A 72,089-nucleotide genomic window follows, 5' to 3' on the forward strand; every position below is an offset into this window, starting at 1 on the left:
TTTGGTCAAACTCGTCAAAAAAATTGAAGAGTAGGGAAAGCTACCTAACTCATTCTGTGAAGCCAACACCATCCTAATACCAAAGCCAGACAAAAGATCTAGAAGAAAAGAAAATTACAAACCAATCTCTTTCATGAATATAGATGCAAAAATCCTCAAAAACATATTGGCAAATCGAACCCAGCAGCATATTAAAATAATTATACCTTATGACGAGGTGGGTTTTATTCCAGGTATGTGAGAATGATTAAACACAAGAAAATCAATTGCTGTAATATACCACATTAATAAATAAAATCAGAAAAACCACATGATCATATCAATTGATGCAGAAAAGGCATTAGAAAAAAATCCAACCTCCCTTCTTGATGAAAACACTTCAAAGGATCAGAATAGAAGGAAACTTCCTCAAATTCATAAAGGGCCTATATGAAAATCCCATAACTAATATTATGCACAATGGGGAAAGGCAGAAAACTTTTTCTCTAATCTCAGGAACAAGACAAGTTTGCCTACTGTCACCATTGCTATTCAACATTTTTTTCACATTTTAATTTTTTTATTAATTTTAAATAAAAAAATGAGAACAAAGAAACAACATTCATAATATATAATCATTCTGTTCTACATATGTAATCAGTAATTCACAATATTACATAGTTGCTTATTCAACATCATGATCATTTCTTAGAACATTTGCATCAATTCAGAAAAAGAAATAAAAGAATATATAAAAAGAAATAAAATGAAAACAGAAAAAAAATTATACATACCACACCCCTTACCCCTCCCTTTCATTGATCACTAGCATTTCAAACTAAATTTATTTTAACATTTGTTCCCCTTATTATTTAATTTTATTCCTATGTTCTACTCATCTGTTGACAAGGTAGATAAAAGCAACATCAGACACAAGGTTTTCACAATCACACAGTCACATTGTGAAAGCTATATCATTATACAGTCATCATCAAGAAACATGGCTACTGGAACACAGCTCTACATTTTCAGGCAGTTCCCTCCAGCCACTTCATTGCATCTTGAATAAAAAGGTGATATCTACTCAATGCATAAGAATAACCCCCAGGATAGCCTCTTGACTCTGTTTGGAATCTCTCAGTTTTTAACACTTTGTCTCCTTTCACTCTTTCCCCTTTTGGTCCAGAAGGTTTCCTCAATCCCTTGATGCTGAGTCTCAGCTTATTCTAGGATTTCTGTCCCATGTTGCCAGGAAGGTCCACACTCCTGGGAGTCATGTCCCATGTAAGCAAGGGGAGGGTGGTGAGTTTGCTTGTTGTGTTGGCTGGAGAGGGAGGCCACATCTGAGCAACAAAACAGACTCTCTTGGGGGTGACTCTTAGGCCTAATTTTAAGGAGGCCTGACCCATCCCTTGTGGGGCCAAGTTTCACATGAACAAACCCCAAGACTGGGGGCCAAACCCACAGCCCTGGCCACCCACACTGCCTGTGAGAACATCAAGAATTCAACTAGGGAGGGTTGAATTTTCCCCCGTTCTCACCACTCCCTGAAGGGGACTTCGCAAATACCTTTCCACTCACTGATCAAATCACTCTGGGATTCATTGGGGTATCACTCTGGACAAAACAACAAAATCTCATGTCCCACTCAAGGTTCCATGTACTTATGTTGTTCAACCAGCTATCTGCATAAGTTATACTAGGACATGCACCAGTCAAAATACAAATTCCACACCAAATAACCATTTTTTCCTTTAGTCTCACACAAGTTGAAATTCCAAAATATTAATTACCATCAATTTTATGCCTCCTGCAGTAATGATATTCCTTTGTTCTTCCCCAAGCAAAAACACCCTTCAAATTTGTACATTTAGTCACTATCATTATACACTCTAGGCATTCCTAGATCATGCCATCTCAATCTTTATCATCTATTTTTCTTTGTGAATTCATTTATGCCTCCAGCCCTCCTCCCTCTATCATTCTCACATTCAGCTTCATTCAGTGTTTTAACATAATTGTATTACAGTTAGGTAGTATTGGGCTGTCCATTTCTGAGTTTTTATATTCAGTCCTTTGCACAATCTGTATCCCATCAGCTCCAATTGCCCAATATCTTACCCTATTTATATCTCTTCATGGTCTCTGTCACCAACAAAATATTCCAAGTTTGTTCAATAATATCAGTTCATATCAGTGAGACCATACAGTATTTTTCGTTTTGTTTTTGGCAAATCTCACTCAACATAATGTCCTTAAGGTCCATCCGTGTTGCTACATACTTCATAACTTCATTCTGTTTTACAGTTGCATCATATTCCATCATATGTATATGCCACAGTTTGTTTAGCCACCTGTCTGTTGATGGACATTTTAGCTGTTTCCATCTCTTGGTAATTGTAAATAATGGTGCTATAAACATTGGTGTGCAAATGTCCATTTGTGTCCTTGCCCTCATGTCCTTTGAGTAGAGACAACATATAGATGGGTCCTGTTTTTTAATCCATTCTGCCAGTCTATGTCTTTTGATTGGGGAGTTTAATCCATTAACATTTAGTGTTATTACTCCACAGGTAGTACTTTCTTCTACTATTTTGCCTTCTGGATTTTATATGTCATATCTAATTTTCCTTCTTTTTACCTTTACTCTTAGTCTTCTTTTCTACACTCTTCTCCACACCTCTCTCTTCTGTCTTTTCATATCTGTCTCTAGTGCTCCCTTTAGTATTTCTTGCAGAGCTGGTCTCTTGGTCACAAATTCTTTCAGTGATTTTTTGCCTGAAAATGTTTTAATTTATCCCTCATTTTTGAAGGACAATTTTGCTGGATATAGAATTCTTGGTTGGCAGTTTTTCTCTTTTAATAATTTAAATATATCATCCCACTGTCTTCTCGCCTCCATGGTTTCTGCTGAGAGATCTGTGCATAGTCTTATTGGGCTTCCCTTGTATGTGATGGATTGCTTTTCTCTTGCTGCTTTCAAGATACTCTCTTTCTCTTTGACCTCTGACATACTGATTAGTAAATGTCTTGGAGTATTTCTATTTGGATCTATTTTCTCTGGGGTATGCTGTGCTTCTTGGATCTGTAATTTTAAGTCTTTCATAAGAGTTGGGAAATTTTCAGTGATAATTTCCTCCATTAGTTTTTCTCCTCCTTTTCCCTTCTCTTCTCCTTCTGGGACACCCACAACACATATATTTGTGCATCATATTGTCTTTCAGTTCCCTGAGTCCCTGCTCATATTTTTTCCATTTTTTCCCTATATTTCTGTTTCTTGTCAGATTTCAGATGTTCCATCCTCCAGTTCACTAATCCTATGTTCTGTCTCTCGAAATCTACCATTGTAGGTTTCCATTGTTTTTTCATCTCCTCTACTGTGACTTTCATTCCCATAAGCTCTGTGATTTGTTTTTTCAGACTTTTGATTTCTTCTTTTTGTTCACTCCTTGCCTTTTTTATATCCTCCCTCAATTCATTGATTTGATTTTTGATGAGGTTTTCCATATCTGTTTGTATATTCTGAATTAATTGTTTCAGCTCCTGTAGCTCATTTGAATTGTTGGTTTGTTCCTTTGACTGGGCCATATCTTCAATTATCCTAGTGGGATTTGTTATTTTTTGCTGGCATCTAGGCATTTAATTACCTTAATTAGTTTATTCTGGAGATTGCTTTCACTTCTTTTACCTAGGGTTTTCTTGCTGGATGAATTTGTTGTCTGTCTGTTCTTTGACTTTCAGTTCAGCTTTATCTGGACCTCTAGTTTAGGCTTTGTTTAACAGAGGAGAATTTTTCAGTTCTTGTTTTCTTGTTTCTTGCCATGGTTGTATGGTGCTTTTTTCCCCCCCACACTTAAGAGCATCTGCTTAGGTATTATAAACCCCAGCCGGATTTTTCCAGACCAAACTGGCCTCCTATCAGGAGGAAAGATTCACCTGTGTTGGTTTTCCCTGAGGATGAGACCCAGCAGGTTGAAAGACTTTCCCATGAAGTCTCTGGGCTCTGTTTTTCTTATCCTGCCCAACATGTGGTGCTTTTCTGCCTGCGGGTCCCACCAGCATAAGATGATGTGGTATTTTTAAATTTGGCAGATTCTCCCTACTGGGAACGTGGTGGAGACAGAGGAGACGTTATAGGACGTATGGCTTCAAATTACCAAGCCCTGGGGTCTGAATTCCTTGAGGGAGGAATCCCACCTGAGTTGGACTTCACCCCTCCCCTTGGGAAGGCAAAGGCTCCAGAAAATCTCTCAAACAACCTTGTTTCTGCCTATTTCTGAGGCAGTTGCAGCCTGAGAAGTCCTGCTGCTGAATCCAGAGGCAGTCAAGCCTTTGTAGAAAAACAGCCACAGTAGCCTCTGTTTCCTTTTGCTTTTCTTTTTCCGTCAGCCCTGCCCCTTCGGCTCTGGGGCAAAAATCAGCAACCTCCACTTTGACCAGGTTCATCTGAGCTGGGGGCCTATTTTCAGTAGTCATAACTTGTTAATTAGTTCCACAATTGGAATTTAGTTGGGCTCAGCCCCTGCTGCTGGTAAAGTCCCTTTCCTGTTCCCTCTGGGAAGCATCCTGTAGGGGAAGTGCACCGGCCACAGCAGCTTGGGGAACTCACGGTTCTGGGGTGGGGCTCACAGCCAGTCCAGCTGTTCCAGACTAGGGTACACTGTGTGTCTGGTCACTGATGTGGCCCAGGAGCTGTTCTGTACTGTTTCTGGTTATTTAGTAGTTTTTCTGGAGGATGAACTAAAATGTGCACATTGTTAAGCCACCATCTTGGCCCGGAAGTTGCTATTCAACATTTTGCTTGATGCAATTATGCAAATTACATATGATGTAATTACTAGCTAGAGTAATTATGCAAGAAAAATAAATAAAAGGCATCCAAGTTGAAAAGGAAGAAGTAAAATTTTCTCTGTTTGCAGATTGCAAGATCACATTCTTAGAATATCCTGAAAAATCTAGAACAAAGTTACTAGAGCTAGTAAATGAATACAGCTAAGTGACAGGATACAAGATTAACAGGCAAAAATTAATAATATTCCTACACATAGTAATGAGCAATCTGAAGAGGAAATCAAGAAAAAAGTCAATTTACAATAGCAATTAAAAGAATCAAATATTTAGGAATAAATTTACTCAAGAACATAAAAGACCTATACAGAGAAAAACTACATAAAATTGATAAAATAAATCATGGAAGTTCTAAGTAAATGAAAGGATATACCTTTTTCATGAATTGGAAGTCTCTGACAGTTAGGTTTATATGTCAACTTGGCCAAGTAATGCTGCCCATTTGTCTGTTCAAGTAAGCCCCTGTGTGTTAGTTTGCAAGCTGTTGGAGAGTGAATTTTGTTGATTTCCTTGTTTGTTTTTGTTGGCTTCTTTTTTGTTGTTTGTTTTTTTTGGGGAAGTGCATGGGCCAGGAATCAAACCCAGGTCTCCCACATGGAAGCGAAAATTCTACTGCTGAAACACCTTTGCACACCTGAAGGCTTCTAATTTGCAACTTAAGTGTCCTTTGAAAGTTATAAAAGTTTGTATATGGGCCTTGAAAGAAAATCTTATTTTCTGTGGTCACAGGTTTGAGATCTCTGAAAACCAGACCCAGAGTCTCTTTGTGCTACTTTAATTTACAACTGTCCTAGTTTGCTAGCTGCCAGAATGCAATATATCAGAAATGGAACAGTTTTTTTTGAAAGGGGAATTTAATAAGTTACAAGTTTACAGTTCTAAGGTCATGAAAATGTCCCGATTAAAGCAAGTCTATAGAAATGTCCAATCTAAGGTATCCAGGGAAAGATACCTTCGTTCAAGAAGGCTGATGAAGTTCAGGGTTTCTCTCTCATCTGGAAAGACATATGGTGAACATGGCGATATCTGCTGGCTCTCTCTCCAGGCCTCTTGTTTCATGAAGCTCCCTGGGAGGTGTTTCCCTTCTTCATCTCCAAAAGTCACTGGCTAGTGGACTCTTTGCTTCATGGTTCTAGAGCATTCTCTGCTCTCTCAGAATTTCGTGGCTTTCTCTCTTGTTGTTCTCTAGCTTTTTTGAAAGTGCTTCTTCTTTTAAAGGAATCCAGTAAAACCAATCAAGGTCCACCTGGAATGGGTGGAGACATGTCTCCACCAAATCAGGTTTAATACCCACACTTGACTGAGTCACATTTCTGTGGAGATAATATAATTAAAGTTTCCAAAATATAGGACTGAATAAGGATTAGAAGAAACCATTGTTCCCACAAGGTGGATTAGGATTAAAACATGGCTTTTCTAAGGTAAATGAATCTTTTCAAACTGGCACAATAACATAAACTAAATTTTCAACCTTCCAGGGTGTTTTCTGCTAAAGTGAAGGCAAATTGATTGGAAAGAAATGGGATCCTGAAACTTGGGATAGGGATATATGTGCTTATAATGATGGCAATGGGGACATTGAAACCCTATATTCTGTTGAGTATTTGATAGATAAACCTGTAATGGTTTGCACTGAGGAAAGAACCACCCAATCTCCAGTCTTCCCTGAGGAGACAGCTACCCAACCTCTAGTCAGCCTTGAGAAAACAAATTCATAACGTTCAGTCAGCCCTGAGGAATCTTCCATCCAAACTCTAATCGAAGAGATTAACACTTCAATTCCTGATAAACCTGTAAACACTTCCCTTGAGAAAAATAGAACTCACTCTTCTGTCTGTAAAGATTAATCCTGTTTCACAAGATGAAACTGCAACAGAATGCTCTGAGGTAAATGGCATGAAAGACACTTCTAGTTATTTTCATAACCCACCCTTACTACACTCTTTTCTTCTAGACCAAAACTAGACTAAAATCCCAACAGACCCAGAAAGATGAAGTACAAGGTGAACCTATGAGAAGGTGCCATATACTCCAAGACAATTGCATGAATGTTCCAATTTATAAAGATATAAATCAGAGTAATATGTGTGGGAATGGATATTAAGGGTGTGGAATAATGCTGGAAGGAATTATTGTATAAGGCTGGATTTTTTATATGGCCCCTTTAAACAGAGATTCTGCATTCAATGTTATAGCTTGAGGGGTTAGAAAGGATGTTAACAGCTTGTTTGGATGGTTGGCTGAAACATAGATCAAAAAGTGGCTGACATTATCTGAGGTTGAAATGCCAGAACTTCTCAGGTATAATATTGATGAAGAATTCAAAGGCTTAGAGAAATTGGAATGTTAAAGTAAGTTTACCACGGAAGATCTGTTCACACACCCCAGGTATATCCACAGGACACACCTTTCACCAGGTAAGCCTAGCTCCATCAGCCTTAAAGAACTCTATATTCATCCTCTGTAAATTAAGTTTGACTCAAGAAATGTCAATGGGTCCAGAACACCTCTGTCAACCGAGAAAGACACGTGTCTGGTATCTACTTGGGTCTTTGGCTTCTGGTTTCAAGCAGCTTCCCTGGGGTAGTTTTCTTTCTATATCTCCATAGGTCTAGGTTTCCTGTTGGCTCTTTCACTTCTGTTCTCCAAGCATCTGCATCTAATGTTTCTCCAAAATGTTGCCCCACTTAAAGGTCTCCAGGAAACTAATCAAGACCTACCTTGAATTGGTGGAGTCACATCTGTATCTACCCAAAAGTCTACACCTACAGCATGCCACATCTCCATGGATATAATCTAATCAAAAGATTAGATCCACAATTGGAAGTGTCACATTATTGTGGAAGTAGTCTAGTCAAAAGTGTTTCTATCCTACAATATTGAATGAGAATTAAAGGATATGACTTTTCTGAGGTACACAACACTTTCAAAATAGCACATTTGTTGTTAGCCTGCAGACAATTGGGTTCTTAGAAATAAAACAGATGGGCAGTCTACTAAATCCTTGTTTGATCTGTACAAGCAGAAGAGTTCTAAGTCAAGTGAGAACAAAGTCTAACTTGAATTACAAAAACAAAGAGTCAAGGACCCTTAATCTATTTCCAGACTGGAGACAATTTACAGACCCAGAACCTGTTGAATGAAGAAAAGGCCAGATTCCCTTGGGATGGACCCTGTTACACTGCCAAAAATCTACACTATTAATCTTCCTCCAAGCCTTCCCAAAGGAGACATATGGTCTTCCACTGGGGTAAATGTGCATTGAAGAAAAGGAAATGGTCAGATATTGGGAAAATGATTAGACACTGGCTCAGAAATGACAGTAATTCTGGGTGACCCCAAAAGGCCACTCTGGTTCAACAGACAGAGTATAGACTTATGTACATCAGGTGTTCCATGAAGTTTTAGCTCAGGTCCATCTCACAGTGGTTACACTGCACCCCCAGAACCATTCTTTCATTCTTTCCCAAGTCCCAGTAGGTATATTTGGAATAGACATGCTCAGCAACTGGAAAAATCTCCACATTGGTTCCCTGACATCTGGAGTAAGAACCACTAGTTAGAAGAGGACAAATGGAAGTTTCTAGAACTGCCCCCACCTAGCAAAATAGTAATCAACTCTCTTATTTGGCTTGTGTGGAAAACAGATGGGTCTTGGGGGGTGGCAGAGGACTATCATAAACTTAACAGGATGGTGACTAAAATTGCAGCTGCTGTTCCAAATATGGTATCATTGCTTGAGCAAATCAGCACATACTTTGGTACAAGCTATGCAGCTATTGATGTGGCAAATGCTTTTATCTGAATTGCTGTTAGTAAGGAACCCTAGAAACAGCTTCCTTTCAGCTGGCAAAGCCAACTGTATACCTTCACTATCCTACTTCAGGGTTGAACAACTTTCTATGTCTATGCCTTAGCTTCTTTGCAGGGACCTTCAACATTTCTCCCTCCCACAAAACATCACACTGGTCCATTATATTGATTATATCATGTCAATTAGGACCTAGTGAGCAAGAAATAGCAACCACTCTAGACTTATTGGTAAAGCATGTGTGTGTGTCAGGGAATGGGAGATAAATTCAACAAAAATTCCACCTCAATGAAATGTCTTGGTGTCTAATAGTGGGGGCATGTTGAAATCCTTCTAAATTGAAGGATAAGCTGTTGCATTTGATCTGTTCTTTGATCACAAAAGAGGGACAATACCTAGTTGGCCTCTTTGAATTTTCAAAACAACATATTCTTCATTTGTCTGTACCTCTGTGGCCCATTTTCCAAGTGACCTGAAATGCTGCTAGCTTTGAGTGGGGACCAGAACAAGAAGAGGCTTTGAGGCAGGTCCATTTTTTATACATGTTGCTTTGCCACTTGGGCCATATGATGAAGCAAAATTGCCTATATGCTAAATAAAATTCCCTATCATGTCTTGGGTGTTGTCTGACCTGCCAAACCATAAATCTGGGCATGCACAGGAGCACTCAACCATAAATTTGGGCATGCACAGGAGCACTCCATCACGAAATGGAAATGGTACATATGATATAAGGCTCAAGTGGGTGCTGAAGGCACAATAAGTTACATAAGAAAGTGGCTCAAATTCTGATGGCCCCCACTCCTGCTGTGTTACCTTACTTTTACATCCCTGAACAAGGTCTCTTGCAGAGTTCCTGTGCCAGTGTGAAACTATAATCTACCCAAGAAAAGCCATATTTTAACCACGACCCAATCTTATGGGGCCAGCCTTATTGTTTAGGGAGGAAACCTTTGATTGGGTTGTTTCAATGCAGATTGACCCACTCATTTATGGGTGTGAAATTTTGAGTAGATTACTTCCATGTAGTTGTGATACAAGCAATTGTGGGCATGACCTCTTGAATAGATGGAAATTTGGCTTTGGCTATTTGAGATGGGTTTTAACTAGTCTACTGGGTTCTGTTAAATGAAGAAACATTTTGGAGGAAGCTTAGATGTTTGGACTGCTGACAGAAAGAGTAAAAGGAGACCCAGACATTTGGAGATACAGAAAGAAAACTCCCTCAGTGAAGCTGTTTGAAACCAGAAGCCAAAGGGCCAACAGATGCTAGCCCCATGCCTTCCTACCTGACAGGTATTCTGGACGTATCATCCTTTCTTGAGTCAAGATATTTTCCCTGGATGCCTTAGTCTGGATACTGTTATGACCTTAGAACTGTTTACTTGTAATAAATTCCCTTTTGAAAAGCTGTTCTATTTCTGGTATATTGCATTCTAGCAGCATTAAAAAACCTATACAGTTCCTTAAAGTCAATTGGCTAAGGAAGAGAAAACTTGGGCCTGTTTTACAGATGGTTTGGCTTGATATGCAAGTACCACCCAGAAGTTTACAGCTGCAGCACAACAATGTCTTTCTGGGATGTCCTTAAAGGAGAGTGGCGAAGGGACATCCTTCGAGTGAGTGGAACCTAGAGCAGTGCACTTGGTTGCTCGATTTGCTTGGAATGATAACTGAACAGAGGTGCATCTGTATGCTGACTCAAAGGCTGTTGATAATGGTCTGGCTGAACTATCAGAGACTTGGAAGCAGTGTGAGTGGAAAATTGGTGAAAATGAGGTCTGGGGAAGAAGTATATGGAAATACCTTTCTGAATGGGCAAAATATGTGAAGATATTTGTTTCCCATGTGAGTGCTCACCAGAAGATGACTTAAGCAGGGGAAGGTTTTAATAACCACGTTGATAAGATGACCCATTCTGTGGATACAAGCAACCTCCTTCCCAAGCCACTCCTGTCATTGCTCAATGGGATCATGAATAATGTGGGCATGGTCGTAAGAATGGAGGTTATGCATGGGCTCAGCAATATGGATTCATACTCACCAAGGCTGATCTGGCTACAGTCAATGCTGAGTGTTCAATCTGACAGAAGCAGAAACCCACACCCAGTCCCCAAAATGGCATGATTCCCTGAGGTGATCAGCCTCCTACCTGGTAGCAGGTTGATTACTTTGGACCACTTCCATCATGGAAGTGGCAGTTCCACTGGCACTGAAACAGACACATACCATGGATACGGGTTTGCTTTTCCTGCAGTTCTTCTGCCAGCACTATCATCCATGGACTTAGAGAATACCTTATCCACTATTGTAGTATTTCACACCACTTTGCTGCTCAACAAGGAACCCACTTCAAGCAAATGAAGTCCATCAATGGACATACACTCATGAAGTCCTCTGGTCTTTCCATATTCACTCTCATACTGAAACAGTTATATTATTAGAACAATGTAATGTCTTTTTGAAGACACAATTACTGTGCCAACTAAAGGGGCAATACCTTACCAGGCTGGGGTTTTGTTCTCCAGGATTCTGCCTATACTGTGAGTGAGCATTCATTTTATGGTGCTGTTTCTCCCATAGCCAGGATGCAAGGATTCAGGAGTCAAGGAGTGGAAATGGGTACCACCACTCACTATCACCCCTACTGAACCACTTAAATAATTTTTCTTCCTGTCCTTACAAACTTAGGCTCTGCGGGTCTGGGTTCCAAAAGGAGGGATGTTTCCACCAAGTGATATAACAATGATTTCATTGACTGGAACTTAAGACTGCCACATGACTACTTTGCACTTCTCATGACTCTGAATCAACAGGCAAGGAAAGGTATTATTGTACTGGCTGCGCTTATTGAACCTGACTATCAAGGGGATATGGGACTGCATATATACAATGGAGGTAAATAAGAGTTTGTGCAGAATACAAGAAATCCCTTAAATTGTCTTTTACTACTGCCATGTGATTAAAGTCAATGGAAAACTGCAACAACCCAATCCAAGCAGGAATACCAATGGCCCAGAAACTTCACGAATGAAAGTTTGGATCACCCCACAAAGCTAAAGAACCATGGGTAGCTGAAGTGCTTGCTAAGGGTAAAGAAGACACAGAATGGGTAATGGAAGAAGGTAGTGAAATAGGGTAATGACCATGTGACCAGTTACAGAAACATGGACTGTAATGGTATAAATGTTTCTTACTTGTTTAGTTATGAGTGTGTTTGTATTTGTACCTAAAGCAAATGTCTTGTTTTCTTCTCTATCTTATCCCCTCATCATATGACATAAATTGTATTATTCATGTTATAGTATTTAAGTTATAGGATATCAAGACTTGCCCCTTGTTCTGTAGATATTTAGTGCATTTCTAGTTGTATGCAGGACAGTTGAGTACTTTTAGACAAACATGTCTGTTATTGTTTTTTATTTAAAGATTAAATATGGTTTAAGATGATGTGTATACCTGCTAAATTGACAAGGAATAGAATGTGATGGTTAGGTTTATATGTATACTTGGCCAGGTAATAGTGCCCAGTTGTCTGGACAAGCAAACATTGGCGTAACTATTACTATGAGGACATTTCATGGAATTAAATCATCAATAAGTGGGTTGCACTTATAACTGAACACATGGACAATCAACTAAGGAGAGTGTCTTTAGCAATGAAAGATATTTAATTGAATAATTGAATACTTAGAAGGGACAATTCAGAAGAGAATTTCTCTCTCTCTTCTTCAGCCAGCCAGCCTCTCCTGGGTAACTTGTCAAAACTTCATTGGAGCTGCCAGCTTGTGTCCTGCCTTACAGAATTTGGATTCATATATCCCTACAGTTGGTGATCTAAATTTATAACATTTAAGCAGATACCTCCTGTTGGTTCTGTGAACATGACAATTCTATCCAAATTGATTTATAGATTCAATGCAAAACCAATTAAAATCCAAACAACTTGCTTGGTATAAAAACCAATAATCAAATTTATTTGGAAGAACATTATATTAGTCAGGGTTCTCTAGAGGCACAGAACCAACAGGAGATATCGATAATTAGGAGATATATAAAGGTGTCTCATGCAACCATGGGAATGCAAGAGTCCAAAATCTGTATGTCTGGCTGTGAAGCTGGCAACTCCAATGAAGGTTCTCAGCAAACTCCATAGGACAGGCTCAATGGCTGAAGAAGCAGTGAAAATTCTCTCTTCTTCCTTAAAATTCTTCGACAGAATGGAACAAAACCGCATGGGTTAGAATATCTCATTTGCAGGAAAGCCATCCTTAGTTGATTGTAGATGTAATCAGTCACAGCTGCATGATTTAGTAAACCAGACTTCTGGTTTATTAACCAACCACAACATGTCCTTGCAGTAATGATTAAGCTAGTGCTTGTCTGATCAGATAACTGGGCATCATCACCTGGTCAAGTTCACACTGGAACCTAACCCTCACAGTCCAACTCTTGTCAATTTGGCAACTATACACAACAACAAATTGGAAAATGCTTAATTCCTAAACAGGACACAATAATAGACATATTTTTCACCTAAAAATACCCAACTGTCCTGTGTACAACCAAAACTTTGGTAACTGTCTCTAGAATAAGGTACAAGCCTTTATGTAACATTAACTCTTCTTTTAAAAACTGCTTTTGAGTAATCCTCACACCCTATAGTCCACCCATAGTATATAATCAATGGCTCATAATATCATCACATAGCTGTGTATTCTTCACTGTAATCATTTTTAGAACATTTTCATCACTCCAGAAAAAAGAAATAAAAAGAAAAAAACTCATATATCTCATAACCTTTACCCTTCCCTGTCATTAACCACTAGTATTTCAATTTACCCTACTTTTTACCCTTTTCCCCACCTATTATTTATTTAATTACCATCCTCATTTTTTCATTCATCTGTTCCTACTCTAGATAAAAGGAGCATCAGACACTAGGTTTTCACAATCACAGTTACACTGTAAATGCTATGTAGCTATAAAATTGTCTTCAAGAATCAAAGCTACAGGAACACAGATCAACAGTTTCAGGTTCTTCCCTTCAGCCACTACAATACACCATAAACTAAAAAGGGATCTCTATATAATGCATAACAATAACCTCCAAGTTAAACTCTCAAATCTGTTTGAAATACCTCAATCACTGGAAACTTTATTTTATCTCATTGTTCTCTTCCCCTTTTGGTCAAGAACGCTTTCTCAATCCCATTATGCTGGGTCCAGGCTCATCTCAGGAGTCCTGTCCCACATCACTAGGAAGATCTACACCCCTGTGAGCCATGTCCTGTGTAGGAAGGAGGGCAGTGAGTTCACCTACAAAGTTGGCTTATAGAGAGAGGCCACATCTGAGCAACAAATGAGGCTTTCCAGTGGTGACACTTAGACTGATTATAAATAGGCTTAGTCTTTGCAAGAATAAGTTTCATAGGGATGAACTCCAAGATTGAGGGCTCTTCTTATTGAACTTGTTGCTCTCACTGCTTGTGAGAATGACAGGAATTCCTGAGATGGAGAAATTTAATATTTCCTGCTTTCTCATCAGTCTACCAAGGGGAGCTTGAAAATACTTTTTAAAATTATTTTTCCAAATTACTATGAAATATATTAGGGCATCAAACTGACCTGTACAAACCAAGAAGATCTCATGCACTACTCAAAATTTCATGTAATAATTGTGTTCAAATAGCCAATGATACAAATTAAATTAGATAATTTGCTACACAAAATATGAATTTTGCACCAAATAAACATCTCTCCCTTTAGCGTTATACCAGAAGTTGAAGTTAAAAAAACAGACCATATAATCCTTTACCCTGTATTCTGATTTACCTTAGTCCTATATGATCAGTTTCATTCATATCTCTAGTTAAAGTCTGAACATTTCAACTTTTTAAAAAGCTGTTGTATGGAGTAATGCTGGCTTTCATAGTTTTAGTACTCTAAGAGACTTAGGTGTCACATAAATACCCAAAGTTTCAGGGAATGAACAGTTAAACACAAATAGCTCAATATCACAGAATTTAGCTATCTCTTGCATCTCTTGAATATATGTGACTGCTGTAAAGCTTACAATCTAGGACCCTTTACAATAGGCTCCAACCTGATAGCACATGCTCTCAACTTCAATTCTCTGATTTTATACATTATGTTAGACCCTATCAGTGAGGCATGATAAATTTGCCTTTTTGTTATTGCCATTTCACTCAACATACTGTCTTTAAAGGTTCATCGCCTCCTTGCAGGCCTCACAACTTCATTCCTTCCTGAAGCCACTCAGTAGTCCATTGTGTGTATATACCACAGTTCCCCTTTCCGTTTCTCAGTCAATGTACATGTAGGCTACCTCCATCAATTGTGAATGCTGAACACTGCCTCCTTAAACACAAGTGTGCAAATGTCCATTTGTGTGCACACTCTTAAATCCTCAAGCAACCCTCTAGCAATGGGGTTGAAGGATACTGTGGCAACTCTAGCCCTAGCCTCCTGTGGAACCAATATGCTGCCCTCTGAAGCAGTTGTACCTCTCAGCTTCCTACTAGCAGTGAATAGGTACATCTTCACCACATTTTCTCTAGCACTTATTTCTCTTTGTTCATTTTTAAGGAGTTTTATTCACACATCATAAACCACTCCAACCTAAGTAAATGGACATGCCTTCAGAACCATAACCTATATGAAGGCATCTTCCGTTCTGATGAAAAGAACCCCTCCCCAATATCCCCAGCTTATTGACATTTAATTTGGGCATAATGCCTTTGCTGCATTCAGTGGAAGCATATTAAATATTACTGTTGACTATAAACTCTAGCTTGCATTGATTGTACTTTTTCCTTTATACCATCCCATTGTCCACACCTTACAATGCACACATTCAGTTGTTCTTCCTTATGCAAAACCTTTTTATCACCATCACTGTCCACTCTAGGCATTCCTAAGTTATCTGATCTCAGACTTTATTCTCTATTTTTCCTCCTGGGGACATACATGCCTGCAGCCCTTCTTCCTTAACTATACCCACTTTCAGCTTCATTCAGTGTATTTATATTATTGTGCTAATGTCAGATAGTAATGTGCTATCCATTTCTGAATTTTTACAATCAATTCTGTTGTACATTCTGTATTCCTTCATCACCAATTGCCCTATCTCTTCCCTCTTTCTATATCCTGATAACCTGTGTTCTTAACTTTAACTCTCAAAGTTTACTCATTAATATTTGCTCCTATCAGCAAGACCATATAGTATTTGTCCTTTTGGTTTCTGGCTAATTTCACTCAGCATAATATCCACAAGTTTCATCCATGTTGTTACATGCTTGATGGATTTATTCCATTTTACAACTGCATAATATTCCATTGTGTATATATACATACACATACAACTTGTTTAGCTATTAGTCCATTGATGGACACTTGGGTTGTTTACATTTCTTGGCAATCATAAATAATGCTGCTATAAACATTGGTGTGCTAGTGTCCACATGTGTCTTTGCCTTCAGTTCCTCTGAATATTTGCCTAATAATGGGAATGCTGGATCACATGGCAATTTAATACTTGACTTCCACCAAATTGCCTTCCAGACTGGTTGCACCATTTTATATTCCTGCAATCAGAGGATAAGTGTTCTTTCTCCACATCCTCTCCAGCGCTTGTCATTTTCTTTCTTTCTTTTTTTTTAATAACAGACTTTCTAGTGGGTATAAGATGATATATCACTGTGGTTTCGACTTGCATTTTCCTAATAGCCAGTGAAGTGGAAGATCTTTTCATATACCTTTTAGCCATTTATATATCCTCTTTTGAAAAATGTCTACTCATGTCTTTTGCCCAATTTTAATTTTTTTTTGCCTTTTTGAAGTTGAGTTGTAGAATCTCTTTATATATTCTTGATACTAAACCCTTATCTGATAATTGGTTTCCAAATATTGTCTCCCATTTGTAGGCTGCCTTTTTACTTTCCTGGCAAAGTTCTTTGATGCAAAAAAGGATTTAATTTTTGAGGATATCCCATTTACCTATTTATTTTTTCATTGCTCATGCTTTGAGTTTAAGGTCTAGGAAATCACTTCCTATAACAAGATTTATAAGATATTTCTCTACATTTTCCAAAGATTTTATGGTCTTAGCTCTAATGTTTAGGCCTTTGACCCACTCTGAGTTAAATTTTGTACAGCTTGTGAGATGTGGGTTCTCTTTCATTCTTTTGCAAATGGATATCCAGTTCTTCAAACACCATTTATTAAAGAGATTGCTCCATCCCATATGGGTTCATTTGACAACCTTTTAAAAAATCAACTATCTAGAGTAGCTGGCCAGAAGCCTATGACCTCCAGATGGGTCCCTGGTCCAGATAGTCCTGAAACCTAGTCCAGCATCTGCAGAACATCAGATAGTTCCATCCCCCTACCCCACATTAGTGACAGACTCTTCCAATATAAAAAAAATTAGAATTGTCATAGACCAAACAACCCTAAAGAGAGGTATAGAGAGATCAAAGGTGATGGTGGGATTATACATAGAAGATAGGCTTTAACAAATGAATATAAATGCTGAATCATTAAAATGGTATCTCTTTTAATCTTCAGTGTTTTTGAGCAGCTGGAAGTAAAAACCTAAAATTGTGAAATTGTAACCCATGTCAAAGTCTGAAATATGTTCTACAACTAATTGTGGTGCTGTGCTTGGAAATTTGTAGTGTTTTTGAATATATGTTATTGTTCACAAAAAAAAGAAGGAAAAAATGTCAATTGTGATGATAAAAAAGTATTTAAGCCCTCCAGCTTCCTATATTCTGGAGCAGCTGGAAGGAAAAATATGAGATAATCGTATGGTAGCCCATGACAAACTCTGGAATCTATCCTGTAACCACTTTTTGAAGAGTTCTCTGAAAACTATTGCTTTTTAATTTCTTTGCTTTGTATATATGTTATACTATAAAATAAAAAAGTTTTAAAAAATCAGCTATGTGTAGATGAGAGGGTCTATTTATGAACAATCAATTCTATTCCATTAGTCAATATATCTATCTTTATGCCAGTAGAATGTTATTTTAACTACTCTAGTTTTGTAATATGTTTTAAAGTAAGGTAGTGTGAGACCTCCTGATTTATTTTTCTTTTTAAAGTGTTTTTTTTTTAGCTATTTGGGGCCCTGTTCCCTTCAAAATAAATTTGATTATTAGTTTTTCTATTTCTGCAAAGAAAGTTGTTGGGATATTAATTGGTATTGCATGGAATCTATAAATCAGTTTGAGTAATATTGATGTTTTAAATAAATTTAATCTTCCAATACATGAAGACAGTATGCCCTTCTATTCCATTATTTCTTTCAGAAATCACTTGTAGTTTTCTGTTTATAAGTCTTTTGTATCCTTAGTTAAATTTATTCCTAAATCTTTGATTCTTTTGCTTGCTATTGTAAATGGAACTTTTTTTCTTGATTTCCTCCTCAGATTGCTAATTACTATTATATAAGAGCACTACTGATTTTTGGGTGTTGAACATGCCAATTTGCTGCACTCATATGTTAGCTCTAGTAGCTTTGCTGTAGATCCTTTTATGATTTTTGACATGTAGTATCATGTCATCTGCAAACAGTGAGAGTTTACTTCTTCATTCCCAATTTGAATGCTTTTATTTCTTTTTCTTCTCTAATTGCTCTGGATAAAACTTCCAGCAGAATGCTGAATATTAAAGTGACTGTGTGCATCTTTATTTTGTTCCTGATCTTAGAGGGAAATCTTTCAGTCCTTCCACATTGAGGATGTTAGCTTTGGGTTTTTCAAATGTTCCCTTTATCATGTTGAGAAAGTACCCATCTATTCCTATTTTTTGAAATGTTTTCATCAAGAAAGGATGTCAAATTTTGTCAAATGTCTATTTTCTATCAATTGAGGTATTCGTGTGCTTTTTTTACACTTTGACTTATTGATATGGTTTATTGCAGTAATTGATGTACTTATGTTGAGCCAGACCTGCATTCCTGAAATAAACCCCACTTGGTCATGATGTATGTGTTAGTTAGATTCAGTTGTCAACTTGGCCAGGTGAGCATACCTAGCCTTGTTGCTGTGGACATAAGCCAATGGTAAGTGAACCTCATCTGTTGCTAATTACGTCTGCAGTCAGCTAGGAGGTGTGTCTGCTGCAATGAGTGATGTTTGACTTCATTGGCTGGTGCTTAAATGAGAGAACACAATGTAGCACAGCCTAAGCAGCTTGGCATTCCTCATCTCAGCACTTGTAACTCAGCCCAGGCCTTTGGAGATGCAGAAAGAAGTCACCCTGGGGAAAGTTGTTGGAACCCAGGGGCCTGGAGAGAAGACCAGCAGAGACCATCCTGTGCCTTCCACGTAAGAAAGAACCTCAGTGGAAAGTTAGCTGACTTTCCTCTGAAGAATTAACAAAATAAATCCCCTTTTATTAAAAGCCAATCTGTCTCTGGTGTGTTGCATTCTGGCAGCTAGCCAACTAGAACAATGTATAATTCTTTTAATGTGCTGTTTTTTAATTCAAGTTAGACTTCTGTTCACTTCATCTAGAATTATTCTGTTCATACAGCTCAAACAAGAATTTAGCAGACAGCCCATCTATTTTATTTCTAATTACTCCATAATCAACTAGTCAACATAACAAGTCTCTGAGTCAGATTGTTTTGACTGCTGTTTTGAGCCTGCTGTACATTATGGTGGCCATGCCAACCTAATTTATGGTGATTAAATGTCACCACATGGCTTTTGCCAAATTGGGAACCAATCATCTCTATTGTGTTTATGAATTTCAGCTCAGTAATTGCAGTTCCCACAGCAGTATCTGACCTACAGAAAAGGACAACTACAGTTCTCTTCAGGGATGATGGAGTTAGTCTCAAAAATTTATCTCTCAAAGTTCTGGTGAAAGATGTGTCCTTTAGATATCCCTGGGGTGTGTGAGCAGGTCTTTCATGATAAATCCACTCTTATATCGAATCTCCCTAATCCTCTGGATCCCCTCATCTACATTATATCAGGGAAGTTTCAATATTTTGACCTTAATAATTTAGTCACCTTTTGATCCATTTTAAGTTAACCTTTCAAATAAACTGTTAATGCCCTTTTATGACCCTTAGAGCTACAAAATTGAACGCAGAATCTCTGCTTAGAGGGCCTATATAAAAAAATTCAGCCTGATCCAACTTTATAATCCTTCCACCATTATCTCACACCCTTACTTTCTGTTCCCACACATATTCCCCTGATTTTTGTCTATATAGACTGGAAAACTCATGCAGTTTTTTGGAGTATAGCATACCTCCTCATAGGTCACACTTTATATATCACCTTTCAGGGCCTGTTGGGATTTTTTTTTAGTTATAGGTTTTGAAGAAGAGACAGCTCATGGGGTAGCTCATGAAAAGAATTAGAAGGATCTTTCAAGCCAATTACCTCATGGCATTTCACTACAGTTTCATCTAGTGAAACAGGATTAAATACTCCATTCAAGTGAGAGCTGTTTCTCCAGGGGATGTTGTTACAGGTTTAGCAGACACTGAAGGTGTCTCTTTGTGTAGAAGTTGGATGGCAGACTCCTCTGGGCAGACTGAAGAACAGGAAGTTGTTTCATCAAGGCAGGTTGGAAGTGGCATTGCTGTTTCCTCAGAGCAGACCATTTCCTGTCTATCTAGCAAAAGCTCAGCAGATTCCAGGGTTTCCATGTCCCTATTGCCGTAATTATCAAGCCATATTTCCCAATCCCAAGTTTCAGGATCCCTTTCCTTTCCAATTAAAGCACTTACCTTAAATGCAGACACCTTGCAAGGTTGAGGTTTCAGTTTACATTGTAAATCTGTTACATGCACAATGAGACTCTGTACCTGATTTTCAGGTATCTCAAATCTGTGACTAAAGGAAATAAGATTCCCTTTCAGGTCACATTTGGAAATTTTATGTCTTTCATATTGTGCCTAAGTTACACATTAGAAACCTTCTGCTCATCCCTTTCCCTCACAACTGTATCTAGCATATCTAACAACAATGAGCCAACATCATTATACATTTTAATTCCACAAAACATTATTAAGTTGTCCAAAATACTCTCACTAAGAAACTTGCCTCATATAAGCATGCAATTAGCAGAACAAAATAGTGATATTTTGAATATCTCTATTGCCACTTCACCCCAATCAGCCTCATCTTGATTATTGGAAACACAGTCATTAGCATCTTTGAGTTTAATAAGAGTCCAACAGGAGTTGTTAAAAAAAAAAAGATATTTTTAAGATTCTGTTTCACAAGAACCACCCCCAGTAGCAAGCTGTTTTAGTCGTTTCTCTAGAAACATAAGTAACAGGAGATATCTGTAAATGTGAGACTTACTGTGCTGGTTTGAAAGAATACACATCCCCTAGAAAAGCCATGTTTTAATCTAAATCCCATTTCATAAAGGCAGAATGATCCCTATGCAATATTTTATGTTTGAAACTGTAATCAGCTCATCTCCCTGGAGATGTGATTTAATCAAGAATGGTTGTTAAATTGGATTAGGTGATGACATGTCTCCACCCATTTGGGTGGGTCTTGACAAGTTTCTGGAGTCTTATAAAAGAGGAAACATTTTGGAGAATGAGAGAGATTCAGAGAGAGCAGATAAGAATGACATAGCCATGAGAAGCAGAGAGTCCATAAGCCAACGATCTTTGGAGATGAAGAAGGAAACCACCTTCTGGGGAATTTCATGAACCCAGAAGCCAGGAGAGAAAGCTAGCAGATAATGCCATGCTCACTATGAGCCCTTCCAGATAAGAAAGAAACTCTGAACTTCACTGACCTTCTTGAACCAAGGTATCTTTCCTTGGATGCCTTTGATTGGAAATGTCTATAGACTTACTTTAATTAGGACATTTTCTCAGCCTTTGAACTGTAAACTAGTAACTTATTAAATTCCCCTTTTTAAAATCCATTCCATTTCTGGCATATTGCATTCTGGCAGCTAGCAAACTAAAACACTTGTGAAGATGTCTCATACAACCATGGGAATGCAAGTGTCCAAAATCCAGACGCTGTGACGTCCAGGCTATGATGCTGACAATTCTGATAAAGGGTCTCAAGGAACTACACGAGAGGTTTGCTGGCTGAAGAAGCAGTGAAAGTTCTCTCTTCCTCCTTAAAAGTCTTCCACTGATCAGATTAACATTTGGTGCCAGAGACTGGATAATATCATTTCTGAGAGATGCCCTCTTTGTTGAGCATAGATGTAATCAGACACAACTAAATCAACTGGCTGATGATTCAACAAACTAGTTCTGGTTTGTCAACCAAAAACAAAATATCCTTGCAGCAATGATAAATCCAATGTTTGCCTGACCAGATAATTGGGCATGATCACCTGGACAAGTTGGCAGCAGAATCTAATTACATAGTAATGGTGTCCCAAACACTAAAAAAATCTTGGGAAAGAAAATTGAAGGAGGAGGTCTCATACTACCTGACTTTAAAGCATACTGCAAAGCTACAGTGGCCAAAACATCATGGTACTGGCATAAAGATATATATACTGACCAACAGAATAAAATTGCATGCTCAGAAATAAACCCTCCCATTTAAGGACAATTGATTTTAGAGTTTGTTTTACAAGGTGGCCAAGTCCATTCAACTGGGATGGAGCAGACTTATTAACAAATGGTGCTTGGAGAACTGGATATCCATATGCAAAAGAATGAAAGAGGACCCTTATTTCACACCTTATACAACAAATTAACTCAGAATGTATCACAGAGCTAAACATTCAAACTAAGTCCATAAAATGTTTAAAAGATAATATAGTAAAATATCTTAAAGATCACGAGGAAGGATTTTGCTAAAAACACAAGCAATGAAAGAAAAATAAATAAATGGGATCTCCTCAAAATTGAATACTTTTGCATGTCAAAGGACTTTATCAGGGAAATAAAAAGGCATTCTAATCACTTGAAGGCAATATTGGATAAGGGTTTAATATCCAGGATACATATAAAGAGATCCTACAATCTCTTTATGGGAATGGGATTCTTCTTCTAGTTGTTATTTCTCCTTTTTTGTTTTTTCTTTCCCTTCTTCTTTCTTTGGGGTAGAAATGGCAATGTTCACATATAGATTCTGGTGATGAATGCTAAACTATGTGATTCTACTAGTAGAATGGCCATTATCAAAAAAAAAAAAAAAGCAGAAAACTACAAGTGCTGGAGTGGATGTGGAAAAATAGGTACACTTATTCACTGTTGATGAGTATGTAGAATGTTGCAACTGCTCTGAAAGGCACTTTGGAGTTTCCCCAGGAAGCTAAATATAGAATTGCCATATGATCTACCAATCCCATTGCTAGGCATAAGAAAGCAGAGGCATGAGCAGACATTTGCACACTGATTTTTATATCAGCCTTATTCATGATTGCTAATAGATGGAACAACCGAAATGCCCATCAACTGACAAGTGGATAAGCAAATAGTGATAAATACATATGATGGACTATTATGCAACTGTACAATGTTGCAAAGTCATTGTGCAGGCAACAATGTGGATGAACCTTAATAACATCACGTTGGGTGAAATAAGCCATAAACAAAAGGACAAATATTGTATAGTCTCACTAATATGAACTAACGATAATGACAAACTGAGAGTTAGAGGTGAGAACACCGATTTTCAGGAGATAGGAAAAAGATAGAGATTGGGCATTTGATACTGACTGAGTATCGAGGGTTTAACAAGATTGATTATAACGATTGTAAAGATTCAAAAATCGATTGTACATTACTGTATAATGGTATCACAATATTATAATATAATGAATAAAGCCGAGTGTGAGGAATCCTAGAAAGGAAGGTTGAAAAAGGAAGGCTTGGGATACTTATGACGCCAGAAGGAATGATAGAGGATAAAAACTTGGATTGTATAACTTAGCAAAACATTCAGTGCACAACGTTAGTGATTAAATGTACAAATATAAGACAGCTTTTACATGAGGGAGAACAAATTAATATCATCACTGCAAGGTGTCAAAATGGGATGGTTTATATAAAAAGCACAATTAATCCAACCTAGGGTCTATAATCAACAGTAGCATTGTTTTATATATATATATATAAAACAAGGACATTTAGCGAGATATATGGGTATAGGATTCTTCTTCTAGTTGTTGTTGTTTTTCCTTTACTGCTTTTTTCTTTCCCTTCTTTCTTTGTGGTAGAAATGGAAATGTTCATATATAGATTCTGGTGTTGAATGCTAAATTATGTGATTCCACCAGAATCCATTTATTGTACAATTAAGACTGATTACCTGGTGTGTGAAAAAACTGTAAGAAAATAACAGAAAGATACAAATGCTGGAGAAAATGTGGAGAGTGAGATACACCTTTTCACTGTGAGTAGGAAAGTAGAATGGTGCTGCCCCTCTGGAGGACACTGTGATAGTTTCTCAGGATGCTATGTATACAGCTGCCATATGATTCTGTAATGCTGTTATTAAGGATATACTTGGGGATATGAAAGCAGAGATATGAATAGACATTTGCACACTGATGCTTATGGAGGCATTATTCATGATTGCCAAAGGATGGAAGTGGTCTATGGGTACATTGACTGATGAACAGAGGGATGAACTGTGGTGTGTACATATATGCTTTATTGAGCAGCTGCAGGAAGGACTGGAGTTGTAAAACATGCATGTAGGTGAATTAATTTTTATGATATTATATTGTGTGAAATAAGCCAGAAATTAAAGAGCAGATGTTGTATGGTTTCACTAATATAAACTAACTATAATGAGCAAACTCTGAGAATTGAATTTGAAAGCATAGGTTATTATGAGATAGAAAGTGGGAAGGAACTGGGCAATCAATGATTAAGAAGTACAGAATGTTCAATAAGTCTTATTATAATAGTTCCTAGATTGTAAGCCCTTACAGCAGTCACATCTATTCCTGAGTTTTTGCTTTTATTTATAAGTTCTGAGATTCTGTGCTCTTTGTGTATAACCTGGCAGTTCCCTGGAACTTTAGATTATTTGTGTGACACTAAAGACTCAGATATATAGTTCTGCAGCTCTGAAAGTCAGCATTGCTCCATACATCAATTGGTAAAGAAGATGAAAAAGAAATCAGACTTCAATTAGACCTATGAATGAAGCAGATCTGGGTAGAACTGAAGTAAATCAGAATACATGTTAAAGAACGATATTGTCTGCATTTCAGACTCCAACTTTTTTGAGATATCAAAGGAAGAGATGTTGATTTTATCCAAAATTTAAACTTTCTATAAAACAATTTAATTTAAATTCTCTGGTCAGTTTATTTAAACAATCTAATTACAGAAGCTAGATAATGGAATAAGAATTTTTTATTCTGTACAAATTAATATAATGCCCTGAAACATTCCTTAGTATTTGGGGTGAAAGTAAAAAAAAAGTATTTGCAAATCTCCATAAAGGATGGGAAGAAAAAACTGTGGAACTTTTAAGCCTCCACCCCAGGGAAATTCCTGATATTCTCTCAAGCATTAGGGGCTCCAAATTTAATAAGCCAAGTCCTTGATTTTGAGCTTGCCCATGTGAAACTTATTTCTGCAATGATAAAGCTAAGCCTACTTATAATTATGCCTAAGAGTCACCCTCAGAAAACCTATTTGTTGCTCAGACATGGCCTATATCTTTTTTTGAGGGGGGGAATATAACATATATACAAAATGTGGTAAATTCCAAAGCACATTTTAACAACTAGTTATATTACAAACTTCAAAGTATGGTATGGGTTACAGTTCCACAATTTCTGATATTTTCTTTTGCCTGCTCTAAGGCACTGGAGACTATAAGGAAATTTCAATATAATGATTCAGTACTCATATTTATTTATTAAACCTTATCTTCTCTATAACAACTTCTTCTTCTCTTTTGATCCTTCTCCCAATCGTTAGGGATGTTTGGGCAATGATCATTCTAACTTCTTCATGTTGAACAGGGGTATTGCCATTATGCAGTAGGGTGGATGCAACTGGTTGATGCCCTTGGAGAGACTGGTAACTCTGGGTTTTGGGGTTTATCTGGCCTAAGAACCATTTGGAGGTTTTAGGTTTCTGAAAAGTAAACTTAGTGAGTGAAACATTTATAGAGTCTCAAATAGAGTCCTGGGTATTCTTTAGGGTTTACAGGAATACTGTTGGTTGGGGCTTGGCATAAGATGACAATGGGATTGACAGTGCCTGCCTGTACAAAAGGGGGAAAAGAAATGTAACAAAATTAGTTATCAGTGGCCAAGAGATTTCAAACAGACTTCAGAGGATTCTGGAAGTTACTCTAGGATGTTTCCAGGCATTAAAATAATCTATACAGGATTAAATCTTGGGTAAAATTATACACTCTCTCGAATATTGAGAAAAAGTTATATTTGTATCCCTTACCACAAAGAAAGAGTCATAACACTCGGTATAGCTCAATGGATTTTGGATGCAGCATTTGCTACACTTAGCTATACTGCTGTGAACCATGCATTAGGTGACTCAGAAGGCTAGCAGTTTCATTGGAGTCTAGAGTAAGAGAGGAATCTATGGCAGGTCCTGACTGTGGTAAAATCTACTGTGCTCCTTAAGCAATAAAAAACAACATATTAATTGCTGCTAAACATGTCTCTAGTAGGTAATGGCTTTGTGTGCTGCTTCTTTTGTTAATGAACTTTTATTGAGATATATTCACATACTGCATAATCATCCAATGTGTACAATCAATGGTTCTGAATATCATCATATAGTTATAAATTAATCACAATCACCTTTTGAACACTTTTATTACTTAAGAAAATAGACATAAGGGTAAAAATAAAAATAAAAAAGAACTCCCAAAACATCCTATGTCCCTTATCTCCCCTTATTATTTATTTATTTTTGTCCTTATATATTTACTCATTTGTCCAGACACTGGGTAAAGGACTTTTCAACCACAAGATTTTCACAATCACATGGGCACACTGTAAGAGTTATATAATTATACAATCGTTTTCCAGAATCAAGGTTACTGGAACACAGCTCAATAGTTTCAGGTATTTTCTTCTAGTTATTCTAATCCATTAAAAACTTAAAAAAAGGATATCTATTAATGCATAAGAATAACCTCCAGAATAACCTCTTGTCTCTATTTGAAATCTCTCAGCCACTGAAACTTTATTTTGTTTCATTTCTCTTCCCCTTTTTGATCGAGAAGGGTTCCACAATCCCATGATGTCAGGTCCAGGCTTATCCCAAGAGTCATATCCCATGTTGACAGGGAGATTTACACCCCTAGGAGTCATGTCCCACATAGAAGTAAGAGAGGGTATTTTACCTGAGGAGTTGGCTTAGAGAGAGAGGCCACATCTGAACCACAAATGAGATTCTCTGAGCTTGACTCTTAGGCCATAATTATAACCAGGCTTAGTTTCTCCTTTGAAGGAAAAAGTTTCAAAAGGACAAGCCCCGAGACCGAGGGCTCGGCCTGTTACATTGGTAGTCCCCAGTGCTTGTGAGAGTATTAGGTCTTCCTCAGGTGCAGAAGTGTAATATTTCTGCTTTTTTTCCCCAGTCCCTCAAGGAAATTTATTCTCTGCCCAAATGACTCAAGCATGTATTGGGGCATCAAACTAATCTGTACAAACCAAGAAGATCTCACTCCCTATTTAAGCTGCATATAATTATGGTGTTTGAATAAACTGACCATACTAGATAAATCAGATAGTGTACTACATAAAACTTAAATTTTGCAACAAATAAACATTTCTTCCTTTGGTCTCATACAGAAGCTGAAGTTTTAAAAACAATCAATCTCATCTTTTACCCTTTAATCTGATTTACCTTAGTTCTAGCCATATCTGCTTCATTCATATCTTTAATTGAAGCCTGATCTTCTTTCCACCTGTTTTTTTTTTAACAGTTTCTGTATGGAGTAATGCTGTTTTTCAGGGTGGCAGAATGGTAATTCTGAGTCTGCTTCCCATAGGCACCCAAATCCAGGAACCAACAGATTATACACAAAGATCTCAGCATCTCAGAATTTAAAAATAACCATTATAACTCAGGAATAGATGTGCCTGCTATATCTAGGAACCTTTACAATAGACCTTCCCTTGACAGCCTATGCTCTCAGTTTCAGTTTTCAGAGTTTGCACATTACAGTTAGTTCACACTAGTGAGGAATTATAATGTTTCTCCTTTCCTTTCTGGCTAATCTCACTCAACATTCTGTCCTCAAGGTCCATTAACCTAGTTGCATGCCTCACAACTTCATTCCTTCTTGCAGCCCCTCAATATTCCATTGTAGTTATACACCATATTTTTTCTTTCCATTTATCAGTTGTTGTACCCTTAGGCCACCTCCATGTGAATGCTACTGCCATAAACACCAGTGTGCAAATGTCCATTCATGTCCCTGCCTTCTGTTCTTCCAAGTACACAGCTGATAATAGGCATACAGGATCATACAGCACTCCTATAAATAGTCTACTGTGGAACCACCACTCTGTGTGCCAGATGGACTGCACTACTCTACTTCCCTTCCGACAGTGAGTAGGGAGCAGTACATACCTCTCACCACATTTTCTCCAGCACTTGCATCTTTCTGTTTATTTTTAAGCAGTTTTTATTCACATACCATACCATCCATCCTAAGTAAACATTCAATGGTTCCCCATATCATCACATAGTTACACATTCACCATCACAGTCTATATGAGGACATTTCCATTTCTTCTGCAAAGAATGAGGAAGAGGAAGAAAAAAATGAAGAATAAATAATAATTAAAAAATAAAATAAAAAAGAGGAACAACACCAACACCAATGAGCCCCATACCTCTCCCTTACATTCCCCTTTTATTAACATTTAGCTTTGGTATATTGTCTTTGTTACATTTACTGGAAGCATATTGCAAACTCAATGTTAACTATGGGCTCTAGTTTGCATTGATTATATTTTTCCATATACCATTCCATTTTCAACATCTTAAAACGTTGTGTGTTGTTTCAGACAAATCACAGGGAAATCCCCCAAGATTCTGGACTGAGGGAATGTGTTGTGCAAGAGGAAATTATTTACTTTTAAAAAGTAGCTACTCCTGAGGGTGCAAGGGTAGTTCAATGGTAGAATACTCACCTGCCAAGCAGGAGACCTGGGTTTGATTCCCAGCCCAAACAAACAAGCAAAGAAACAAACGAAAACCAAACAAACAGAAAAATTCAACAAACAGTGCTGCAGTAAGGGGATACTCACCTGGAAAAAGAATGAAATGTGACCCCCACAACACAACATACAAAAAAATAAACTGCTTTACTCTGACCTAGTGGAAACATCAAGTGATTATGCAACTGGAGCTGCTCATCATGAGCTAGCTGGATATTATCAGATCTACCAAGTCATAATGTCAGATTGGTACAGCAAAAATCTATCATACAATTGGAAATTGAACAATTGGAATCAGACCAGAGCAGAACAAGAAAACACAATTAAGTTATATGAACTGGTAGCCCAGACTCCTATCACCTACTACTTTCGCACCAGTGTCACATTCCTAACTTACATCTATGGCTTTGCAGGGCTACCCAAATGACCAGGTAATGGGGAAATAAAAACGTCAGGATCCTCAAATGTTCAGCTTTATATGTTGTTGCAAATCGTAAGTGAACAGATGCTGCAGAGAAGCCCAATTTAAGAGTTATCCTAAAGGGCAGTAGTGAGGGGAATACTTTTCAGTGGGAAGAACTATAGCAGCACATTTGACTGTCTATTTTCCTTAGAAGGAAAAATAGCTTGAAGTAAAGGTATTCATTAATTTCTGGATAAGGGCGAATGGCTTGACTTATAGGTCAAGGGCTGGAAGTATGGATTATTAGAGACAAGGAGGTCTGGTGAAGACCTATGTTATTGGTACTATGGAAGTGAGAATGAAGCATAAATTTTCATATTTCATATTAATGTCCACCAGAAAGCATTAAGCATAAAACAGGCCATCAATAGACAATTGGATGCCACCCTGCTTCTTTTCGGTCAACCCATTTCTAATAGCCATGGTGGAAAGGTTAAAGGCTATACATAGGCCCATGGCTGTCTCATAGCAAGGCTGATCTAGAAACTGACACTGCTGAATTCATGATCTGCCTGATGCCTGGAGAAGCAAAGTACAATGCTGAGCCCTTGGTATGGTACATGGTTGAGAAATTCAGCCAGTCTCTTGGTGGCAAGTTCGTTACATCAAACCCTTTGACACTGTTAAAGAGCTGAAACTTACTCCAGATATGAATTGATTTACTTGTCTGAAATGCTTTGCTAGGACCACTTGCCTGATTTACTGATTTGTAGCCCTGCTTAAAATTCCCTCAAACTAGGAATTCATTTTATATTGATGGAAGTGTGACAATAAGTGTGTGACCATTGAATTCAAAGGCCAAACACTCATAGTGAAGATAAAGTTATCCAGGAAGGAGACTCAGAGATAGAGATTAGCATTCAAGAATTTTATTAGGGAGTTTTTTCTTTTCTTTTTCTTTTTGAAACATCTTTGCAAGGTAATGGAAGGAGGTAGGATTAAAAAGATGGAGAAATCAGATTGTAGTGCGACCTCTACAGAAACTTCAACTAACCTCAATATGGGATGACCACTCTGAGATATTCTGAGTTGGGATAAGTGAGCCAGTTCACTTTTGACCAATTATTAAATGCAGATGACTTAGCAAGGTGTCATGATTTGGGGCAAGATAACTCTCTTCAGCTAAGGCAAAACAGAAAGGGGGATCCTATCTGAGACCCGTCTGCCAGTAGTACATAAAGCAGCTGGGTTAATAATGTTTTCATTCTGGAAGTAGGAACTGAGTAATGCATTATAACTTCCAACAGAGTCTCTATCTTTAACTGCTCAGTTATTTTCCTTTATATAAGTGCTAGGAGAAGTTTCTACAGGGTTCTAGTGAGACTCTGTTTCAAGGGGAAACTCAGAAAAGGACCATAACTGCAGCTGGTCCACAAATGATACTCATCATCTCCTTCAACTACTGTCTGTTCTGTCTTCCCTTACCCTTAGCTATCATCTTTCCTAGTGTTAGCGGTTTATCTGGTGGCATGATTCAAAGGTGTTAGAGCCAACTAAGAATGCATGAAAAGACAAAGCTTTATTAGATCAAAGGTCCTGGAGGAGGAGAGGGGCAAATGAGGGCAGTGGAGGACCCCAGGGCTTCCCTAACCTAGGCTCCTCCAAGGGTCTATGGAGGAGGTAATGGACAGCACATATGGGTCTCAGGCTCTTGCCTTTTTATTGTATCCCCAAGAGGAAGGATGGATTTTTCCCACAGGTACAGTGTGAAAGGGAGAGGCAGTAAGGAGCCACTTGGAGAAGAAGTAGAAGAGACAGCTCAGAGAAGCTAAGGGTGGCTCTTATCCAAACTATATGGAGGTACATGCTTTGCTAGTTACAGTTATACCAAGGGCAGATCTAACTAGGGTAGTTGCTCAAAAGGGCAACTTATGACTAAACCAGGGACAATGTTGAAGTGCCAAATATAATTTCTTTTATTTCAGTACAATTCAACCTGTGGTGACTTGGCATCATTTTTAGGATAAGCATCACTTGTGTAATTGAGATATTTAAGGATACATATAAGCTGTTCATTATGGTTTGAATGATCAACCTAAACAAGGGTGCAATAATTATAAATAGAACTAGTCCTATGACTAATAATTGGAAGACCTAGTGGAGCCAGTCTCATGAGGTAGTGACTTAGCTATGAAAAAAGTCCCTTGTGGGCCTGAAGATAATGATATTTTGGAAAGAATTATACATTTTAACAAAAGTGTTGGAGATATTACTAACATTGTATCTTTTATAAATCATATTAGACTTGCCCTAAGTTGTAGATGTACATGTAACAGGTCATGCCAGTCATAATACAGATGGCTCCCTACTTCCTTAGCTAATAGATGCGTTAATAATTGTGGAGGGGTAGCTTACAGTTTTGAAGGCTTTAAGGTACTGCATCAGCCCACTGAGCAGGCAGCTGGCAATCTCTATAGAATTTAATTCTAAGTCTGAGTCCTAGGGCTTTAAGCAGTGCCAATAAATCCTACTCTCCAACTCTTATAGTAGATTTGACCAGAGGTGAAGTCTGGGGCAATGTCATTTGCAGCAAGATCATCTCTACTGAACAAGTCATGGTCTGGGGTGCTGTGATCTAAGATGAGGTGGTAATCACTAGGGGTCAACCCAGGGGAGGGTATCTCTCCCAAGGAACAATCCATAAAGAATAGGGACTTTTCACATGGCTTTTAAATACCATCGGACAGTCTACTCATTACATCTATATAGATTTTTTTGTAAAATGATTATCATTCCAGAGCTCTATGATTTTTAAGGGGTCATTTAGTATGCACCTAGCAATGGCTTTGGCTGCATGGTCCTACACAGTCCACAGCACTTTTCTCCAAAGGAAGAACATGTTTTGTCTACACTTAAATGCTAATTGATTGCAATATTTTGTAACTCCTCTGTGCATTCTAGGCTCTTGTTTTAGAGTAGTATGTCTTGCAGGCTAGGGTAGAAGGAAATTAGCCCTGCAGGTCTGATTTGACTCCACTCATGAGGCCATTGGTGCTGTATGAGACTCTTATTTAGGTTATGGCCATTGGCGCTGTATGAGACTCTTATTTAGGTTATGCCTAAATATAGGTTATGGATTGAGAGTTATCTCTGCATTGATGTCAGTGGACCCATTTGATCTGTAGTTTGTATAGACCATGTATTCACACTCAGTGGCATGCTGGGCACAGGAGCAACAGCCATTAATATCCTCTGTCCCATACATGGGTTTGTAGGATTAGCTGAGTATTGTTTAAGCATTCCAGCCTTTCACAGTGAGGGTTTGTGAGCTGGTAAGTAAACCTTTGACCCATGCAGCCAGAATAGATACTAAAACCCAGAGCCAGAATGAATGTTGGCATTTCCCTTGTTGGTAAAGATCTGTTCCTTTGGTTGCTGCTTGTATCATGACAGCCGGACCTCGTGTTTGCTTCTCCCTTGCTGCACAGTGCTTCAAGGCTCTCCCTATGTCATGTTTGCCAGGTTGAGTGTTGTGACTTGGGGAGGTAATGGACGCTCATGGCAGGGAAATGGAGATCATTTTTTTTTTTTCGTTTATTCAGCATTCCCCAGATGTAGTTTTCTTCACCTGTGAAAAAGGTGACCCAGACCATTCCACTACTTGATTTGGAAGCTATAATCTCTACTTCCTGGTGGTTCCAGCAGTGATGGGAAATGATTCCATGTGATTAATATGACAATGGTTGAGGGATTTAACTCCACCCTGTGGAATGTGACCGCATCTGTGAGATGCAATGTTTGCTTTGAAGCACAAGTCACAACCTTTAGGATTTATTTTGGCCAGTGATAGGACTAGAGGCAATCCCTTTTTATGTGCCCACTCCTTCAGGAGATTTTGAGGCTTGAGATACTATGGGCCCAGTTTGCCAACTGGTAGGGGAAGTTTGGGGAGTGAAGGAGCCTGAGTGGGCAATCTCCAAGGTTGGATATGCTGGTAAGAATGGATTTTCGACTCCCTGCTGCGGACCCTGAGCATCAAAAGCGCGCGCGGAGGGGGGGGGGGGGGGCTCAGATCCCAACAGCCTCTGCTGGTGGCTACCGTGGAGCGCAGAGGGGACAAGGTGGACTAGGCACCCGAGAACGGCGCAGCGATGGCTGGGGAGTGAGGGGCGGCAGGGGGAGTCGGCGGAGCGACTCAGCACAGCACCCCTGCCAGATGAGAAGTCTGCTGCCTGAAGGCTTCCCCCAGCAAGGGCGCGGCGCGGTGCGGGGACAGGAGTAGACTGGAGGCGCGATGTCTGCGCCACCGCTCAAAATCTGGGTCGCGGATACTGCAGACATTGCACTAGTAGGCCTCAACACTACCAAGCTCTAGGCAGCCGGTGCGGAGCGCTCCACGGCAGGCTCATCGCGTTGCCCATCAGCCCTGAAGAGAGTGGCAGGTGAATACCTCTGCCCAGGACAGTAAAGGCAAGTTATCTGCGCAGTGGTTGCTCCGCCAGCAGACCATGTTCTTATGCCTACAAAAAACAACTGAAGCAGCTCTGGGAGAAGGTGCAGTACATGTTTCAATCCATAAATAGACTCATAGAGATTCACAGTAGTAGAGAAGATGGAGAACTAAATGAAAGGGTTAGAGTCCAAGTTCGAACAGGTGAAGGAGAGCCATTAAGCAGTACCTGGCCTGGCAGTTCAAGGCCATAAAATTGAAAACGGCTGAACTTAAAAGCCTTTGAACCCTGTGTTGGAAGAGTACAAGGCCAATGCCAAATTGGTGTTCAGTTCAACGAGGAGGTCCAGAATCTGACTTCAGTGCTTCACCAGCTGCAAGTGGGAATTGGTGCCTATGACAAACTTTAGAGTGTTGCATCCAATCTTGAAGAAAGGCTCCATGCATGCATGTAAAAACTAGCTTGCTGCAAACTCACAGGTATAAGTGACCTGGTGACCATCAAGACCTTCAATTCAAGGTTCGTGTCCTAGATGACAGACCCTCTGACCCCAGAGGGTGACAACAGGGTCTGGTACATAGATGACTACCACCACAGCCGCTTCATACAGGCCTACAGTAGATGATCAACTTTATGAACATGGACAATTTCTCCTCCCACGGCCTCTCGCACTGCTGCTCAGGCATGGAGCAGGTAGTCTGAAATGACTCTAACTATTTCAACAAGTTTCAAAGGCACATCATCATCAGGTCTGACCTGAAGACGTTGATGATTCTCAAGGCATGCACCTGGACTACACCAGCCACAACCACATTTACCACCATGCGTGGGGTGGCCTCTCTGCCTCCTGGTGTATGAGAATGGCCTATGGACAGTCTACGCCACCAACCAGAAAGCCGACAATGTCATCAGTAAGTTGGATCCAGTCTCACTGCAGATTCTACAGGCCTGGAATAAGCTACCTGAAGCACAGTACTGGCAAGGTCTTTATTATCTCTGGGTCCCTCTACGTCACCAATGGCTACTCAAGCACCAAGGTCCACTATGCTACTAGACCAATGCCTTCACTGATGAGTACTTCAGTATGCCTTCCAGAACGAATACTCCCACATATCCATATTGGACCACAGTCCCAAGGAACGGGACCTCTCTGCCTAGAGCAACAGCACCAGATCCTCTCCCATGTCACTCTTTTCCATGTCACTTACTTGGATAAGTTGTAGGGCGCTTTGCCTAGGATACCTCATCCACCAAGAGTCTCCTGAAACAACTGCTGAATTTATAATAAAACCTATAATAATTATGAAAAGTCACCAGCAGAGTGGATCCCAACACCCTTGGGTTGCCAAGACTGCCGTGTTTCTCCAATTGGAGCCAGCGACAGACTTGGGAAGAAACTCTCATATCAATACCTGGAACTTCAGTCTAGTGTTTCCAGGCCCTCCCCATCTTCCTCTCCACTGGCCAAGCAACATGCTACAGAAACAAGGTGATGACTGTTGGTGGATCCTCTGCTGAGAACAAACCACTGTTAAATCGTGTGGACACTTTCTCCCACCGTGGTCAGCTCGGACAGATGGGATGGTCAGGTCTGACGAGGTAGGTGTGTGTTAGTTTAACTCACACCCCTCATGGCTCCTATTTCTTGACAGTTGTTTTGTCTCTTAGATTAACCAAGCTGAGACTCCATGTAGCCCAGAGACCCAAGGCTTAGTACTCAGTATGTTAAGGACTGGAATGTGTATATTGAACAGTTATGTGCCCTCGTTGAAATATGTACCCAGCAGATATATTGTCCAGCATCCTCTGCTATTTCCTTGAGGTGGTAACTTTGTATATACAGTTTATACAATGAATGCTGTAAATGTAATGCTATAGATTGTATTAATAAGTGGATGGTTTTTGTTTCTAAAAGAGAAAAATTATCAGTGTTCACCCTTATGGAAACATAATCAAGTAGTTATTAATAATAATCAGATAAATTATTTTCTTCTTATTAAATTATCTGAATAATGTAACCATGGGTGAGAAGGGCTTATCAAGGGAAACTTCTGTTTCCAATGGGAAAGGAATGTTTGTGAGGAAAACAATAGAAGGAAGATAAATTTTTAAAGTAAAAAGAAAAAGGTTGTACTATTCAGTTATAAGGAACTAGAAAAACATTAGGAGACCTTAAAACAAGAATGGATTTTAGGCAGTGTATCAGCAGTGCTGTTGAAAGGGACACTGTTGTGGTGAGCCCAACATATGTGGAAATGAGTGAGGCTGTGGGCTGTTTCCAAATATGGAGCCTCCTTTTTATGAGAAAATTATTTCGTTTCCATTGGCTTGATCCCTCTGTCAGCTCTTTGGCCACTGCCCAAGAAGTAGTGCTTGTTCAGAAATTGGGCAGCCAGCAGCTCATAGCATCCTGGAGGGTTAATGGGACTGCTTCCAGCTCTACCTATTGTACATACCTCAAACAGCCATCTTGGGGAAGTGAGGTGTTTGAGGCCAGGTGATATGTTGTGGCCCTCCAGCAACCTTCAGCAACCAAAATATCATCAGAGCACATGGTGACTCTGTTTCTATGTCAGCTGAAACCAAGCGGCTCCCTACTTGGCTAAAGAAGGAGGAATCTTGGTGCCATTACCAGTATCTCAAGATCCCTGGGCAAAAGGCAGAAGGTGAGGGAAGCCACATCCTCCTGTATTTGGAAAGGCCATTAGTCAGATTTAGTCCTCCCTTGTGGGTACCATTTCTATATCACCAGTAAGGCTTCAGTGGCTGTGCTGACCTCCTGCTGGGAATTATCTCTCACCCATGGCATTATGGGAATCTGCATGCTCAGGCTGTTCAGCTGTGGCCTTGTAAGCACCTTACTAGAAGAGCATTCTCTGTAATAAGAAGTGCAAAGGCATCCTTTACTTTGAATGGGATGTCCCATATGCCCAAAATAAATCTAGAGCTTTTTCTGATGTTTTAGTGCCCTAAATCATTATAGAATGCCTTATCAAGGTTTTAAAATATTAACCATTTCCTGCTCATATGCTCTGATTAGCATGTTGTTCTTGATAGAGTGGACTAGTATGAAATTTCAGATCTCTTCAGGCTGTATTATGAAAGAAGATAGAGAGTTAACATTGTCCTCAGTGTATACTGTTGCCTCTTTCAACTGAATGCAAACTCTTTCCAATCCTCTTTCCTAGTAGAAATCTTTTCTATAGGCATCCCTGATAGGGACAGGAAGAAAATTAATTCACCAGATCAATGGCTATGTACCACGAACCCAAGAATATGCTAATGTATCCTAACAAGAAGAATGCAGCTGGCTGAGTAGATTTGATTGGGGTTATTACTTATTTGAATTTGGGTTAATCTATGGTCAACGAATCCAAGATCTGTCTGGTATTTGCAAGGGACAGACTGGTGAAGCAAACAGAGATGTGAGGGATCCAATGCACCTGCATCCTTTAGAATGTAAGGGAAATAAAATAAGAAAATAAAGGCAAATGTATAACCATGAAGAATACTGAGCATTAAAATCATTCCCTGGGAAGTATAATTGATGTAACATTGTTGCATAATCTGTCAAAACTATTGCAATTTTATTTTCCTTTCCCTAAATGCCTTGTTTCTTTACTTTTTCAGATTCATGTCTCTATTCATGTGGAACATAAGGGAAACAAAAACAGGAGAATTGTGTTATTTCTTCAGTGATACCTTGTGGGATTTGTGCTATTTTATAATCACACTCTACATTAATTTTCTAATATAAACCAAGTCTAATCAGTTTGCATTAATTTGAAAAAAATTAGGCAATTTGTACTGAATATATTAATACTTTATAATGTCTGACTCCATTTCTGGTAAACAATCTAAAGAAAAGAATGCCAGACATGGAAAAAACTTTATTCTAAATGATCTATAGTATAAAATGACAAATTCAAAAAGTTTAAATATTTTAAAAATATTTTTATTGATGAAACAACATACAAACATTCTTAATATACAGTCATTCCATACATGGTATACAATCAGTGGCTCACAATATTATCAAATAGTTGTGTTTTCATTACCGTGATCAATTTTTTTGAACATTCCATCACTCCAGAAAAAGAAATAAAAAAGAAAAAAGAAAAAAACCATACCCCTTACCCCTTCATCTCATTGACCACTAGTATGTCCATCTACCCAATTTATTTTAACCTTTGTTAATTTCACTCTTATTTTGTGGAACAAAAGAAAGTTGACTAAGGATGTTACAAGGATTGAAAGTTCAGAAAGTCATTACATTAATCAGCCTGTCTTTAGACCAGGGAAGGCATGGAACTCTCTCTCTGAAACTTAGAATGAAGGTGAGTGGTATCTCCTGCAGGGAATTTTATCAAGATTGTTAAGGGTCTCTCACGAACATCTGAACCACATCCCTACCTCTGGGTTCAGATAAATAAAATAATCAGAGTGTTCAATGTTTCCCAGGAACCTTAAAATAAATTTCATGTATTTTCAGCGACTCTGCACATACTTTTTATCCTTCAACCCTTTTGAATAATCATTTGCCCATTTTACCTCCACATTTAAAAATAGCCATTGAAATTTTGTAAGTGGAAGAAGAATTAGTGAGATTTATGTTTTCTTTTGATTAATATAGGATACACAAAAAGGGAAAGAGTTAGGATGGCAGTGGAATGAGCACATTCTTTGTTAAGTGGTAAGTTTATATTTCTGCTAACGTAGAAAAGGAATTGGTGGATGAACTGGCATTAGTTCCATACAAAATGTAAGGAAGAGTGGCTGATATGAAAAAATAGAAGGGAAAAAACAGCTGCTGAATACGATCCTCTAATCTTCCATGCCCCTCAGATAACCCAATGACCCTACTAACCATTTACTTGACTTCTATTTACTAAAAACTATGTCCCCAAAACTATGCTAGAAACAAAGAACAGTGCATGTGCATTTTAGCATTTTATATTTTTCTTTCCCATGAGTGTAATAAGTTCTATGACCAGCAATAGTGACCTGGTTGTCTGTTTTCTTATCCCCATGCCAAGCTGGGGTATGGTATAGTGTTACATTATTGATAACTAGGTCACTTTCATTAAATACTTTCCAGATTTTGGGCACTGTCCTAAGTTCAAATGTGTATGAATTGCCTCATTTGAACTTTGCAATAATTATCTAATGCTTACCCTTTTGTTATCCTCAATCTAGAAAAAAAATTGGCAGAACACTGTTCACCTAATTAGTCAGAATCATGGAGCAAATTGTGGCTTCTAAGGCAGAGGTCCCAACACTAACTTTCCATGGCATTTTATTTCTTTATTTTTTGTTCATACATGAATCATTATACTGACATTTCTTTTAGTCTCCAGTAGTTTTGAGAAGCTAGAATTAAAAACCTAAAATTTTGGAATTGTAACCCATACCAAACTCTGAAATCTCTTCTACAACTAATTGTTGTGATGTACTTTGAAATTTATTGCATATATATATATATATATATATATATATATATATTATTTAAATAAAAGAGGAGTATAACAGAGAAGATAAGATTTAAGAAATAAGTATGACTGCCGAATCATACTCATGAAATATTGATATTTCTGTTAGTCTCCAGTGTCTTGGAGCAGCTAGAAGAAAAAATGAAAAATCATGGAACTATAAACCACACCAAACTTTAAAATCTGTTCTACAACTTCTTGTTAAAATGTACTTGGAAATGTATTGCTTTTTTTTGTATGTGTGTTATATTTCACAATAAAAGCACTCCAGGTTAGTGCTCCCCTTAGCTGGCTTTTCTCCATGTGGCTGGGAAGCTGCCTGGTGAAAGTTACCTGAGATCCTATATACTGGGCACAGGAAAACTGTTACTGAAAGAATAATCCCCATCTAAATATATCGCCCCCACCTCAAGAAGCTAACAGATGAAATTAGTGCTAATAAAAGTTTCTTCTTCTCTGGCTTAAAAATGAGTGCCTTCTAGTAAAGTAGACTGTAGTGTAACAATTTGCATAATAGCTATGGGATACCAAAATGTTTAACCAACTTTAAAAACAAAATGCTTTGTGGAATTTTTTTTTAATATACCTTCATTTCATCAATGCTTTCTGAAACTACTATCTCTAATTTCTTTAATATGAAGTCAATGCTAGAGCAATTTGGAACATTGTCCTGGGACTATTTCTCTATAATCACCAGTAACAGTTTTGGTTACCTATAGAGACCTAGGTGAAGGCAAAGTTGATTACAAAAATGTCTCATGGTCCAGTGTTCTCCACCATCAAGCCAAAGGCAACAAGGCACATCTACAGGGAAAGAAGTGGCCTAGAAGTACAGCAAATAAGGTAAGAGATGCCACCTGCTGGGATCTTGCTGGACCACAGGGGTACCAATTCTGCCCCATGTCTCACCAGCCAGGCAGGGAGGAGACAATTCCTGAGTGGACAATTACATTTGTATGCACACGCCAAAGCTAGCTCCCAGCTCCAGCTTCAGGCTTGCAGAGCAGGAGAAAGAGGCGGCCAGGGACCACTCTGGGTGGTGGGGGAAGCAACCAAAGGATCATGCAAAGCAGAAAAGCTGCCCAGAAAACACATGGATACTTCAACTGGAAGTGTACATCTAGGGTCACAGGAACCAAGCCATCACAAGGCATCACCGAAGGAGTAATTTTTTATGTTTTTGATGAGCACTTCCTTCTTTAGTTTACATCATCCATGGATAAAGGAGTGAGCTAGATAGATGCTGATACAGTGAATATTATGTATAATCAAGTATGTCACACTGGACCTTTAAAAGAAAACCTACACGTATATATTGACACTTTAAGATGGCTAGAGAGGCAATTCTATTGGTCTAGGAAGAGGACAGAAGTATAATTTCTAAGAAAATTAACGAAGATAAAATGTGGTCAAAGTAGATCAGGAAAAGTACATTTCAGATTTTTTTTTTAAATCTGTGAATTAAAGAGCTCTATTACATTAACATATAGTGCTACAAAACTGCCACTCATCAAAAAAAATTGTTTGGTCTTTTCTTAATAGGTTGAAAAGAATAAGAGTTCTATATAGTATGACATAAACACAAGCAAATTGTAGGGATCAGAAGCTACATGGGGACAAAATAGTCTGGCTTTTTCAAACAATGAATTTTAATGTACCATTAATTTAAATATTTGTAGTATTGGACTTCTTAGGGTCTCCCCCCCACCCCTGCAAATCTGAAAATGATTTACTGGTCCTTCACATGGGTGAAACACAAATTATTTTTTCAAAGTTCTTATCCCAAGTGATTGAGATTGATTGCTTCACAGAAGTCATGATGACAAAAAGATTCACATAGTAGATAGGAGCCTTGTCCTACAGAGTTCTATGTTATACTAAGGGGGTTGGATTTTATCCTGTAGGCTTTGGGGAACCACTGAAGGGTTTCTGGGTAGGTGATGACGTAATCAGTTTTATAAGAACATTTTAAAAGGCCTGGGGAAAGAAGACCGAGCAAGAGTAGAAACAGGGAAACCCATGAAGAGAATAATGCAGTAATCCAGAGTAGGGGGAGGCATGCTATATGTTTTTGTATGACCCACAAACTAAAAATGTTTCTTTACGTATTTATGGGCTAGGTAAAAAAAAAGATTTAAAAGAAGACTAATAGTTTATGACTTGTGAAAGTATATGAAATTAAAATTTCAGTGTACTTAATTTTTATTGGAACACACGCACAAAAATTTTCAGTTGTGTGTGTGTATGCATATCTGTATTCCAATTAAACTTTATTTACGGGCACTTAAATAGGCTTCTTTTTAAAATGTTTAGTTTAAATTAATAGGACTGCAACTTTTTTCTATTGACAATAAAATTTTGTAATTTTGTTACTTCTAAAAGAAGCTTTTTACTTCAATATTTTGTCTTCTAAACTAAAAGAATATGTCTGCTTGTAGCAGAAGTCATGGCCTAAACAAACATTTACTTTCTTATTTTTCTTGTATCTAGTTTACATTAATACCACAGTGTTAAATATGTAGCCATATTATGAATTTAGGATTTTAAAAAAGCAAAAGATTAAAAAGAAGAAATAAAAGCCAGACATAGCTACTATTATTTTATGAATCTACTTTCTAGATTATTACTTATCTGGAAGCAAAACTTCTTTCAAAATTGTAAACTAAGGATTATCTAATTTTTGGTGGGAGGGTTATGTTAAAAAATAACTCTTCTTATTACTCTTTTGAGTTATTTGTTTCTACTTATCAAAATAAAGCCCAAAACAAAATTGGACTTTATCAAAAAATTTTCTTAAAAGGGTCAAAACAGAGAGGTCAGTGGGGTGGTTGGAAGAGCACAAAATTTCTCTTGGTATACAGTTGCAACTTGAAAACAGAAACCTTAAGAACTTGGCTCATTTTAGCATACAATTAAAAGCTGAAAGCTACTTCTTTGCCTGTACATAATTAAAAGGTTATAAAACATTAGAAACTGCCTACAGATTCATAGATTACACAATACCTGTGCTAATCACATATTTGCAGATGAGCAAAGCATCAAGCAAGTATGAACCAGATTGCCCCTCAAAGCAACCTCTGCTCAGGGAGAGGGCTTTCAAGCTTAGAATATGAATTTTGAGATCTGCCCTCTCTGTGCCCCCAGAGCCACTGGTGCTGTCCAAGGAGCACTAAAACTGGACTGTCACTTTGCCACACTGATCCTCTCTCATGCCTTCTTGTTCAAAATAGCTGAGTTGGTTGCCATCCAACATTACACTATCTGAGTGAAAGGCTTAATCTTCATGGAGTACTCAAACCACACTAAGAAGGTGTTGCTGGAGCCATCTAAGAAGTATTTGTCCATGTTCTGCCCTAGCACGAATCCTGCCTCTTGAGTTCAATCTTGGTACCGTATCCTGCAGAGCCACAATTGATACCATACAACCTAAAGCCAGGTTCTTTTATCAATGTCACGCTGGTCACAGTGACACTGTAGCAGCACTGATTGTGCCTATAGGCCCAAGACTGGAAATGATGACAGCACTGGGGGACAAGTTCCTTGCAGGCTTTGCCCACAAACTGCAACTTGGGTTTTTTTGGCCACAGTGTACCAGACAAAGATGTCATTGGTCTCATTGAGAGTTAAAACTCTGGACTGCACAGCACCACTGCAGAATCATCAGGGCCATTGTGGGCATTTGAATAAACTAAAGTGCCTTTCTGAGGACCTTGCATTTATTTTCAGTGCTCAAGGGTGGATCTTGTCACTAGCATTCTCTTTTGGCCCAGTTGAGAGCTGCCTCAAAAAACACAATTTCTTTGGCTTTCAGAGTTTCGCTGTGGTCTGGAAGTGGATATCACCGAATTCCTCAGACTTGAGTGCTAACTCGCCCTGGGCATCGTTTCCCCCCAGTAGCGCTGGGTCACATCTCATTCCTGGAACTGGCAGCTCTGGGTTTTTGATGCTCAGGCTGGTTTCCAGGAAATTGATGCAGGTGCTGGTGAGGTAAGGAGCAATGTGCTTTTTGGCAACATTAAGAGTGGCCACCACCGTCAGCAGCCAAGATTTAATTCAACTGGTGTAGTCATCTCAATAAACATGGATCTAAACATGCAAAATACACTGAAGAAATTCAGGTGCTCTAAGGTTTAAACTAAATAACTGACAACTCTCCCAGGCTGAGAAAAATCAAATGGATTATTTGATTTTTGTTGGTGTCCCTGTTTTACTTTAGAACCATCATATGCAGACATTCTTGTGCTATCTATATAGTTGGGGGACAATTGGATGTAAAAGAAAGAGTGTTTTTTAAATTCTGAATCTTGGCTTTGACATTTTTGAGTTTGCTGCAAACATATTATTTAATCATGCTGAGTCACAGTAACAATGAAATGTAGGCCATACCTTTTAATCTGGGTTTTAGTAAGAATTAGAAAGGATGCATTTCAGGCACCGAGCAGGGTCCTGACATGTTGCTTGACATGTTAAACAATGATTAGGTTGTCAGTTCTACTACTTTCATTCAGATGTTTAGAGAAGGGAAAATGTCACTTATGTTCATTACCATATATCACAAATAAACATAATTTTATGACCTTGAATAAAAGCATCGATTAACCATGAGAGTTCTTTGTGGAAATGGCAGTATAAATGTCATATATGATAAAGAGATAACCCAAAAAAAATCGCGTGAGGATGTTACTAAAATAAGCAGAATTTCTGTAGATTAATGGCAGATTTAAGTGAAACTCCTATAACTTTTAACATTAATTTGCTCAACATTTTGAACCAGAATTTAACATAATTGGAATAAAAGCAGGATTTATTATGAAAATATTTAGGAAGATAGATTAGCAGGTAAGGAAAAGGAGATGTATTAAAATGTATTGAACACTTAAATTTTCAATACTTTTATGTCATAATTTGATATCTCTTATATCATTTAAGTGTAATGATTTACTTCATGAAGTCATTCAAACTAAACCAGTGAAAACAAAGGCACTTCTTAGCCATTGTAATGACTTACTTAGTAACAATTGTAATGACTTACTTAGGGTACTGTATTCCAAAGCATTCCATTCAACTGACTGTAAATTATACTTGATGCTGATCTATTCATTATAATTAACTTAATTTCAATTCATTTTAATAAGAGTCTTCAATGAATATCTACTGACTGCATTCCTATTTTATGATTTTAGGACATCAAAGGTAAGAAAATCAACGTGAATGGTCAAATGGAAGCTCCCCAAAAGAGTTTATACTACTTGGCTTCACAGACAGACCCTGGCTGCAGATGCCCCTCTTTGTGGTTCACCATCTTTGGAAATATGTCCATCGTGAACATGTACATTCTGGATCCCAAACTTCATACACCCATGTATTTCTTTCTCACTAATCTTTCCAACTTAGATCTCTGTTATACCACAAGCACAGTCCCTCATATATTGGCAAGTATTTGTTGTAATAAAAAGGCTATGAGCTATGGTGGCTATGTGTTCCAACTCATCATTTTTCTGGCCCAGAATGCTACCAAGTGTCTCTTCCTGACTGTTATGTCCTTTGACATATTTGTGGCAATTTTCAGACACCTACACTATGTAGTCATCATGAATCCTGGGTTCTGCCTAAAGATCAGCTTTCTTATGGCTCACTGCTGTCAGCAACTCAATGTTACAATCTTCTTTGACTCTCAGCATGCCACACTGTGGTCATCAGGAAATGGACTACTTCTTCTGAGAGGTCCCTGCCTTTCTCAAATTGTCAAGTGCTGACACAAAGTCTATTAGGCTGAGATTTTTTTTCTTCAGTGTATTAATTCTGTTAATCCTAGTGGCATTGATCCTCATCTCCTGTGGCTTCATAGCTCAAGAAGTATTGAGGATGAAATCAGCAGAAGGATAGTGTAATGCTTCTGGGATTTTTGTGGGTCCCATATGGTTGTGGTGTCACTCTTTTCTGGAACATATATATATATACATACATACAAGTACATTCATCTACCTTTAAGTATTGGGGAAAGATGATTTCCCTCTTCTATAGAATCACCAGCCCCAGGTTGAACCCACTCATCTATGGCCTGAGAATTAAGGATATGAAGGAGTCTTCAAGAGAGTGGTATCAAGAATCTTTATTTTAAGAAATAAATATTCCATGGTGATGAGAATCTTCTGAGCCTCTTTAACCTTGATGTTGGCAATAACTTTTGAACAGTTTTTCTTATTTTCCAGGCTCTATTTATTTGTTTGAATTCTACTAAGAGTTAAAAAATAACTCTTCTCCCATTCAGGAGGCAATGCTGAGATCAAGAGATCTCCTTTCTAAATTAAAAATGCATCTCCTTTCTAGAAGTCACCCAAGGCACTCTGTTCCTTGAAGTCAAGTCAATGTAATTCCCTTCAATCAATGGCAGACTAGTCAGGAGTCTTAGTAGTTTTACCATCTCTTTCATATGCTGTTTGTTCTAGGACCATCTTATGTACTACCTCAGTTGAGGGTTCCCACATCTTTATGATTAAATACCAGAGATCTAAAGCCAAAACTTCCTCCATCAGCACCCAAGTCTTCAGTCATTTCATATCTTCCTAGCCCTTGATGAAATCCATCATATGTACTGCTAGGGCTATTCTAAGTATATATATATAGGCTGGATCAAATCTAATTAACTTTCAAATAACTAAGTCTTAACATCTTGTACTAGAAGCCTTAAATGTTGGTTGAGTTTCATCTTCGACTCTATTTTCAATTCATTCCCTTATTTCCTATGGATAGCATATCTCCTTTTTTTCCTTCTCTTCTATCAAATCCCTTATTTGTCCCAAGTTTTGCCACAAGAATTCAGGATCTCCTGTAAATTGTAAAGCTAATTATTAATAGAAATATCAATGGGAATTTCTCTTCTAATATTGATCTGAATTCATTCTTTTTATGTACTCATTTAACAAATATTTGTTATTCATTAGATGGAACTAGCACAGAGGAAAGCAATCATGAATCAGAATTTCTGTCCTTAAGAAATGTTTTAATCAGGTTTGGCAAATGATTTTTTTTTTTAGTTGACTAACTCCATGTGGTAAGAGGCAAGTGTTGTTATGGGGATATATAAGAGTCACCTAATAAAGTTAGTGCAATAGAAGAGCTGACCATATTGAGTATTCTGGAGGAATGAGCATTAAACTGAGTCACCTAAATGATTATTTGGAGTTAATTATGTGAAGACATAAAGGAGGCAACATTTTAGGCAATACAGTGTGTAGTTACAAACAAAGCTTCTCAGAGATTATAAATAATTTAGGATGGCTAAAGCATAGTGCACATGGGACACACAAGATGATGCTGGAGATGCTTACCAAAATATTTAGACTTTATCCAGTTAAGTTAAATGGAATTATCAAATAATTTTAAGCATAAGAGGTAGCATCATCTGTAGAAAATAACTAAAAACAGAAGAATAGAATGTGGTTCATACATAATAATTACATCTTTACTAAATATGACATTTCCAATCACTGAGAAATAGAAACACTTTAAATATATGGTGTTCCAAAAGCTAGTTGTCCTGAAAACAAAAATTATAAGAAATATAAGACACCAAAAACAAAGACCTATTACAGGTGTCCTTTTCCTTCAAACTTATATCTGCCATTGACATATCTCATTCAATATATGAAAAGCACTTCTGATTCAACATACCCAAAAGTTTGAACACAATCTCTCGCTTTTCACAAAGCCCTCTTCTAAAGATCAGTCATTTAATGCATGGGTTCAGGTTTTGTTTTACATACGCAAATTTTAAATGAGCCATACCTTACACAATCCCTTGCATCATTTCCTATGTATAAACCATTATTAAAACATACCAATCATTCTTTATGTACCCTTCATCTCCCCATTTCTTCCTTTTTCATACTTCTAGTACCATCTTCTTTTGTCTGGACCTAATTTATTATCCCATATAGCCTTATGCACTCTTCCCAACTCTTTGCAGACCAACTCTGTAAACTATAGCCAGAATGATCCTTTCAAATGCCAATAAAATCATTCAATTCTTCCCGCTCATACTGTAGATTATTAGTGGCTTTCCATCACTTACAGGATGAAGACAAATATTCACTTTCCAGCCATACAACCCTCTCTTTTTCTGGCACTTATATTTTCTTCCACTATTGGTCATGTGAGCATATATTTCCTTCTGCTTGGAATACTTCTCCGATCTATCTTTACCTAGTGTCATGGTCAGGTTCACGTGTCAACTTGGCCAAGTTGTGGTACCTGTTTGTCTGGTTGGACAAGTATCAGTTTGTCTGTTGCTTGAGGACATTTCATAGAATTAGATCATGATGATGTCACCTGCATCCACAGCTGATTCCATTTGTAATCAGCCAAAGGGGAGTGTCTTCTGCAATGAGTGAGGCTTAATCTAATCACAGGAAGCCTTTTAAGGAGGATTCAGAAGGAACAGGCTCTTCCTGTTTTGGCTGGTGAGCCTCTCCTGTGGAGTTCATCCAGACCCTCCATCTGAATCGTCAGCTTCACAGCCTGCCCTGTGGATTTTGGACTCTGCATTCCTGGGGTCACGTGAGACACTTTTATGAACTTTATATTTGTGAGTGTTCCCTGTTGATTCTGTTTCTCCAGAGAACCTTAACTAATATATCTAGTTACTAGGCAAACTAGTTAACTAGTTATTAATCTTCAGGCGTCATGATTTATTCAAGGAATTTTGGTCCTCCTGATTCAGTCAAACACCTGTTATTTTACTCACTCATTGTATATCCCTTTTTTGCAACATTTTTACTTTTTAATTTATCGTTTGATAAATATTTTTATTTGCCAATAGACTATTCGCTGCATGAGCATTAGAACAATTTGGTTTTCCTCATTTCCCAACAATTAACCATTGAGGCAGAAATTTAAAGGCTAAGGTATCAAAACTACAGATAATTTTAGCTACTATTCAAATGTACACTTATGCCATGGAAAAAATTTTCAAAGATATGAAACTACACTGTGGAGCTGGGGACAATGGTAGTATGAAAATTCCATGGTGGAATATAAACTTAAATGCTTTAGGGCTAGACAAATTGCATATCTCAGTATAAATAAAAACCTAATGACTGTTTCGTATAGCTATTAATCATCTTTTTACTTTAAAACTAGCATATTTGCTTTACCTATATTTTAGTAAAAATAAATACATTTATGGAAAACAACTCATCTTTAAATTCAAAATATTTAAAGTTCACCATTATTAACATAATAGCATTTTCTCTTTTCTGTCAATGGAGTTATTTTTTTTTTAATTGTACGCTGTATGGCAGGGGTCACATTTCATTCTTTTTCTACATGAATATCCCATTATTGTAACACCATTTGTTGAATTTTTTGTTTGTTTGTTTGTTTTGTTTTGAGAAAGTCCATAGGCTAGGTATCGAACCAGGGTCTCTGGCATGGCAGGTGAGAATTCTGCCACTGAACCACAGTTGCACTACCCTCAATGGAGTTTTATACACTGCGTTTTTCTAGTTCAAGTATACTAGGAATATTTCAGGATTCTTTAAAAATTTATTTGTCATTGTTGTAAATTGTATTTTACCCAAAGGGCACATCAAAATGTATTTAACCGTTTTTCTATTGTAGCATATTTGAATTGCTTTACTGTTTTGTTATAAATATTATTGCAAATAATTTATCATATATGAATGTGTCCATGTGCTATCTTAGATTCCTAGAAATGATATTACTGGGTCAATGTTATAAATTTTTAGAAGATCTAAGAGTTAATAGGCATTGCCAAATTAACCTACAGATATATTTTTTAGAATTCCACATTTCTTTCAGCATGGTATATAAAAACTTTTTAGACATTTCCCATTTTACAGGCAGATAAAAGTGCTATCAAGTTCTTATTTTTTCATTTACTTGAACTTTTTTGGACGTTGTATCTTTTAAATACACAGTAGAGATTAGGATGATCATAAATATTAATTTCCTCTCTTCTTCCAGGCAAGTAGTAGAATTGCAGTTCCTTTACCCTATTCAATGTATGCCTAGCTTTTAAATTTACTTTGCCTATAAAATGTGAGCAGATATGACATGGATAACAGTTTTATTAACTTTTACTTTGAAAAAACTATTTCAAATTTATAGAAAAGTTCAAAAAATTCTTATGTACCCATGACTTAGAGATACCAATTATTGACATTTTTGCCACATTTACCTTATCATTCTCTATATAATATTTACTGTTGCTATTAACTTTTTAAGAAACCATGTGAGAAAAACTTGTAGACTTTTATCCTTAAATATTTTCACACCATATCCTAAAATCAAGGATATCCTTTTACATAATCACAATCCAATTATAATATTCAGAAATTTAAACATTGCTGAATTAATGTTGCTCACTCTGCAGTTCATATTCTGTAGTTTTATTCTAGTCTTCATATTTTTTTTTCTGTATTTTCAAATTGCATCATAAAATTTTTTTACTATCAGGAAAACAATTATACTTTATAAAACTGGTGCACCTAGTCACTTTCACCTTGAAAATTTTTCTACTAATATGTATTTGGTTTCTACTAGGTTTCATCTAAGAGTTATAATAATCTGAAGTTAAATTTAATTTAAAATGATATTATTGACAATGAAATAACTATTAAGCTAATAGAATAGAAATGTTATCAAGCTATGATTTGGCTGCCTGAGGCACACAGAAACCAATACTGTGTGTTCTAGTTTGCTAGCTGCCAGAATTCAATATAGCAGAAGTAGAACAGCTTTTATAAGGGGGAATTTATTAAGTTGCAAGTTAACAGTTCTAGGCTGTGAAAATGTCTCAACTAAAGCAGGGCTATAGAAATGTCCAATCTAAGGCATCCAGGGAAAGATACCTTGGTTCGTGAAGACTGATGATGTTCAGGATTTCTCTCTCAACTGGAAAGGCATGTGGCAAGCATGGCAGCATCTGCCAGCTTCCTTTCCTGGCTTCTTGGTTCATGAAACTCCCCCAGGGACATTTTCCAAAGGTCTCTGGTTGCATGGGTTCTGACTCTCCTCATTCTGAAGCTTTCTCTAAATGCTTCCTCTTTTAGGGGATTCCAGTAAGCTAGTCAAGACACACCTGGAACGGGTGGAGCTGCATCTCCATGGAGATAATGTAATCAAGTTTCCATTTTATAGTGCTGGATAGGGATTAAAAGAAATGGTTACTCCCACAACACTGAATCAGGATTAAACCCTGGCTTTTCTAGGACACATAATCCTTCAAATCACCACACCATGACATCAGGATTTTGAGAAAAGAAGGAGTTTTATTGTGAGGTCCCTGCCATCTTGGGACTGAACTCCCAGGGCTGGCCAGAAGCTGACATCATATGATTGAGAAAGCCTTCTTGACCAAATGAGGGAAGAGAGAAATTAGACAAAATAAAATTTCAATGGCTGAGAGATTTCAAGCAGTTGAGAGTTTATCCTAGATGTTATTCATTATATAATAATCCCTTTTTAGTTTATGGTGCATTTGAGTGGCTGAAGGGAAGTACCTCAAAGTGTTGAACTGTGTTCTAGTAGCCTTGATTCTTGAAGATGATTTTATAATGATATAACTTTTACAATGTGACTGTGTGATTGTGAAAACCCTGTGTCTGATGCTCCTTTTATCCAAGGTATGGATTAAAATAAATAAAGAATAGGAAGGTTAAGGGGTAAAATAAATTAGGTAGATTGAACTACTAGTAGTCAATGAGAGGGAGGGGTAAGGGGTATGGACTGTATGAGTTTTTTCTTTTTCCTTTTTACTTATTTTTCTAGAGTGATGCAAAAGTTCTAAAATGATCATGTTGATGAATATACAACTATGTGAAGATATTGTGAGCCATCGATTGTACACCACATATGGACTCTGTATGTGTGAAGATTCATTAATGGAGTTAGAAGACAGGAGGCAAGGCCCACATCTGTCTGCTGATCTGAGAATTAAGGGAATTTTATGAGATGGGAAGAGAGGGAGATAGGGACAGTGACAGGGATTCAGGTTGGCATATTTTGATTGATTGTTTATAGAACTGTGCTTGTTCATTTTTGATAGAAATATGCCTGTGGGCTGGATCTTATTTCTTTCTTGAGGGACTCCTTGCATTTTATTTGTTTCTGATGACTCATCCTCATAATCTTTAGCTCAGGTTATATGCCCAGCAGTTAAACAAGCTCAGAAAAAAAGTTTATACTAATAATTTTGGAAGAAAAGGTTAGAGTATAGGATATCTCTACAAACCAATTTTGTCTGCGCATGGTTTCATAAGTATATATTTTGCAACTTATTTTAGAGACATTTATTCCAACCTTCGAGTTCTGACAACAATTTCTCAATTTGCTTATAAAAATAATTTTATAAATATTTATAAATTATAGGGCATTAATAATTTAAACAAATGAATATAAGGCAATATGTACCATAAAATTTAAATCACCATCATATTCCAAAATATTCTTTATTATCAATAACTACATTAAACTCATGTACTGTTTTTACATATGACACCTTAAATTTGCCTGTTCTCCTAAGATAAGTGCACATCCAGAAACAAAGGTGGTATAATTGTTTATTAGCCTAGTATTTATTAAGCACCTACCAAATATATGGAATTTGCTAATAGCTGGATATTCATTGGTAAAGAAGAGAACCGCAATTCCTGTCCTCTCAGAGTTTATAGTCAAGTGGGGAGAAGCACAAATACCATACTAAATATCCAATTACAATTTGTAATAAAAGCTATGAAGTAAAAAGGACAAGGGTTCATGAATAAAATGGAAGGATGATTAATTTAAATCAAGGAAGTAAAAAAAGAAAACCATCTGAGGAATATCATTTAGACTCAAACTTGTGAGAGACCTTTAAATCAATTAGGTTAGCATCAGTGGGAAAAGCATTCAGTTTAGAAGAAACAGAATGCGAAGGCCTTGAGCTGGCAGAAAATATCTTTCCTTCCATTTTTTTTTGCTTTTACTTTGATATAATTTATGTTATATTTATATTGTATTTCAATATAACTGTTTAAAAGTTACAAGAATTCTATATAGCCTTTACCCAGAATTACCACTGTTCACATTTTTCCCCATTTGAGTATATAGTTCCAAAGAATGTAAAATTCTTGCACATATAACCTTTACAGTTATCAAAATCACAATATTCTACATTGATAAAATATTTGTTTAGTTCCCTGATGCCCCAGAATGCAATATATCAGAAATGGGTTGGCTTTTATAAAGGAGATTTACTAAAATATATGTTTATAGTTCTAAGGTGATAAAAGTGTCCAAACTAAGATACCAGAAAAAGATACGCTGACTATAGAAGAAAGGCTGTCTGTCTGTCACATGGGAAGGCACATGGCTGGCATTTGCTGATCCTTGATCCCAGTTCCATTACAGTTACCTTCTGGTTCCGGTAGCTTTCTCTTTAGGTATCACTGGATTCTGGCTTAGTTTCTCTGGGGCAAAATTCCAGGTTCCTTCTCTTAGCTTACCATTTCATGGAAAGGCACATGGCTACATCAGCTGGACTCTGGTTCCTGGCTACCTTGGTCAGCTCTCTCAGCTTGTGGCATCTCCTGGGGCTTCTGCATTTCCAAACCTCCATGTCTAACCTTTCTACGTCAGCACACCAAGCATTTCCAAATGTCTGTGTCGCTGTCTGGTCTGAAGCAATTGTGGTTTCTCCAAAATGTTCTCCTTTTAAAGGACTCCAGTAAACTAATCAAGACCCACATTGAATGGGTGGAGTAATATCTCCATCTAATCAAAAAGCTGCACCCACAATTAAGTGTGTGATCTCCATAGGAAACAATCTCATCAAAACTTCCTCCTCAAACAATTGGTTTGGCCCTACAAAGTTGGATCAGAATTGAAAGAAAATGGCTTTTCTGTGGTATATAACAGGTTCAAGCCAGCACAATTCTATTATCTAATTTATAGCATGTATTTATATTTTGCCAACTGCATCTAAAACATCATTTATGGCTATTTTGCCCCATGTAGGAACTAGCCGTGATGTATCACTTTAGAAGCCATGAGGCCAGTTTTCTAAAATTAATGCTATTAATTTCAATCTCTTGTTCAAGGTGATGTCTGCCAGGTCTTTCCATTTTTGAAGTTATCATTGTTCCTTTAGAAATAAGTAAAATAATATGTGGGGAGTTACCCTGAAACTATGCAAAGACCTGGATCCTGATCAAACTTTTACTTATTAATTTTAGAATCTGTTGATGACTCTCTAACTCCATTATTCCTTCTTATTTATTACTCTCTACAGTAAGAGAGTTCTTTCCTATTTTCCTAGTTTATTTATTTTTATTTACTCATTTATTTATATATGTGTATTAGTCAGGATCATTCTGCAAAACAAAAAGAGCAGAATATCTATGACAAATAAAATCTACTAGGCTCAACATGGAGGAAACTGTGCTAACCCCATGGCAACTTTCTATTTCCTGCAAATGACTGACTCACTCAGAATAACAAATATAAATTCAGCCAGATCTTTACCAATTATCACCAGATAACTTCCTCATTCTTAAATAATTGCATGATTCCCATGTTGTAAGACTCCCCGAAGTAAAATGAAAACTTAATATGCTGACTCCCCTAAGTAAGTATATTTTCTTATTTGTTTCCATATTTACCCTTTATTAGCTTCCCCTTTTCATTGTGACATTAATCATTAGTCTAGGCATAAGAAGGGTACACATAGTTATAACTTATGTTCCCATAGGAATAGGAGGCCCCAGAATGGTGATAAAAATTTTAACAGGCAATTTTTGTATAAATTGTGGCCATATTATGTTTTGTCTGACTCCTATTCCCCATTGGCCTAAGTTTCCCCATCAGTGTGGCTGCACAGGCCACCCCAAGGCCCAAATACCTCATTTTCCCCCATTATATGGTTTGAGGCATAGGTAACAATAAATTATTATTTTCACCCCTCTAGGCTACGAGGGGGCTGGCTCTTTAATTTGTGTTTTCAGAGTTTGCATAGGTCCCTCCATTAGCATTTCAATAGGAGCTGGTGCTTCAGCTCACAGAGTAGAGTTTAGACGGGTTAGGGTGTGATAAAGCTTTCTGGTCCATTGTTGTAGGGATTTCCTATCATCTTTCAACTCTTCCTTAAGGCCTGTACCAGTGGAATTATAGGGCAAATGAAAAGGCTACATTACATCATCGTCCATAGCCCATGGTTGGTCATTTATCCTATCTTATGGGGCAATCAGTATGGTCATCACAGGGAGCATGATGGGCACTCCTATATAAATTCTTGGTATGTGATAAGTAGCTGGAACTACTGTGCTAAATGCCATATTGTTTGATGCCCTTGGTGTCTGCCCTTTGTATGAAGCCACTCAGCTGCTTCTTGTGTTTTAGTCGTGAGGCTCTGGACTCAAGTGAATATGTCTGCCTCAACATTCCTGGGTACCATGTTAGGAGTGTGACCAGGGACATGAGAGACAGCTGTCCCAGATGTCTTTTCATAGCTCTTTTACAAGAGGTAACCTATGATTGCCAGTTGTTCTTGTTTCCACGTAGCCATCCAGACCATGAGGCATTTGTGAATTGCCCACTGTCAGTAAAGAAAGTTAGTAGGTCTCCTGGCTCATACACTATTACCATCCATATGGCTCTTAATTCAGTCCATTGGCTGCTTTGCATAGCACCACTCTCCCGCCATATTTTGTCAGTACTGGGTTGTGCTGCCACAGCTATCAGATTCATCAGTATAACAAGCAAATTCAGGAATTATTCCTATATTCTCTATAGTACAGCTATTTCAGTTGAGGTGATTTTAGGTTGTAACCTTCTATATATGACACTGGCTCTAAAATTGTATGCAACTTGACACTAAGACTGCTGGTATTGAAAACACTCTCTTGCAACAAGTACAGTTTCCACTTCATTAATATATTAATTTTGCACCCCCAGAATGTGTCTTATTGGCCATGGCTGTAATCCACCTCTGTATTGGGAAGTTCTCAAAGTGACAGGATATTTCTGGATCAGACCTTCCACTTCCATTAGAACATTACAAGCAGCACATAGTTGCTTTTCTATGGGCTATGTCTTCTGCTCCTTTCCATAATTGTGACCAGAACCCTAGGGATACTGATTTAGAGTGTTGTCTCTGACACAAATCTTACTCAAAACCAATGTCAGTGGTAGCCACATCCAATTGACAGGGTGATTCAGGGTCTGGCCCCAACCCCCACACTCAGTGTTTGTGTCTGTACTAATGCCCTTTTTGCTTTTTCAAAAGTAGCTTGCTGGGGGTCATCCATTCCCAAGAATGAACTTTTCTAATTAGCACATACAATGGTTTTACTATTTGAGCTAAATGGGAAATGAAAGGTCTCCAATATCCTAGTCATCCTAGAAATGCCATTCATCATTTTGGCATACATGGCATAAGATAACATTGTAGTTCATAAATTACTGCAGGAGGAATAATTTTTGTCTTAATCATACAACATGCAAGAATTTGACAGAGGAGCCAGGGCTTTTTTGTGATTAATTGCCCATACCTGGCTCTCAAATGGAATATTAAGTTTTCAGTGAAAAAGAATCACTGGTTAACATCAATATAATATCATCAATATAATGAAATAAAATCACAAATTTGGATTTCTTCCAATTTTGTCAAATCTTTTTTGACTAGGCCATGGCAAATGGCCAGGCTATGTAAATAGTTTTTGTGGGAACATGGTGAAAAGTCCTTTGTCACTCTTTCTAGATGAAGATAAAACCAAGTTGACTTGTTGTATCTAAGAGAATACTGAAGAAGACATTAGCTGAACCTAAAATGAAGTGATAATGACATAACTGAGTCTTCATTTCTTGTAGAAAAGAGGCACTGTTTGGACCACTGTATACAAAGATGGTGTTACTTTATTTAACTTGTGGTAATCCACTGTCATGCACCAGGTTCTGTCAGGTTTCTGTACTGGCCAAACACATCTATTAAAAGGTTATGGTCTGTATTAATATTTCCACTTTATTTAGTGGCTACAATCTTCCAAGTTTTGGTACTTTTTCAGGGGATGATTTTGCTTGCCCCTTCAAAACTGCTTTCTCTACTATATACTGGAAGCGAAATTTCTTATAGTAGCTTGTAATGTGGAATTTAAGAGAAGATCAATTTCTAATTTAAATTTGGACATAGGAGAAATATATACAATTTATTCCCAGGTTGGGGGAATCTCCATACTTGCAAGATCAAATTATATCATTTGACTAATTGTCTTTCCCCCATAGCCATCTGTGGGCAGCCTAAGTCTGTTAAATGTGGCTACATTTCTATAAATTAAAGTTCCTTCAGCCCTTGTATCTGCTAGCACCAACACTCTGTTAGTAGGGGACCAAAAATAGTTAATTTTATTTGTGGCCTCCAATTCTCCAAGTCCCTGATTATTGCTCATATCTGGGAGTCTTGAACCCTCCCCTATGGAGGGGAAAGGGCACTTGCCAATTCTTCTTCTAGGGTATGGAGGGGTCTCACATTTTAGGTAAGGGGTTTCTTAGTCAATTTATCTTCCCTTTCCACTGTTCAGTAAAATTTATTTATTTAGTAAATCAATTGACAAAGAAACAAAGCCACTAAAAATCGTGATAGTTCCATCAACTGTTTCAGATAATGAACTGCATGTCTGTGGCACAGTGTATGGCACTAATAGATGTTCTTTTTGCATTCTTTTTTGCTCTTAATCTTTAGGTAATATTTGAAGAGGGCAACTAATATGATTACAGGTCTCCTCGCCTCCTGTCTCTGATAGGAGTTGGTTGCACAGGGGTCTTGAACCCTGGGTTTGGGAATGTACGTATGCACAAGAGCATAACCAGCGATACCTGAGTCCTTGACTGTGACTTCTTCCAGAAACTTTAGGGCACTTACTTGCACCATGTTTGCATGGGGAGCTCTCCCCCAGGAGACCTGTTAGGTAAAACCTTTGAATTGTCTATGCTTAAGCCTGAAAAAACACAATTATGCTTTTTTTAAAAAAATATTTTTAATGACAAATCTTCACACAAACACACAGTCCATACATGGTGTACGATCTAATGGTTCACAATATTATCACGTAGTTGTGTATTCATACCATGATCATTTTTAGAATATTTGCATCACTCCAGGAAAAGAAATAAAAAGAAAAAAGGAAAAGATCATACATCCCATACCTCTTACTCTACCCTCTCATTGACCACTAGTATTTCAATCTACCCAATTTATTTTACTCCTTATCCCCACTATTACTGATTTATTTTTTATTCATTTTTTTTTTACTCATCTTCCCATACTCTGGATTAAAGGAACATCAGACACAAGGTTTCACAATCACACAGTCACACTGTAAAATTTATACCATTATATAATCATCTTCAAGAATCAAGGCTAGTGGAACACAGCACAACACTTTCAGGTACTTCCCTCCAGCCACTCCAATACAGCATAAACTAAAAGAGATATTTATATAATGCTTAAGAATAACCTCCAAGATAACCTCTCAACTCGGTTTGAATACTCTCAGCCACTGAAACTATTATGTCTCATTTCTTTCTTCCCCCTTTTGGACATGAAGGCTTTTTCAATTTCAAAATGTCAGGTCTGGACTTTCTGTTCCACATTGTCAGGGAGATTTACAGCCCTGGGAGTCATGTCGCACATAGAGGGGAGGGCAGTGAGTTCACCTGTCAAGTTAGCTTAGAAAGAGAGAGACCACATCTGAACAACAAAAAAGGTTCTCTGGAGGTGACTCTTAGGCATGAATTTAAGTAGGCCTAGCTTATCCTTGGCAGGAATAAGTTTCATAAGGGTGAACCCCAAGTTTGAGGGCTCAGCCTACTGATTTGGTTGTTCCCCACTGTTGCAAGAATATCTGAAATTCTCCAAATGGGGCTATTGAATATTTCCTCCTTTCTTCCCAGTCCCCTAAGGGGACTTCGAAAGTACTTCTTTATTCATTGCCCAAATTACTCTGGGATATACTGGAACATCACATAACCTGGCCAAGCCAACAAGATCTCATACCCTACTCAAGATTCTATGTACTTCCGATTTTTAACTAAACTGACCATACAAGTTAAATTAGGTAACATGCTACCCAAAGTATAACTTTTGTACCAAATAAACTTCTCTCCCTTTGGTCTCACCCAAAGTTGAAATTTAAAAATTCAGATGATAACATCCTTTACCCTGTATTCTGATCTACCCAGTCTTATTGAGATCAGCTTCATTCATATCTCTAGTCAAATTCAGACCCCTTTTTCAACTTTTTAAATAGTTCCTGTATGGGGTATTGCTGCCTTTCATAGCTTCAGAGCTCAAATTCTGAATCTCAGTACAAATAGGGTTTTAAGTAGAAATCAACCTCTCCATTGTCACCTCTTGATTTTTGGGGACCTGAGAGAAAAGCCTAAGCTATCCCATTGTGGACTTGAATGGGTCTTACTCTGAGGGACTGTGTCAAAAACCAGATAATGAGTCAGAGGCAACAGTGAACCAGGCATGTCCTCAAAATCACTCCAAGATGGATAATCAGGTCTGTTTGGAGAGTTGAAGAAAACTGTGAACCCCAGGCCACTATGTGCTATGGGATGTGTTTGGCCTCACAACAGTCCAGAGAAAGAAATGAGCCCCGTACTTATTGACCCATCCTAGGAGACAGTCTAACACAATCATGATCTTGGGTTTATCTGTGGGTTATAAGGAAATGCAACAGGCTGTGTTGGGACTGTCCCTTAACACAGGCATGGCTCAATAAACAAACATTGATTGAATGAATGAATGAATGAATAAGCATTAATATGTATTAGTTTCATCTCAACACAATGTTTTTGCTGTTTGAAACAAATAAGAAATTTCAATGTTATGTCAGGCAAAATATCTATACTGGGTAGGCTATTGTGGAAAAAATATTCAAAGACAAGAACCTTTTAGTTTCTTAAATATCATATGGAAAGGGATTGCCCCTTCTATCTTTATGCAGAACTAGGATTGTTCTGCCTTTATATTGCAGGAATCTCAAGAAACAGTATCATGAGAAAAATATAAATAAAAGTAAATTGAATCCTGACACCAAAAATGTTTGCCTTAAATTTTCCCTGGTGATCCAAGGAAATTTTCTAATAAACTGTTGAAGTAGATTGAGTTTTCTAGAATCCTTTATTCTTGAGTCTATCATTAAATAGAGTATGGAAAATGCCAACATTCATAATTGTTTTTTGTATGCTGTATGGTGGGGGTTACATTTCATTCTTTTTCCATGTGAGTATTCCATTACTGTAGCACCATTTGGTGAATTTTTTATTATTTTTTGTTTGCTTGTTTTTTTTTTTTTTAATTGCTTTTCTTTAAATGCATGGGCTGGGAATCAAACCTGGGTCTCCTGCATAGCAATTACTACTTTCACAGCCCCCATAATTCCCTTTTATTGAAGCAAGAAGAAAGTTGAAAGTAGTGTATATGTTAGGGAACTTCTATAGTATCTCTTGCCAAAACATTTCCACTGAGATTAATTATCTGTATGGACGACAAAGTCCCACAGTTTTGTATAAAGTGTGACAGCCCTTTCTTAACTATTATTTTAGAGAAAAATAGGGTTCCACTTCTAAAAATACTTATGTTCCTTCAAATTAAATGCATAAGTATTGAAGACTGATGACGTGACAGAAGCTGATGAACACAGACGGCATATTCAATCCTTATCCCCACTTAACACTGAATTCTGATGGAAAGAAAAGTTCAATGTCTTTTTGGTTAGAAGAAGGGGAATATCACTATTGGATATCAACATTAACTTAAGGTAGGTGTTATGGGAGGAAGGAAGGTTAATCTGTTTTAGCTTGATTAATTTAATCTGTTTGCATACTCTTGTGCATGTATGACTCTTTTATGCAATAGGGCATTACTAAAAAATATGTGAATAAATCAAAACCTTTCCATATTAATACAATATCATTATAGTTTAAAACATCAAAACATGTCTCTGAAAAATGATCTGGGGTACAGTTTGCTCTAAAGGCATTTCCATCAATGAAAGTGTATGTATACTGACCCCAAAATCTTGAAATCATTAACATCAGATTCAAAGCTTTGTGATCTGAGCAATTTAAGGAAATAAAAGGGAATAAAATGTGATACTTATGAGACTTCTTATTGGGGATTAGGGACACTGCTAATATTTGTATACAACCTGAAGAAAAATGAAAAGTTGCAAGCTCACAGTCAATGAACTGTATTTCATGAAAATAATTCACAATAAACATTGCACTTAGAAAAATGTGGCCACACACATTGGACCAATTAATCCTCAGCACACAACAAGGGAGATAAGGGAGATTCTGGATATTTAAGCAATGATAAAAGGTTTATATATTACTTATTAGTGGTGGATTGGATCGAGATTTTTCTCATTCCATATCTTTCTCATTTTTTCTAACTACCAGTGTTTTTCAAACTTCTTATCATTACTTACAGTAAGAAATATATTTTATATAATAACTCAAATCATAAAAGCACAAACATACCCTTATAATTGAAATAATACAATAAATTAATAAATAATTATAACAGTTAAAATGTGCGATAGGTTACAGCTCACAGTATTAATGTACTAATGTATACTATAATGCGTTTATGAGTATTGATACCTCTAATGGCTTATCACCAGGTTGTGAGTTCAATTATTGTTTTTCTTATTTTTCAAGTATTAAACATGTTACAGGGGTTCATTTCCTTTCATCTGCATGTTTCTTTTCTTACAAAGTTTTAAAAAAAAGAGTTGGCCTAAGGAATAGCACTATATGCTGTTGTTTCTATGCAAATCATACAGATCCACATAGAGTGCAATTCATCCTGAATTTATCCCAAATCAACTCATAAATACAACCAGGGACTGGTCAGGACCAGTAGACTATGGATGTCAGAAATGGACACATGGTAAGTCAGCATGGGTGACTTAGCAGTTGTTCAAATCTTTCATTCCTTCATTCTATTATTTTCCCTAAAAAAGATTAGTTTGTGGGATTCCCTTTACCTAATCATTATTCCATCAAAATTTGTCATATTGCATATCTTGGCAAAATTGTGAGACTCTCTTTTACAGGCACTGCAAAAATAATTTGTGGTATTTAAACTCATTTTTTCATGCTTGCAAATCTCAAATCACTTTACTGAAAATCCCCTCATAACTCACTTAATTTTACTGAACTGGATAAATTAACAGTCAGAGAAATTAAATATTGAAAGACAAAGCTTCACTTTGATTTGAATCTACCAGCAAGACTAATGACAGTCATGAATACCAGGAATGTGAGTACTCCAAAGATCTTCATTCTCTTGGGTTTCTCTGACCAGCCCTGGTTGGAAATGCCTCTCTTCATTATCCTCCTTGTTGCTTATATCTTCACATTGTTGGGCAACATCGCCATTATCGTGGTATCCAAAGTAGACCCTCACCTTGACAGACCTATGTACTTCTTCCTTTCCAATCTCTCCTTCCTGGACCTGTGTTTTACTACAACCACCATCCCTTAGCTGCTGCTGAACCTCTGGGGGCCAGATAAGTCTATTAGCTATGAGGGCTGTGTGGCCCAGTTTTATGTGTTTCACTTCCCTGAGCCCACTGAATGCATCCTCTTAGCAGTGATGTCCCTGGATCGTTATATTGCTACATGCAGGCCCTTGAGATATCCAGCTATCATGCATCGAAAACTCTGTGTGCTTCTAGTGACTATAGCATGGCTAAGTGGTTTGGTTAACTCCTTGTTTCAGTCATCCCTCACAGCCCTACTGCCACTTTGTGGTGACAACAAGGTAGATGACTTTTTGTGTGAGCTCCCAGTGATGATTAAAATGTCATGTGTTGACACGACGTTCAGTGTAACTTTGCTCTCCATTGTGGGGGCATTCTATTCTCTGGGTCCCTTGTTACTTATTCTTGTTTCCTATGGATTCATCATAGCTACTGTGTTGAAGATTAGGTCCTCAGAGGGACCTTTACTACATGTAGTTCTCACGTTATTGTTGTATCTCTCTTCTATGGGCCAGTAATTATTATGTATGTGCTACCCTCTAACACTAACTCCCAGGACAAGAACAAATTCATGTCCCTCTTCTACAGTTTGGTGACTCCTATGCTTCACCCTTTTATCTATACTTTGAGGAACAAAGACATGAAAGGGGCAATGACAAGGCTTCTTGTCTCATTGTACCATTTGGGAAGAGAGCAAACTTGACTAATTTTATACTCCATATTTCCATATTCAGCTCAGAAGATCTCCTGTTCTAAGACTATTCTTGAATTGCCTTTCCCAAAAATTGTTAGTACCTGTCCTACCCATAGGCACTCATCCTATCAATATATAGAATCCTAGGATTTATCACATTGCTATTATTTATTCTTGGTTGGCTATCATTTCAAGTGTGATTCCTAATCCTCAGTTTTTCAGCAATTTGCATGAAGGTGGGAACCATGTCATTAGGCTCCTCTGTAACCATCTAGACATTACTGTAGGAATCCAAAAGAGTGGTAAGTAAATAAATGTTTACTGGCTAGCTCATTCACAGTCATACAAAAAAATATCAAAACTTACCATTTTTTATTTGAAAAACAATACAGGACTAATATAGACTGCAGTTTATCTTCTTCCCATTATGACTAAGATTTAAGTGTTCCTTTTTCATTTGCCAGTCAATTCTTTTTATAAATTGCAAGCAAGATCAAATGGATTAATAACTCCCATTCTCTAATCAAGCTTCCCAACACACATTCACCACCTGATCCTTAATAAATGAGATAATTCAAAAATAGTCGTTAACTTTTTCTTCCCCATAGTATAAATAGGATTCCTTCTTTTTGGAGCATTTGGCTGAAGAAACCAATTCTAGGTTCCCAAAGGGAAAAGTTGAGATTTAAAATCTTGAGAAACTTCCTATGTGTACTCCTGGTATGGAAAGTCACTTAGTGTTCATCAAGGATATAATGAATAAGAGAAAATTGAGGTGTGTTTGGTAGGTAGCCAAAGGATGAAACAGTCCAGTCATTTAAGAATTTGAGAATTAGGTGGTAAGTGAATGGAAAGTAGAGAAATAAAGTGGAAGAAAATACAGGGGCAAATATTTTAAAAGTTGGTTATGATACCATCAACTTTAAAATAGAGGTGTTCTACTGAAATAGAAAATTTGATGATGTCAGGGGTGGAAAGATTTTGTTGATTTCATCAGTAATAACTCTTCTCATTATATATTGGTCATTTTCTCATCCTTCTCCGCTCCTCACTGTTCCAAAATCCTTTATTTATCAACTTGCATGTAAGGTAAATATTTAATTGTTTTTCTAAAGAATTAGAAAAGAAGATTCATTCAAGTTTTTCATAAATCTGCTTATCCTTGGTGCCATACTGTATTTATGCTGTTCACTCTCAAATGACAAGAACAAAATCTGCTGACTCATACCACAAAAATTTGTAACACAGAGATACATCAATTGCAATCAGTAATTAATTAATTATAGTAAATTAATTCATTCTTCAATTTCTTTTCAATGAATTTCAATAAAATTTCCTTGTAGATGTGAAGGGAAGGATAACCTAGTTTTGTCCTTATTAGAGACAAAGAAACAGCACCTATTTGGGGGGAAGCTGATTCCCTGGCATAGCCGTAGGGACTCCTGGCTAGTACTTTCCACACTTGAGAATTTACATTCCTTTAGAAGACATATTTCCTCCTCTAACAAGATCATTAGGACTTTTCTTTCCCTCTTGGTAACCAGAGCAGTTAACAAGGTGAATTTAATAGAATCAGATCTCTATTTTAAAATTTTTAAAATATTTAAATATTTTAAATATGTGAATTAAGGAACAAGCATCTTACCTTTTGTCTTCATACTCTACAGCTGAAATCTGTGTCACAGGCTCATGAGAAGATAGGTTACATATTAGCTGACTTTTAAGGCAATGTTCCCAACTATTTTCTGATACTGTTCAGAGTTCATAACAGAGGTGACAAAAAAAGGAAACAGTAATTCATATTCAAGCAAATTTTGGAAATATCATATCTTGTTCTTGGAATTTTGGAAGGCAAATTAGTATATTAAATTGTTTGATAACTCCAAAGAGAACTGTTAAACTATGTTTAATACAACACTTTTTTTTTTTTTTTGGTTTGGTTTGGTTTTTAATGACTTACTGGCTTCCTTTAGAGAAGGAAATAGGTAGCACAGTTTGGGAAATAACTCATTAGAAGATGCTGAATCTCAAAATTGTAACAGAGAAAAATAGATGAGCTGAAGGAAGAAGAAAATCTCATTTTTGTGCACAATGAATAAACAGTTTCTTATCCAATAGATTTGTGGGATTGTATTAGTTAGGGTTCTCTAGAGAAACAGAATCAACAGGGAACACTTGCAAATATAAAATTTATGAAAGTGTTTCACGTGACCGTAGGAATGCAGAGTCCAAAATCCACAAGGCAGTCTCCGAAGCCGATGACTCCAATGGATGGCCTGGATGAACTCCACAGGAGAGGCTCACCAGCCAAAGCAGAAATGCAACCTGTCTCCTCTGAGTCCTCCTTAAAAGGCTTCCCATGATTGGATTTAGCATCACTAATTGCAGAAGACACTCTCCTTTGGCTGATTACAAACGGAATCAGCTGTGGATGTAGCTGACGTGATCATGACCTAATCCTATGAAATGTCCTCATTGCAACAGACAGGCCAGCGCTTGCCCAATCAGATGAACAGGTACCACAACTTGGCCAAGTTGACACCTGTCCCTAACCATGACAAACAGTAAACTAATCCCAAAAAAAACAAAAGGAAAGAAATATCCATGTAAACAAAAAATATAAAAAAGGAAAGGAATATTAAAGAATAGATTGGAAAAATGTGAAATTTAGAATATGAAAGCAATAGAGAATATCAACAAAACAAGAATACAGTTCTTTGAGAAAATTAATAAAATCAATGGACACATAGCTATGTTGACAAAAAAAAGAGAGAGGATACAAATAAATAAAATCAGAAACAGAAGAGGGGACATAACCACTGACCCCACAGAAATAAGAGATGTAATGGGAGGATACTATGAGCAACTATATGCTAAGAAACTAAACATTGTAAATAAAATCAATAACTTCTTAGAAAGACATTAATAACCTCCATCGACTCCAGAAAAATAGATGACCTTAACAAATCAATCACAAGTAAAGAGATTGTATCAGTTATCAAGAAGCTCCCCAAAAAGGAAAGTCCAGGACCAGATAGCTTCACATATGAATTGTTCCTAACATCCAAGAAATAATTAGTACCAATTCTGCTCAAACTCTTCCAAAAAAATTGAAGAAAAAAGAAAATAGCTTAACTCATTCTATGAAGCCAACATCAACCTACTAACCACGTCAGACAAGGGTACTATAAGAAAAGAAAATACAAAACAACCACTTTATTGAAGAGAGATGCAAAAATTCTTAACAAAGTATTTGCAAATAGAATCCAGCAGCACATTAAAGAATTGTATATCATGACCAAGTGGAATTTATTCCATGTATGCAAAGCTGGTTCAACACAGGTGAAAGGGAAAAACTAAATTTGTAGAGTCTATTTTACTCAACTTATGTGGCCATTACATGACTTTGGTAATATATTGTTGAGTTTATTATACTCAACTGAAGTTACCATTGTGTGACCTTGATAATAAATTGTTGTAGAGTTTGTTATGCTTAACTAAGGTGATCATTACATGACCTTGGTAATAAATTCTTGAAATATGCACTCTAGCTGGGAGGACTGACCATCCTCCCAGAAAGAGATATATTTTGATAAAAAGAGCTATCTAGGTCCCAGGAAACTCCTCTCAGTCCCTAGCTAGTTTCCAGAGGACCACCTGGGCCCAGTCAGGTAAGCTAATTGGAATTTGGCCACTATTGTATGAAGATACCATATAAACTGTATGCAAGCAGTTATACTAGAGAATTGCATAAAAGAAAAAGGGAGAGAAAATCGCATAGTCACATTGTAAAAGCTGTATCATTATACAATCATCTTCAAGAATCAAGGCTACTGGAAAACAGAGCAAGTTTCAGGAGGCCACCAAAGGGTACAGCTGAGGAATGGAAGGAGGAATTGTGGTATATACATACAATGGGCTACTGAGCAGCTGCAAGTAAGAACGAATTTGTGAGGCATGCAACTAGGTGAATGAACCTTGCAAACAGTATGTTGAATGAAATGTCAGAAACAAAAAGTGAAAGATTATCATGTCTCATTCATATGGACTAACTCCAATATACAAATTTGGGGACCTGAAGTCGAGAGCATAGGTTAACAGTTTGGGTCCTATTGTTTAGGGTCCTAGACTGTAAGCTCTTACAGCAGTCACATCTATTCTGGAGCTATAACTGTTATTTCTAATTTTGAGATACTGAGTGATTTGTTTATAATTTGGTAATTCCTCAAAACTTTGGGTATTTATGTTACACTTGAGACTCAGAGTTAGAGCTCTAAAGCTGTGAAAGTCAGCAGTACCCATACAACAATAGTTAAAGTAAACTTGAAAAAATGATCAGACATTGACAGGAGGTAAAAATTAAGCTGATCAGATAGAACTAAGGTAAGCTAGAATACAGGGTAAAGGATTATATGGTTGACATTTTAAAACTTCAATTTTTGTGTGAGACCAAAGAGAGAGAGAGTTGTTTATTTGGTGCAAAATTTATATTTCATGTACTGCATTACCTAATTTAACTTATATGGTGAGTTTATTTGAACACCATAATTACATGGAATCTTGAAGAGTGAATGGCATCTTGTTGTACAGGTTTGTACAGGTTAATGTGATGCTCTGCTGTATCCCAGAGTAACTTTAGCAGAAAGTAAAAAAAGGATTTGCAAAGTCCCCTTGTGGGACTAGGGAGAAAGGAGGAAATATAGAGAGAAGTGAGACAAAATAAAGTTTCAGTGGCTGAGAGATTTCATACAGATTTGAAAGGTTAACCTGCGGGTTATTTTATACGTTCTGTAGATATTCCATTTTAGTTCATGGTGAATTGAAGTGGTAACAGAGAAGTACCTGAAACTGTTGATCTGTGTTCCAGTAGCTTGGAAGTTCTTGAAGAAGATTTTATATTGATATAGCTTTTATAATGTGACTGTGTGATTGTGAAAACCTTGTGTCTGATGCTTCTTCTATCGAGGCTATGGGCAGATAGGTAAAACAAAAATTGAGGAAAAATAAATCAAGAAATGATAGGGGAATAATTGGTAAAAAAAAAATTGGATAGATAGACATACTGGTGGTCATTGAGAGGAGGGTAAGGGTTATAGGATGCAAGATTTTTTCTTTCTTTTTCTGAAGTTAGGCAAATGTTCTAAAAATGATCATGATGATGAAAACACAGCTATGTGATGATATTGTGAGCTATGGTTTGTATACCATGGATGAACTATATTGTGTGAAGAATTCTCAATAAAAATATTTTTAAATGAAAAAAAAAGAGTTTGGAGCTAAAATTAAAAAGACCCTAGGAATCCTGGAGTCAAATTCTAAGGGAAATTTAATAGAAGGCTTAACTGCATGTAAGAAGAAATGCAATTATATTGCAATAACAGAGAATAGGCTTTAATCAAAGAAGACTTGTTTAAAAGATTAATGAAAGAAAGTTTGCAGTAATTTAATTTTGGAGACATTTCCAATCATTTACCATGATATTATAATATCTTAGGATAAGAGGCTTATACATGCACTATATTTTATTAGTGTATTACATTACATATATTTTACAAGAATCAATAACTGGAAGTTAGAGGTTTTGCAACAGTAGTTTCTGCAGACAATTCTTACTCTTGGCCTTTGTAATCTCTTCTCCCATTAATGCTTTTCAATGTTTAATTATAATATTTTTAAAACACCTGCAACTTTCAGGTTTAAAGTTCTTTATGTATATGTAATAAGTTGTCTATATGAAGTGGGGAAATGGAGTAAAGATCCTCGTGAATGGAATACTTCCATCACCCCCTCCATAATTCTCCACATTTCTTTGCAGTTCTTCATGCCCTCTAACTTCAGATTCAGGCAACTACTGATCTGTTTTGTCACAATACATTAGTTTGAATTTTCTTGAACTTTTTATAAATGTAACCTGTAATGTGTATTTGGGGGTTCTGCTTTTTTTATTTAGCAATGAATTTTGATACTCATCCATAAAGTTGCTTCTTTCAGTAGTTTGTTCCTTTTCATTAGTTCCATTTTTTCAATAAATTATAATTTCTCTGTTTCACCCTATGACAGATTGTTTCATGGAGTTTTCACAATTTTGAATAAAGATCCTATAAATATTCAGGTAAAAGCCTTCATATAAGCAAATTGTTTCATTTCTCTGTGTAGATACTGAGAAGATGAATGGCTGGGTCATAAATAGGATATTTTTTAACTTGTTAGCACTGTTTACCTTTTTAAGTACTGTTCCAAAGTGGCTGTATCTTTTTACATATCTATGAGCCTTATACCAGTCAGTTCCATATTAGTCAGAACTAAGGTGTTTTGTCTCTAGCTACCTGCAGAAGAAAAAGTAAATTCTCTTTGGAGAAGGATGACATCACTCTGAACATTTTAAATGCTTATATAATTGTCTGTCCTTAAATCAAAATGGACCAAGCATATAAAGACAGGGTCAAGAGATAAAAATATAATGGAGGGACTTCCGGAGAAGATGGCGGCTTAGTAAGACGCGCGGGTCTTAGTTCCTCCTCCAGAAAAGCAACTAAAGAAACAGAAACAATACGAAACAGCTCCCGGAGTCACGACAGAGACCAAAAAGACAGCGTACCCCATTCTGGAACAGCTGAACGAGCAGGGAGAATCCGCTGTGGTGAGATACCCGAGGGGCGCACGTTTTCCCGGCCGGGGCGGCTGGCGACTGGGGTCCCCTCCACGCACGTGGCTCTCCGGTCTGACTGGGAACGTTGGATAGCGGGTCCCTCCCATCACTCTTGGCGTCTCGGGCCAGCTGGGCAATTTGGACTGGCACTCCCCCAAGCCGCGGCGGCCAGCGACCCCCGCCTCCACCGTGGTTTCCCGGGCCGAGTGCCCCACAGACAGACGAGCGCCAGGAGCGCCACCTACTGGGCAGGAAAAGAAAAACAGAGCCCAGAGATTTCACAGAAAAACCTTTCAACCAGCTGGGTCTCACACCCAGGGAAATCTGATCAAATGCCCAGACACCAGCAGAAAATAATGGATGACGCTTGGAAAATTGAAGATATGGCCCAGTCAAAGGAACAAACCAATAGTTCAAATGAGATACAGGAGCTGAGACAACTAATGCTGAATATATGAACAGAAATGGAAAAACTCTTCAAAAACCAAATCAATAAATTGAGGGAGGACATGAAGAAGACATGGGCTGAACAAAAAGAAGAAATAGAAAATCTGAAAAAACAAATCACAGAACTTATGGGAGTGAAGGACAAAGAAGAAAAAATGGAAAAAACAATGGATACCTACAATGGTAGATTTAAAGAGACAGAAGCTACAATTAGTGAACTGGAGGATGGAACATCTGAATTCCAAAAAGAAACAGAAACTATAGGGAAAAGAATGGAAAAACTTGAGCAGGGGATCAGGGAACTGAATGACAATATGAAGCGCACAAATATACGTGTTGTGGGTGTCCCAGAAGGAGAAGAGAAGGGAAAAGGAGGAGAAAAACTAATGGAAGAAATTATCACTGAAAATTTCCCAACTCTTATGAAAGACCTAAATTTATAGATCCAAGAAGTGCAGCGCACCCCAAAGAGAATAGACCCAAATAGGCATTCTCCAAGACATTTACTAGTTAGAATGTCATAGATCAAAGAGAAAGAGAGGAGCTTGAAATCAGCAAGAGAAAAACAATCTGTCACATACAAGGGAAACCCAATAAGACTATGTGTAGATTTCTCAGCAGAAACCATGGAAGCTAGAAGACAGTGGGATGATATATTTAAATTACTAAAAGAGAAAAACTGCCAACCAAGACTCCTATATCCAGCAAAATTGTCCTTCAAAAATGAAGGAGAAATTAAAACATTTATAGACAAAAAGTCACTGAGAGAATTTGTGACCAAGAGACCAGCTCTGCAAGAAATACTAAAGGGAGCACTAGAGTCAGATATGAAAAGACAGAAGAGAGAGGTATGTAGTAAAGTGTAGAAAGAAGGAAAATCAGATATGATATATATAATACAAAAGCCAAAATGGTAGAGGAAAATATTATCCAAACAGTAATAACACTAAAAGTTAATGGATTGAATTTCACAATCAAAAGACATAGAATGGCAGAATGGATTACGACCCAGCAATACCACTGCTGGGTATCTACTCAAAGGACTTAAGGGCAAAGACACGGACGGACATTTGCACACCAGTGTTTATAGCAGCATTATCTACAATTGCAAAGAGATGGAAACAGCCAAAATGTCCATCGGCAGATGGGTGGCTAAACAAACTGTGGCGTATGCCTACGATGGAATATTATGCAGCTTTAAGACGGACTAAGCTTGTGAAGCATGTAATAACATGGATGGAACTAGAGAACAATATGCTGAGTGAGTCTAGCCCAAAACTAAAGGACAAATACTGTATGGTCCCACTGATGTGAACTGACATTCGAGAATCAGCTTGGAATATATCATTGGTAACGGAGACCAGCAGGAGTTAGAAACGGGGTAAGATAGTGGGTAATTGGAGCTGAAGGGATACAGACTGTGCAACAGGACTAGATACAAAAACTCAAGAATGGACAGCACAATAATACCTAAGTGTAATGTAACTAGGTTGGAGCACTGAATGAAGCTGCACCTGAAATATGTTTTTTTGTTTGTTTGTTTGTATGTTTGTATCTTTGGTTTTTGTTTTTTTTTCTTCTTCCTTTTTATATATATATATATATTATTAGTATTATTATTTTAATTCTCTTCTCTATATTAACATTCTATATCTTTTTCTGCTGTTTTGCTAGTTCTTTTCCTAAATTGATGCAAATGTACTAAGAAATGATGATCATACATCTATGTGATGATACTAAGAATTACTGAGTGCATGTGTAGAATGGAATGATTTCTAAATGTTGTGTTAATTTCTTTTCTTTTTTTTGATTAATAAAAAAAATTAAAAAAAAAATATATATAATGGAAAGAAACTCATAGGTTAACTAGGTGTATAGTAACCAGACATCAACTTTAACTTTAGAGAAGTCATAGAAACAGGAGAAATGTCTTTTCCTAAAGTAAGTATGCTAAATTGTCACCAGCACTCTATCATCTCAGACTGAGAAAATTTTTCTCTGAACCAACTTTTCTGATTGGTTTCCCAGGTTAGGATTTGCCAAAGATAGAAAGTCCCACAAGATTTGGAATGCAGAGTGAAGAGGAATCCGTATTCTCAGGAGCTTATTTCCATATTCTCAGGAGCGTATAATAACTAAATGAAGCCCTTTGTGGTCTGCTTTCTCCCACCCCAGTGTTCCAGAATACAGCCACTAATAACTACTTCTGTAGTTCTTCTTCAGACTTCACACTCTCATTCCTCCCACATTTGTCCAAGCTGTAAATCTTATATTAAATTATTTATTCCTATCATACTTGTAATTATGCTGGTAGTCCAGAGCTAACAAAGCAAATCTCAATTAGTTATCATTTTAATTAGATTTTTTAGCATGAATAGATAATGAATTTTGTCAGAGCCTACTCAAGAGCAGATGAAAAAAAAAAGACAACATAAGAAGTTCTAATAATCACTCCCTACACCAGAAAAAAAAGAGTGACCTCAGAAAAGAGATTGGAATTATCTAGACAGTAACCCTAGAACCGGATTGGACATTTTGAATAACCGCTGGACTGGAAGAAGCTTCCAAGTTTTCAAGCTTTTGTAAGTGACAGCATGCACAAACCAGA

The 72,089-nt window shown here is 37.4% G+C and overlaps 4 pseudogenes; 3 read left to right on the forward strand and 1 right to left on the reverse strand.

The window, feature by feature from the left end:
* The first annotated feature begins 33,489 nt into the window (after positions 1-33,489).
* LOC143683162 (noelin pseudogene) lies at positions 33,490-34,869 on the forward strand (annotated as a pseudogene).
* Positions 34,870-42,237: 7,368 nt separating this feature from the next.
* Positions 42,238-43,179, reverse strand: LOC143683163 (BTB/POZ domain-containing protein 3 pseudogene; annotated as a pseudogene).
* Positions 43,180-43,215: 36 nt separating this feature from the next.
* LOC143683164 (putative olfactory receptor 2B3) lies at positions 43,216-45,291 on the forward strand (annotated as a pseudogene).
* Positions 45,292-61,453: 16,162 nt separating this feature from the next.
* LOC143682562 (olfactory receptor 2B11-like) lies at positions 61,454-62,394 on the forward strand (annotated as a pseudogene).
* The last annotated feature ends 9,695 nt before the right edge of the window (positions 62,395-72,089 follow it).

The sequence above is a fragment of the Tamandua tetradactyla genome, chromosome 5 (assembly GCF_023851605.1).
Source record: "Tamandua tetradactyla isolate mTamTet1 chromosome 5, mTamTet1.pri, whole genome shotgun sequence".
Lineage (NCBI taxonomy): Eukaryota > Metazoa > Chordata > Mammalia > Pilosa > Myrmecophagidae > Tamandua > Tamandua tetradactyla.